This window comes from Polypterus senegalus, chromosome 9 (genome assembly GCF_016835505.1).
Source record: "Polypterus senegalus isolate Bchr_013 chromosome 9, ASM1683550v1, whole genome shotgun sequence".
Classification (NCBI taxonomy): domain Eukaryota; kingdom Metazoa; phylum Chordata; class Cladistia; order Polypteriformes; family Polypteridae; genus Polypterus; species Polypterus senegalus.
In genome coordinates, this window is record NC_053162.1 from 60,187,130 (window position 1) to 60,259,218 (window position 72,089).

The window sequence follows — 72,089 nt, forward strand, 5'->3', positions numbered from 1 at the left end:
ACATATTACATACTGTATATGTAAAGTATGTGTATTGCTAAGTGTTAAAATGTCTGTTATAGGTAGGCCTTATTTCAGTATTGTTTTCTTAGATCACTATACTATTTTTTATTTTTAAGGTACATATTTTTGGGCTATGTTATGCCTTTATTTTTGTATGGTAGGCCTGTTTATATTACATGAAGACTGCATTTATATATTGTATAATCTTTGCTGTTTGACTCCTATAAAATTATCAACAATTTAAATAGTTAAATTCTTGCCTTCATGAGTGGTGGGCAGTTAATAGACTGCCAAGAGCAATATATTATATAAGATAAAATAAATATTCATATAGTGGCTGAAATTTCTGTTGTCAAATGCTGTCCTGCAGTCCAAGGACTGAGTGTCAACCACTCACTGCACCCAATTTGGAGCCACCGGAAAACTGCCCAAAAGATGATCTGCAAAATCAAAGTGGACCACTAGCAGTGGTTGTGGGTGGAACACCGTTTTGCCCACTAGTGATATGGACTAAAAAAGTTTTTTTTTTTTATTTTAGGCCAGAAATTACTCAAATATATTTTTGAAATTTGGATTTCTGAAAAGAAATTTAAGGTATTACAGATTCTGGTACTACTTCTATAGAAAGCTTTAGTGGTATAATGCATATTTACAACAATATGATAGCAAAGATGTAATGTCAGAAAATGCATCTATGGCAATTTTTGCCATTATTTGGAAAATTGAGAAAGTGCAGGATTTTAGGTTAATCTTGTAGTTCACTTGCTCTCTTCAGAGTTCAGCTCTTGCTCAGCCAGTGCGTGCATAATTATGCAGTAAGTTCATTATGTTCACCGGACTAATTCTCCAGCGAGGACCTGAAGGGACGATGTTGAAGGCTGGAACTCATTACTGTATCCAAGTTGTCTTTCATATTTTCATTTTGTTTGACATAGAAAACTGACTTGTAAATAATGCTGCTAATGATGGCAGAAATGTTTTTTCCCCCATGCCCAAGCCATTACTTTCATGTGAATGTTGAAAAAACAGTTCATCTCAAAAATCCCTCCTGCTAAACAAATGACAAAAAGCAGAGACAGTTGCCCAATGTCAGTCCTATTACAAGATGAGTCAATGATGAGCTACATGACACCTAACTTCTTTAAATTGGAGAAACAAAAGTAGAGGCTGTCCTCCAACAAAGACTCTGCTCTTCTGACGGTACTTTTGTCCTATAATAGCACTTATCTCTATAGCTCCATGATTGTTTTGTTTTTTTTTTCATTGTGACTTAAATATCTTCCACCATATCTTTTGGGTACATTTTATTTACATTTAACTCGGCATCAGTGAAAAGAGTTTGTACAGAGATTGTACAGTTGCATTCTCTTTTGCAGATATACTTTAATAAATGATTTAATAAGGCCTTGTTCACACGGGCGTTGTTTTTGGATAAACGAACTTGCTCTGAACGTCCTAGACGTTTATGTTGCATTTTGTGGTGGCGATCGATTGACTTCTACACCGGCGTTCATTTGTCTTTGTCTAACGCCAGCCTGCAGCCCAAATTGTAGTTTGTGTGTTAACCTGTGGAGGCAGTGTCGGGAACTGGATATGAAAGCCCTTGTCGTTTTATTTGAGGTGCCTCCTTTCAATATGGACCATTTTGCTATGTTAGATATTAATCTTCTTGTTTTAAAAATACTCGTAATACGGCGACGTAGGGAGAGAAAAAATCGCCGCTGCTACTGGGTTCATCCTCTGACTGCACAACGTCGGGTTAAAGGAAGTTTTTTTGTGCTTTATGAAGAAATGCGAAAATTTCAGCACAAGTTTTTTAATTACTGTCGGATGTCGGTTTCCACTTTTGATTGTCTGCTGCAGCTGGTGCAATGCCACATTGCACGCCGATCAACCAATATGCGACTTGGTGTTAGCCCCGAAGAGAGACTACTTGTCACTTTGAGGTAAGGAAACAGTAGTCGAGTGTGCGCTTACACCGGTGTTATGCACTGAAATGACCCCCGCCATGGATTGCCCCCCCTACATAATCGTTATCAAATATTATATTAGAACATAAATTAATAGGTTCATGGTTTACAAATTACATGAGACAATAAAATAAAATAAGCAATATGAAAATATATATCCGGTCCTCCGAAGCGTAAAATAAACGCACAGAAAACGAACTAGAAGCGGTTTCCTTGCGTTCGTTGGGTTTTGAACGCCAAGAAAAAGCTGCATACAACGTTTTTTTGATGCCGTATAAACGCGCTGCTGAACAAACGCACGTCACCAAAGCCCGTGTGAACACTCTCATTGACTCCTACGTAGAAAACACTCGGCGCTTGATCCGCGCTCACTGGACGCTACGAACGCAAAAAAAACGCTCGATTTTAACGCCCGTGTGAACAAGGCTTTAATAATTATATGCCATAATCATATTTGTTGTGTTTTGTTTGTGACTGTCTGATTTGGCTCAAAGTACTGCTTTATATTTGTAGAGAACTACAGTCTGACAGCATACCAAACAAGTCAGCTTAACATTTGTATGGTCCAATAACATAAAACAAAATTCATCAGTCCAGTCAGAATTGCATTTTCTATTTCCATAATTTTAGCCAAACTTTAATGTGCTGCGTTTATTTTCAACAGTCCAGTTGCTACTTTGAAGTAATGGTAGGTCACCAATGCTGCTTTGGTTGAGTTTTGGTGGTTAACAGGCATACTGAAGGTAGTGTACATAATACTAGCGTAGGTCTATGTGCTACCCTGCCCTGATTCTGGGTTTAATGTGGCTGTCTGTTTGCAATCACATCATTTTGTGATTGAGTTATACAGCATGATTGCATCATGCAACAAATATAATGAATCATGACTACATCAACATGATTTACGCCTTAATTGGCTATGCCAACATATATATATACTTTTTTGCTGTATTTCCACACAAAGATTTACCTTGCATTTACACAGAAATATAAACATATTTTAACTTGAAATATGGCATACTATAAATGGTAACAGATAAGAAGTTTTGAAATGTAAATAACAAAATTATAGCTTCAGGCCGGCACGGTGGAGTTGCATCACTTATTGTGATTTCCCAGGTTATTTCCAAATGATATTTTTTATTTTAAATAATGATTATTTATTTGATTTTCTATTGATGCCATTTAGAATTCCTGCAAACGTCATTAGTTTGTGCTGTTTCGGCATTCTCAGTGTTGTTGATGTTTGCCGTACAAGTAGTTGAAGACATCACCTGTATTGTGTGACGTCTGAGGTTAAATTGCCACCAGTATTAAACACAGAGGCATTGTTCAGTCTTTGTCCAAGTTTTTGTGCATTAAAATGTAGCACAATAACTTGCACTTCTTTAGCTTTTTTCCTGTTTGTTTTTGTTTTTGCCACTATGGTTAGCATTGTTTGGCTTTGACGTCTGTTTTGATTTAGTCTTTGGTGTTTTTGTTCTTCTAGTAACAAACCCTTGCCAGTTTTTTTATTGTTAATCTTTTTCCCACAGGTCATTTTCTTGTCCTTTTCTAACTTTCCTTTTCAGGACAAGCCTGAAAAATGTTGAAAATGATATATGAGTAAATCATAAAGGGGTCAGCTATCAGCTACAATAAAAAAAGTCACCTAACCTATACCATCCGAAACTATCTAGTTCCTGCTACTGTACCTGTTGTATATTTAATGTTGCTATCTTACTGAAATCATCAAGCTTAAAGCCTTTCACCTTTTCTCAGAATTAAGCCACCTGGGCAGAGCTGAAGATCCAAGAAAACTCAACAAAAGACAAGAAACTTCTCTATTCCTGTTGTGACAGAGACTTTTGTTCTGACCATGAATATTTGTGAGAAAAAAAAAAGAGCAAACAGTGGAAGAAACTGGGAAATGGAAAGTCTTTCCAGGAAATAGACAAAGAATAACAGTTAAGATTCAAAAACCCAAGAAAGTAACCAAAACCATAAAATGTTACCCACAAATCTTAAGTGCAGAAATCAATCCAATATGTGATTACTTGAATTTGAGTGCTGCAATCTTTAAATAACATGACACACAAGCATAACTTTCCATAAGGAAGACTTATCATGAGGTTGCAATATCCGATAGCGATTATCAACAAAATGGCGATATCCATACAGTCACTGTGCCTGCAAAGAAAATGAACAAGAAGCTACCATGAGTCCATCACAGCAGTAAAATATCCATCCATTATCCAACCTGTTATATCCTAACTACAAGGTCACGGGGGTCTGCTGGAGCCAATCCCAGACAACACAGGGCGCAGGCAGGAAACAAACCCCGGGCAGGGTGCCAGCCCACCACAGGGCACGCACACACACCAAGCACACACTAGGGCCAATTTAGAATCGCCAGTGCACCTAACCTGCATGTCTTTGGACTGCGGGAGGAAACCAACGCAGACACAGGGAGAACATACAAACTCCACTCAGGGAGAACCCGGGAAGGGAACCCAGGTCTCCTAACTGCTAGGCAGCAATAAAATATTTAACATATATATTCAAAAGACAGACAAAATATACTAAAACTCATATCACAACACTGACGATGATGACAATGTGTTTCCTATCTCTAAAAATACTTGTGTACTGCAAGTTAATCCAGCACTAAAAGTTAAATGTTGTTTTCCTCAAATGTTCACGTTTTGTCCTTTTGTGCTTTGTTTGTCAGGTGATTATACGAGTTTACAGTCAAGAATTAGGTATGAACTAAACTATTATGCTGTATTTTTCAGTAAGAGTGTTCCTTTTCAGAATACAAAGAGTTTCTGTTAAGGAAAATAAATTGATGCACAAACAATGCATTGTAATAGATAACAAAGGTTTTATTGTTATTTCATTTGGCGTTAACTCAAAATAATACCATTAAAGCATTAGAAAACAATTATGATTCTAATACCTTCTGATAAATTTGTGAATATTTTTCTCCAAAGTGTTTTTAGTGTAGGACAACTCCAAAACATAACAAAACCAAGCAAAGTCAAAGCCCAATAACATCATTTGCATTTAGGATCTTGACCCTAATAGGTTTTAGAAGTATGCTACTTTTTTTACTACAGTTTTAAGTCGAATTCTGCCATGTTTCTGTAACACCCTATGAAGAATTAGTGAATTCCATTCCTACATGTAACTGAGAAATTGCTTTGTCATCTGATATCCTTCTAGTTTGCAGTTTATATAAGAAATGAAATGCCCCCCTAACTAGACGTTTGTGTTTTTCTGTTATGAATACTGCACATAACTTGGTGTTCAAGAGAATGGAAGGGAAAATGACTAGGAGTTTTGTAACTGCAGCTATTCATGACATATAAAATCAAAGTTATTATGCAATAAAAATCTCCAGCCATTATGAAGTTCTAAAAACTCATACTGAGAACTAATGCAAAAACTTTAATTATATTTTTTTTTACTTTCCAAATTCTATGCATATAAGCCAGAATTATTTTGGTTTCAGATGTTTTTCCCCACTGTCTTTCAGGGTCTGCCAATATTAGAGGGGCTCCATAGGTCTGAGCATTTAAATCAGATTAAAGACTCATTATTTTAGCCTGGCATACAGAACTGGTGCAGAGCATGCTTCATACAACTGCTGCTTTTATTAGAATTAATTGTAGTAATTGTTTTTCATTTATTATTCCTAAGTGTTTTTGATCTTCTTTCTTGGAGTCTGTAGTGGCACTTCAGCTGCCTTTGAGTGTCTGCTTTGTCACTTATGGTGGACCTACTTTCAGATGTCTTCTGTCTGAATGAAAGTGTAATAGTTTATTTATGGAATGCCCCTTTTAAGAATATGATGATTTGGAATTTGGAATAAAACCACCTTGTAAATATACAGTACTTATATTTATTACATGATTGTTTTTCTGTTTATCTTTTTTAACATTTTTACTTTCTAAGATGGCAAATTGTAATTACCACAAATGCACTTGGCTCTTGTTAACATTAAAAATATATATAAGGTTATACTTTTTAAAAACTGAGGTGGGCTAGTGCCCTGCCCGGGATTTGTTCCTGCCTTGCACCCTGTGTTGGCTGGGATTGGCTCCAGCAGACCCCCCATGACCCTACTTTAGGATATAGTGGGTTGGACAATGACTGACTGACTGACATTCTAAAAATTTAGATCGAATATGACAAACTTAGGTGCCTTAACAAATCACTTTTTACTGTTGACTTTTAGATCTTGAAAGTCTTACAGTGTATTTTTATTAAACAGATGAGATGACAAAAATAACTAAGACACCTTTTTTCCTTTAAGCATACAAGACATTTGAATTTTTTTTTTTTACAGGGAACAAATGAAATTCCCAAGGCACTAGACTAACTTATTGTTAAAAACAAAGCATATTTCATAATTATGAAAGGAAACACTAGATTTCATTTAAATAGTTAACCACATGTAAAACAAGAAATACAAAAAAATCAGACTGCCTCAGAAACGGAGCACCAATGTTCTTTAAGCACAGTGAAAACTTGAACTCAGCATGCACATACAGAGTTATTCGCAAGAAGCAGCAGGTGAACAGGAGGGACACAGAAGGAAGCTGACACTTGGAGGGAGGGCTGTCTGTGCAGATAACCATGACATAGCAGCTGCTGGTGGGCTGAGGGCCAGCAGACTGTACAGGGAAGATGAATTAAGATTAGAATGCACTGTACCTTGTTGTGTTTCCCATAAAATGGTAGCCACTAAGTTATTCAGCTGCCTTAACAGACCTGTAAAAATGACCTGAAACTGCACAAAGCAGTCCAAATATCCTAATGTTAAGAGTTAAATGTTAAATAACATATTAAGAGTTAAATAAACACCAGGACTGTTGAGAAGCAAAGAGAAACACTTTTAGTCAGTAAGATGATTCATAAGAATTCTATATAAATGTGTCAAGAACAACAGGGTTAAAAAGTGGAATTTAATGCATTACATGAGTTTCTTTATGTCAAAACAGTAAAAATCTCATTCCATCTGTCAAGATTTTGGTGTGTTTGTTCTCCTCAAGTGCAGCAGAATTGCAAAGATGTATGAAAATAGGAATCTTGTTTTGTATCAAAATTGTTTTAGAAGAGAGTCAGGCAACCTGTCCTTTAACTGAAGCCAAGTCAAGTCAACATGTCAATACACATAATTACAGAGTTTTCAAAAGATCATATTAAGATGAAAAAATACAAATATTCATAACATCTAAAAGGTATAAAAACCTATTCACTGAAGGATATATTGCTTAAATAATAAAATGTAACTGTGCCCTGTAAGATGGCTGCTCTGGATATATACTAAGTTTACCTTATATTTGTCTGCTGAAGGAAACAGCATATTTAGGTGTCCTGTTTTGAGGAGTCTGAAACTTTACATATTTTCCCTTGGAGCGTCTACTTCCTTAAATTGCTTAAAGACATGCTGTTAATTTGATTGGTGTATATAACTTGTTATTGCTTATTTTTATGCCCTGTGATGAGCTGGCATCCTGCCCAAGATTGGTTTCTGTCTGTTGCTTCTAGAACAGCCTTAATGCAGAACAAGAAAATGGGGGTTAAGAAAACATATGTGATACGCAGATAAAAGTATTTAAAAAGGATTATACAATCTGTGCTTACCTTTAAAGAAAAAAAAAATCCAATAAAAGTTATAGACAGATGTTAATCTTCATTTTATTGCCAGAACAGAGGAAATCTACAGCTCTACATGGCTACACACAGACTTCAATTCAGAGAACAAGCTTTGTAAATAAAGGCAACAATAAAAATATGTTATGAATGGGATCTTACAGATAGCTTGGGTGTGTTTGCTACAATAATCAAATATATCAGGAATGTATGCATTATTTTTTTAGGTACAAAGAGAAAATATGATGACATAACTGTCAGTTTATAAACAAGAGAAAGTCTAGCCCAAGAGAATAAAGATGCTATTCAATACCCACCTTTAACAACAGAAAAATAAAAATAAAATGACATATTCTATAAGAAACATTTTCATTTGAGTAATGCCTGCAACAATCAACTACGAAATGCACAAATTCAGAAACGTGATGTATGTAGACATTTAAGCTTTCTGTTACAGATTACTGTGCACCATTTCTTACTTTTTTAATAGCAGGTGCACTTTCAGAGTAGCACCGTTTAGACATTTCAGTTATTACTTCCTGTTTAGCTGTCGACCACCTCTGTTCTGTTATATGTTCTTCTATTTCACATCAATTAATTAAAACTTCAAAAACAGAATGGTCTGTAACTTGTGCCCTTTACTTTATCATGCAATCCATAATGCACCATGTTTCCCATCAGTTTCACACTTAATTTCAGAGGCACTCAATCTGGTGCACTCTCCTCTGTTTGTTTGTTTTTTTTTATTCAACCATGAAAGACGTTCTCAGTAATCGATTCTTGGGACCGCTTAAATATCATGAGTAAGTGTGTAAGAAATACTTTGTACTAGTGGATTAAATTGTGCTTTGATGGTAACACTAGGCTAATTTAAGTAAGATTTATTTAGTTAATTCTTGATTTCAAAAGTATGTTTCATGGAATGCTCCTCAAGGTCACCACCAAAATACCTTCTTTTATCATTTGTACTTTGTGGACTTGCAAGCTGTTAGTCATCATTTTTAGCCACTTCTTTAAGTACACCTTCACTAATGGAAGTGTCTAGGGCAATTGGCATCATTTTGACTTTATATTCCTACACAATTTATATTCACATTAGCCCTCTCTGTGTTACAATTTCCCAGAGTACTGTATACAAGTAAAGTTCAGACTGAGTTGACACAAGATAATTTTTTGTATGATGGAGATAAATATCATTACATTCTCATCTTACTTGTTAGATAAATATCTAAACGTTCTCTTCATTCTTTAATATTAAAAACTTTCCTATTGCATGAACATCTTAGTGTCCTTTCCAAGTTTGAAAAGTTTCTAAATTCTAATGCAGTCAATAGCATTCCTGTTGTGTGTCCATACTCATTATCTTATTCATTATCAGTGCATCAGCTCTCTTTACCCCTTAAGATTTCTAAATGGAATACATGTTTTCAGTGGCTCAAAGGGACAGAAAATAGCACCGATACATAATTGAATGAAATTAAAGCAGCGTGTGTTCAAACAGATTGTTATAATTGTTGGTTCCTGTCCTTTAGCAGTCAAGGTTGAATTTAGTGGTTTGCAGAGTGTTTTATGCTGATGGCTTTTAAAATAGATACTAGACGTGTCAGACTCATTCATTGTATCAAGTAATATTTGATGAAATCATTATTTTTTCCTGAAAATATTTTTTTAATATGATTACACAGTATTTGCAATATTGTATTATGTTAAAATGAAAAATGATCTGTAGTTCAACAATATTCTTTTCAGTAATGCAGATAAAGATATGTATGTTTTTCCCACTATGTATGATTTTCCCACTAATGTTAGATATTTATTAATGGACTTTTCCATATAGAGATAACAACCAAACTGCATACTCTTTCAGTGCCTTTAATAATCGTGATGGATGTTCAAATGGCCACAAGATGAATTAATGCTGATATTTTAATTTCCCAGCTTTAAAATGCTAATACCACACTAAAAGCCTAATAGTGTATTGAAAATCTGCATCATTTGAGTGGTAGACATTAAGTGATCAAGATGCTAGACAAAATAGTATTACCTAACACAAGAGTCAAAGAAAATGATTTAAAACCAGAATTCTCCATTGGGGAAAGCCAATAAATCTTTTCAACACAGTGTATGAATGTGATCCAAAGCCCTATATTTACTTTAACAAGACTTACCACACACTAAAAGACATACTTCTCCTTTCCAAGGTCAGCAAAGCTAATGTTCCTATTTATTTCATGTGGTACTTGCTGCACCTGAGCAAACCATGTGCTTTGGAAACTTGTGTTTAAAGAACTACACATGTCCAAATGTGCATCACTACGGAATCTTTGTACTTCACTCATTTGAGCCCCTAGGTGGTTTAACCTTTATTTTCTTGAAGTGAATATTTAATTTGATAAAAAAAATATATATATATATATGAACAGCATGACTTCATCTGCTGTTTTTCTCAAAACTCTGCGTTGTTTTATATATCTCCACCTGAAAATAAAATCTAATTTTTATCAGATTATGACCTGACAATATATTTTTTTGATCTGATTACGATCACATAATAATTATATATTCAAAATCTTCCAGGAGCATGACTACTGTTTGTTTCTATTTTTTTTTTCTTGTTAGAATCAGTGAGGTCACTTCAGAGTAGTGGGAAAGCACCAGGCCCTGACGTCCAACCTGTCGAATTTTATAAGAAATTCTCCACTCAGCTAACTCTCCTTTTATTAGCAACATTCACAGAAGCTAGAGACAATAAAATTCTACTTCAAACTTTTCATCAAGTATTATTCACCATCTTTCCTTAACAAAATAAGGACTTGTTACAATGTGCATCATACAGACCAATTTCACTGCTGAATAATGATGTTAAGATACTCTCAAAAATCATAGCTAGAATTATGGAGAAAGTGCTGCCTTCGGAAATATAACAAGATCAAACTGGATTTATTAAAGGCCGACACTTATCTTCTAATCTTCGACACCTGTTTAATGTAATATATTCACCAGCAAAGTCAAACACCCCAGAGATATTATTTTCATTGAATGCAGAAAAAGCATTTGACATGATTGAATGGCACTACATTAGAGAAATTTGGGTTTGGCCCGAACATTTGTGCATGGATCAAACTACTATATACCAATCCAGAAGCTTCTATTTGTATTAACATTTGTTCAGACTACTTTAAACTAGAATGTGGTACTAGACAAGGATGCCCCTTGTAACCACTACTGTTTGCAATCGCCATTGAACCACTTGCAGTTCACTGTCAAAATGCTTCTCAGATAAAGGAGATTATCAGAAAAGGTCTGGAACAGAAGATTTCCCTATATGCAGATGATATGGTTTTTTATACATCAGACCCAGAAAATACTGTGCCTGCAGTCTTAACACCACTTACAGAATTTCAAATGATCTCTGGTTTCAGAATTAGTTTGAATAAAAGTGTACTCTTCCCAGTGAATTCTCAAGCATATATTAGATTGGACACCCTACCTTTTTATCATTGCAGATCAGTTAAAATACCTAGGGGTAAATATCACAAGTAAACATAAAGCTCTTTATTTTGCCATCTGTATGGAAAAAATGAAGTAAGACTTGCATAGATGGTCAACCCTTCATCTCACTCTAGCTGGAAGAATTAACGTTGTTAAGATGAATATCCTTCCTAAGCTTCTTTTTTTATTTCAAAACATTCCAATATACATCAATAAATAATTTTTAAGCAATTATATTCAACTATAGCCTCATTTATTTGGAACTCAAAACATCCACATATCCAAAGAGAGACCCTACAAAGATCTAAGGTAGAAGGTGGCATGGCTCTACCTAACTTTCAGTTTTATTACTGGACAGCAAACATACAATCTATAAAAACTTGGACACAAATAGATGAACATACACAGGCTTGGTCCGCAATAGAAGTAAAATCCTGCTGTACTTCTTTATATTCTCTGCATTGTGCCCCAATAAATGCAAGTTATCGCCACTAATACTAATAACCCAATTGTGCTTCACTCACTCAGAACATGGAACCAATGTAGAAAGCATTTTAAGATGGAGAATCTTTTATTTGTGGCACCTCTGCAAGAGAACCACCTCTTTCAACCCTCACAAACATATGTAGTTTTTAATATCTGGAAAACATTTGGTATTAAATTGCTTAGAGATCTTTATATAGACAACATCTTTGCATCCTATGAACAATTACATTCTAAATTTAACTTTCCAGCTACACATTTCTTTTACTATCTTCAAATTAGGAACTTTGTTAAACAGAACCTGCCCAGTTTTCCTCATCTCACACCCTCCTCCAAGCTGGAAAAAATATTGCTCAATTTCAAGGACTTAGACACCATATCTGCAATATATAAAATTCTTTTACAGTCCCTCCCTTTCAAAGATCCAAGAGGACAATGGAAAAAAGATATCTTAATCAATATATCAGAAAAGGAGTGGAAGGTAGCAATGCAGAGAATTCACTCAAGCTCCATATGTGCAAAACATACAACTATTCAACTCAAAATAATATATCGAGCACATCTGTCTTGTTTCAAACTGTCCAAAATGTTTCCAGGGCAAGATCCAACCTGCAAATGCTGCAATCAAGTCCCAGCCTCACTGGGTCACATGTTTTGGGCCTGCACCAAATTAATTACCTTTCAGACAGCCTTGGTGTCACAATCCCTCCTAACCCATTAACAGCTGTGTTTGGTGTTCTTTCAGATGGGTTTAAAGTGGAGAAGGACAAACAAACTGTGATTGTATTCACTACACTTTTGGCATGCAGACTTATTTTGCTAAGTTTGAAGAATCCTAACTCTCCTCTTTTAAGTCAGTGGGAAACCGATGTTTTATACTATTTGAAATTGGAAAAAATCTAATTCTCAGTTAGAGGATCTGCACAGAAGTTTTTCAAAACCTAGCAGGTTCTAATTAATAATATTTTAGAATAATAACAAGTAATTCTGTCTGCATTTCTTTTTCTTCTCCATTCATCTCTATTAAACCCTATTAAACCCATCAATTTGGGTTTAAGTTTTATTCTGTTGGCCAGGCTATCTTTCTCAGGGGTGGAGGTCGATTTGTTTTCAATCCTATTTTTTGTCAAAATTGATCTACTTGTATGAAATGATTACAATAAATTAATAAAATTTTAAGAATCAGTAAGGTAATTACATCTGAGACTTGTTTTGTAGGAAGTCACCAAAAGAACTACAGATGAAGATGAATCTAGTGTTACATACATGCATGCAAATCTGTTTATTATCATTGACAATGGGAGGGTGCTGCAGATAGATAGACAGAATGCCCCTGCCCCCGTGACATGGCAGCAGCATTTCATGGTGTGAATTGACCCCGTAGTTGCTGTATGACATTGTTTTGAAAAACACATTCTTTTAAAGACTAGGACAAGAGTACCTGTCAATTCTCAGGGCTTTTTCCCTCGAGCTATTCTTATCTGTGTAACAGGCTGTACTCCCTTAGAAATACACACTCCCCACATTTCAACAACTACCACAAGAAATAATGATCACTTATTCAATTAACACAAGTAATCTATTAAACTAATTTTATAGTTGACCTCATACAAATGTCATAGCAGCACCGGTGACAGTGCTGTGACTGGCTGGACCATGATGTCCTTCCCAGACTACTAATTGAAAAATCTGTTTCTGTTAGTACTTGTTGGCAGTAAGGCACCATTGGCCCGACAGCATTCTACCATCTTGTGAAATATAATTTGTTGCATTTACATGCTTGTTTAATGTTTTAAGCAACCAAATTTGATGTTCCACCTGCCCAAAAAGAAATCTGTACACATAAATTTCTTGTCAACATTTTGAAAGGAAACATGGATCACTATTCACATACTTACTTTTCTGTAAAAATAAAGTGGAAAATGAGCAATCATTTTTCATTTTAAAGTTATTTGAAGCATTGAGCACAAGTTACAGTTTCAAAAATATTTGAGAAACAATCTATTTGGAGACTGTTTTTAATTTGAAACTTGGTATGACCCCCCCATGGTCACTGATGTCAGTTTAGACTTAATGCAAGTTCTCGCTTTGAATTACATGCATCTTGCTATTATATGAATATTGAAACCTACGGTATGACAGGTAGTAATTCCCATAGTGTGTAAGAACATGTGTGCATGATACAACTGGTAACTATGTTCAGGAAATGTCTTCAGGTTGTGGCCAAAGACAGGAAACAGACTTGAAAGGTATGCACGAATATCACAAGGCACAGCCTTACTGAGATAACTAATGCAATATGTGTGTATTTTAATCTAATATTACAGTTTTGTACTGTGCATATGATATTTTGAATGTTTTCTTTTTGTTTCAATCTATTTTAAAAAAGTTCATTTTTTAATTCCCATCTCATCTTTTGCTTATGCGACATGATTGGAGCCATCATATGACCGTAATCATCACAGGACATGACAATATTAAGTAAGGTGGTGGTTTTCAACATGTCTAATCATTTGGTTTGATAAAATTCAATACAAACAATTCACTCTATTAAAGTATCCTTTAAATTAACACCCTATATACTGTTTCTTTATTGACCACAATGTCCATACTGGAAATAACACATGTACATTTGCAAAATAATTATGAAATAACAAAATTAAAAATTGTACGAATAATCACAAATAATATAGAAGGAAAAGCCAACCACCTAAAAGAACAATGGTAAGATTCCTCACAGTAATCACAACTTTTTACAATTTGCTATCAGCTAGTTGTTTTTGAAAGCAGTTCACCATTTCATGTTTCACTTTGGAACTGCAAGGACCATGAATAGGAACACCTAAAAAATAAGAATGCAATGATGTTGAAGCAAGATATTGCAAGAAGCAAATTAACTGCTAGATGTTGGCATGACATTTCTGTAGCCTAAGTGAAGAATCTCTAAGAAAAGCCAAAAGTCAGCTATTTGAGAACATGACATACATTATTGAAACATGGCAGATCTGAATATAAGAGACATCAAGAAATGTACTGTATAACAGTTATATGATTAATATAATATAATATTTCTATTATTTTGACTTAGACTGAATTGTCCCCATAGGTGGTTGAGTATACCAGCCTCTCATCAAGCATTATCTGTGACTGCTGGCTCTGATACTATCTTACTGTACACATTTTGCTTCTCAAATTAATTTACTTTTTTCATTGTAGGAATGAGGTGAGCTTATACATACATCCACAAAACACCCTCAAGGTGCATATTGTGTACTAATAGAGATGACCTGTGTTTGAAAATTTGATTTAACAGTGAAATACAATTAAGTCTGATTAACTTACATTATGTGTGGATATAATGTGTGTAATATGTTCTTACCTTCATCAAAAAAAGAAAAGACAAAACAAAAACAGACATTGTAGTTATTTAAATGTGCTGAGGTTTAGAGACCATTTCGTATAGGGATAAGTAAAACTGCCTCTGTGCTAAACCAGCAAAGTGGCTGGATTGAAATCAGCAAATAGGTTGAGAATGAAAGCCAGCATTAATCACTGCACTGCTATGATCACTAATTAGCTTCTAAAATAAATAAATAAGATAATAATGTTTGAAAAACAGTGAAGAAATATGAAAGTCTAAATCCCAAGAAGGTGCTAATAAATGTTAAGCTTGTTAGCACAGTTATAAAGTAAAAAATCATATATACAGTATATATTTTGCTGTTGTTATACAACTGGTGCAGTTTTGACAATGGCAAGCCTTTCTAGAAAAGTGTGAAATAACAGCCAATTTGTAGCGTACACAGTAAATGTAAAGCAAATACAATGTCATTAGAAAAAAAGAACGGAAGAAAGAGAATGTTGTTGCCCCTGCATCACCACTCATTTTCATCAACCTAGGTCAATGTAATGAGAAAAGAATCATTACCCATGATGACAAAACAACTTCATTCTGTTGTGGATAACTCAGGGGATATTCTCTGGTGCAGCAGAGCAGAAAGCTTTTTGATTCTGATGAGAACAAGAAAGCTTAAAGACAGCAATGCTCAGGCCACAGCACATGGCCTGCTGATTAATGACCAAAGTTTGTGTAGTGAGATGAATCCCATTAAATACTGTCAAAGTATGCCAGCAACATGATATTTCAGCATCTAAGAAAATACCCTAAACAGCAAAAGGAGTTCAGGTCTTAGCTGTTTATTCCGAGTAGGCTTGTTCTTAATTATTACATATGCATTTGCATGTGTATCTTGATTCTGTTTATCATTTTAACTTTAAATGATTTAGCACTTTCTGTAGTAATTCTAAAGAAATGTGTCACATCCATTTTGTGTAATATTTTTCATTCTGGTACTATACCGCAGTTTACTATGTTAAGACATTAATTTGAAATGCTCTGAACATTAAAGCAATCTTGCAGTCTACATTTGAGAAAATCACTGAAATTCATGCTCAAATAAAAGTATTATTTCTTAATTGAACATTTTCTTTAAGTAAATTTGTATCCAAAACAAAATAATTTTGCAATCAATGGGCATGTGCAAAATTAGGATCTGAAGTTAGATTCTTTTTAGATACTTGTAACATGGCATATTCTAGGACACAATCCACCCAATATGTGGCAAATAAATTTCCTGGATTTTTAGGCACACAATTATTCTTGAAATGATGCAGAGGAGACTTATGAAAGCTGATAACTCTAAAATGGAGAATGGCTGAAGAGTGTTGTCAATAAACTTAATGGCAAACATATTTGCTGTAAATTATAAACATGCTGCTGTTGACAGCCAAAAGTCGATAACAAATGTTACATCTACAGTGATATGCAGTTATTGTATTTTTAAACTTTGGACAGATCTATACTCTCATTTTAAATATGCTTCATTTCTTAGTATTGCATTCGTTAAGTTCACTGAGGAAATGCATTACATTTTTCAAGTATGGACAATATAGGACAATTATGCATGGTACAGTAAGCTAATGTATACTTCTGTTTCAAGTAAAATTGACAACTCCTATACTTAATTCAAAACTCTGTACTTCCAATTTTCATTTCATAAGCCTGCACTTTATCGTAACCATGGCTAAGTGACATAAGAACATGTGAGTACTTCGTTCTATGCATTGGCTTCCAGTAAATTATGGGGACAATTTTCAAAAACCTTTGTCTAATGAACAAATCTGTATGCAGCTTTAGCACCCTTTATTTAACATACTTTGCACATGTATTTCATGTGTACTTTTCCTATATAGGTTTTTTCCGGTCTTTCACATAGATGTATAGGCTATATATTCACAGCAACGTGAACTAAAATAATTAGGACTGAAAAATGTCTCAGTTTCAAGGTGTATGTAATGCAAAAACCACCTACTGTGATTGCCACGTCTGTCTTCTTGCCTGTCTTTCTGGCTCCCAGTAGTTCAATTTTGTGGAAATTTGGCACATTTATTCTTCAAGGAAATTTGTTGGGAAAGATCCATTTTTGTTGAAATATAAAGTACAACTAGAGCACTGTACAATATTTTATTTTTCATAATCTTAAATTACAGATCAGTTTGCGATTTTAAATTTACTTTGGGAGACATCACTCCAGCTTGTATACTTTGCATATTTCATCCTTTCATGTCCTCTAATAACTGCTCCCTACACCAAAACAGATCCTCAATACAAGTTATTGAAACATAATAAAAACAACCTCTCTTCTGCATTATCTGCTAATGATTCAGTATTTCTCTGACACTACAACTGATCCAGAAAGCTGAGATTCCATGTTTTTTAGTTCTTTACTGTCTTCTAGAAAGTTGTACTGGTGTCACATACACTATGAGTGAAAAGTTAGAAATTAAGAGCTTTGTCAACATGGTAACATATACTTAACAATAGAATTTCCATGGGCAACGCCACAATAGAATTTCCATGGGCAACGCCAATTTTCTTTGTGTTATTATATCTTTAATTATGTCCTCAGTGTGTATCACAGTCCTTTCCCAATTTGCTGCCATACAAATGCTCATGCTGTAACTCTGAAATTGTTCAGAAAAAGTGAATGATGTTTCTCTGTTTTTTTACACAAGAATGACACCCAGTTACTGCCACAATCGATGCCATTAATTGTTGATATCCAGGTGTGAATCACTGTTTCTTTCTGGCTTACACTTCACAGCAATTCTATATTCTTTCCACTTAGAAAAAATCCAGTCTAGCTGCCATTATCGAAGTTACTGTATGTTATTTCCAAAATGTGAATTGATGCTGGGAGTATATTTCAGCAATCAAAAGAATCATGGACTGAGTGAGCTGCGAGTGAAGCAGCTTGCTTTCAGAGCATTCATAGACACAGCTGTCCTGATAAAAAATGAAAAAATGAACACTGGGCTTTCTTCATGAAGACAGTAGGACGGATGCATTATGTTACTTGGTGACCACGAATGAGATGCCTTTTAGAAAGAAAATATGACAGTAATGACTAGAACAACTCTATCTATACTGAAAACTTAAATTGCATGGGTCTTACTTACACTTTTTTGATAATATAAAAATTGAAAAAACAGATTAAAATGCTCACTTGAGGGCATATAGCTTTTCAAGTAATATCACTGGAGTACACCTTACACAATGCAACAATTTACCACACAAAGTTTAAACAGATTTCACTGATTAACTGTTTTATGCATTCATTCTTTTAGTGATATTCTTCTAAGCCATCGCCCTTTCCTTAGATGCTGCATTGCTTCTTTTTTGTTTTACAAGCCACTAATCTTCACGCACTGCCACCAGCACCTCTTGCTCTGCTGGCATGAAGGTTATTCCCTCTGTTTCTCAGACTTGTAGCCCATAGTTGATTTAGCTGTTTGACTCACAGACTTGTAGCCCATAGTTGATTTAGCTGCTTGACTCATAAAGGCTTGTAAATTTTGCCATGAATGTGCGTTAATTCGGATCAACCTATCCTGGATTGTATGAGTCAATTGAACAGGCTAATCCACTGTTCTGGAACAAGCTAATCCACTGGTGTAAAATCGCATTTAAGCAAGACTGACTTCATTCTGAGGATTCCAAGATAATCTAATCACACTTTCTGGAACAGATCTCAGGGCTTCATGGACTGTTTTGTTTTTGTTTCTGCTAAGGAACAACTACTGAGTTTCTCTGGCACTGCACATTTTACAAACTGTGGCATTCCAGGTGTTATTGTATGTCGTCCAGACAGGTTTTTGGTGTCTCTTTTTCATTTGTTCAGTCACTCTGAAGCAAGGCAAAAATGCTCCTGTGTTTAATTTTTTTATCTGTTATATCTGTCTGATGGACTTTGCAAAACACTCTATCAACAACAATCGTCTAAGTTACTGCAGATTGGCAATTGCGTCATTATGTACATCAAGCCAACTGTCCTTGTAATTGTCTGATCCTGTTTTCAGTTTCTTGCCTTCTACTGCTAGTCTATGACAAATTGGCTGGATTGTCTAATCCCCTTTAAGTCTACTTTCCATCTGCCTCCTTGTTCTTTTGGTGACAGCCAAGAGGTTTAAACAGTCTGAAGATTGAGCACCTGTCTTGTTCTGGTACAGGCTTTTCCGGGTTATGACACTGACAAGTCTCTTAATCATAGCACTGGTTTAGTATTTGATGAGATGCTTTGCTTTCTTGGGTATAATCCTCATTTTGGCTCATACATGATGTTGATACTGAAATCAGGTTGCTCCCCAGATTCACATTTACTGTTTCAAAAGGAATTCCTGGTTACAAGCCATGCTTTGTTTCTGACAATTATGTGTGGTAATGAAAAGGTGCTTGAAGAGACTTAGGTATGACATCAATGATCTACTAGGCTTAAAAGGAAAAAAAATGTGTTTTTTGTTTCTTATTTATCTACTCAGTTTTATTGTTATGATACTCAGGTGTAAAATATAAAGTATGTTGACTTCTTGCCCCTGTGCAGATGTTGACTTTATTACAGTGCTGTCAACACTACAATACCAAGCTACATTTTTTATTTTACTTCCAGACATGATGGCACTTCCTCCATCCTTTTCTAGCCTTATTAATCCATGGGTCGCATGTGGCTGGAGCCTATTCCAACATCATATGGCTAATAAACTACTGAATAGTTTTATACTCTTTATTGAGCCTGGACATGATGTAATTTCATGGATTTAAATAATATTTTAATCTCTGATAATTGAGGTTTCTGTTAGAGCAATAAACTTGGTCTACCTGCTTTGCCATGTGCTGATATAAACATAACACTTTAATTCAAGATACTCTGCAGTTATTTTCAGTAATACTCTTGACACATCATTACCGCACTGCTAAATTCCATTGATGTTCAGAAAAGATATTTGGTTGATTGAGTGCTCTATGATCACAAAGCTTGTAATTTACATGCAAATTAGACTGTTCAAATGTCTATTACATTTAGAGGACATTTATAGGAAGTGCAAGTAATTACTGTACTTAAAAAAAGTTCTATCTCTCTATATATATATATATTGTGTATCATTAAATGATATTTTTCCTCTTAAAAATGTAGATTTTTGAATAAAAAGCAATTTATATAGTTTAATTTATTTATTTTACTTATTTCTGTACATTTACTATAGGAATGATAGAATTTATGCAAAATATATCATGCTTGCCTTTTCATTATAATGGTAATATGCTGTATGTTTTGTTTTATGTTTATGCATTTTGCAGTACTGAATAGAGCTGCTAAAGCCATCTTAAAACTCACACACTCATAGTGCACATCATGATTGTATGATTTATATGTATTCATCTATATATAAATATATATATATATATATATATATATATAACAGTTCCATGACTGACTGACAGACAACGCACAGACCAAACCGCTGGACCGAAAGGGCTGACATTTTGACAGTGCAATCCTATAATGAGATGGATAACTGCTAAGAAAGATTTTTTTGAAATTCCATCCCTAAGGGGGTGAATTGGGAGGCGTCAACTATATCCGTTCTCTTGCCACTGAGAAGGGGGCGAACGACACGGCACACATGCGTGGAATGAGGAAGGGGATGTTTCTGTTTCTGCCTGACGGTAAAGTGAGCGACAGCCGTGCATCATTTGTGCAAGCGACCTGATGCTATGCACTGCGGTCTATAAATGATAACTGATAGATCACATTTATGCAGTGTGGTACCCGGCCGGGGCTGGAGCCCGGCCAAGACACCCAGGAGGAACGGAGGAGGGCTGGTGCCTCCTCCAGACCGCGAGGGGGCGTCTGCCCTGGTTGTGTTGGGGGCCTCGGGTAAAGGGCTTGGAAGCCCAGCCCTGTAGGAACCCGTGGCCACCGCCAGGTGGCGCCCTGGTGCCTGTAGAAGTCTGGAGCCCAGCACTTCCGCCACACCAGGAAGTGCTGGGGGGAAGAAGACAGGGGACACCCGGAGGGCTTCCGGGTGCGCAGCCGGCATTTCCGCCACACTGGGGCGTGTCTTCAGAGGAATGCCGGGAAGCAGCTGGAGCCCATCCGGGTTCCTATTTAAGGGGCCGCCTCCCTCCAGTCATCGGTGGATGTCGGGTGGAAGCGGACAGAGCTGGAGAAAGGACTGGAGGAGGCCAGGAGAGAGGCATTGAGACTGTGAGGCCTGGACTTTGGGGAACGGTGCAAGAGGCACTGGGGAGTGCATGTGACCAGCTTGTAAATAGTTATTGTAAATAAACAGTGTGTTGGGTGAAACAACGATGTCCGTCTGTGTGTGTGTCCGGGCCAGCGTCCACAGCAGGCATTGCTCAAATACAGAATAAGCCTATAGAATGGTTTTGTGAACGGGCCATTTTGACTCAAAAAAACAATCAAGCTGCGTTCATTAATGACATGTTGCTGAAGTCCTTTGACGGAGAAGAAATGATCTACAAGTCGATAGACACTGTCTGTAATGCAGATGAAGCCGTTGACTATCCGGTAGAGTTTTTAAATTCCCTTAAACCACCGGGTCTTCCATACCATAGGCTTACTCTGCGGAAGGGCACACCCGTAATGCTCCTTTGGAATTTAAAACCACCGAAACTGTGTAATGGAACTAGACTGCAAGTCAAAGCCTGCATAAAAATTTAATCGAAGCCATTATTTTCACTGTGTGTGGTCAAGGAGAAAAAGTGTTTGTGCCGCGCATTCCTCTAATATCCAGTGACCTCCAATTTGACTTTAAGAGACTGCAATTTCCCCTCAAAGTATGCTTCGTCATGATGATAAGTAAGTCTCAGGGCCAAACTTTGAAATGTGCTGGTGTAGATTTAAGGGAAGATTGTTTCTCCCACGGTCAGTTTTACATTGCTCATGCGTAAGTTCGCCCACGAGCCTGGTAATATTAGTGCCTCCCAATACAGAAACAAAAAATGTTGTTTATAAGGAAATCCTCTAAAAAGCAATTAAATATTTACACTCCCACAGCGTCAGAAGTTCCACGCGAAGAAAGTCACGGGCAATAACTATAACTTCATATATATATTTCTGAAAAAAAAGTATATTAAAACAGAGTCCCACGCGGACGAAGTCGCGGGTAAAAGCTACTTTTAAATATAGTAAAACATCAGCTTACTTGATAGATACATTCCCAGGCACCCGGCACATAGGCAAAATTTGTGTATGTTGAAATGTCCTTAGATAACCCATCACATTGCTCCTAAAGTATGGCAAACCAGTTTTGCTTACCCATTAGTATGTACAGTATTTAAATTCATCAATAGCTTTAGTACCAAGGAACATCAATAGGTTTACATACAAGTATCTGCGGTACAATAATGTTGTTGCACAAGGCTACAGCAGAAGCAGACATCGCTATTGTAAGTCCAGTACGGCCAGATTTAGAAAAAAAATGGTGTTTCACAAATATTACAACTAGCCAAAAAAGACCTGCCACTGAGAAGCTACTGTATATGCATTATATGATACTGTGTATATGTATACTGTATATGAAATAAGATTGCATGAAAGTATCTGAGGCACGTGTATGCCATGGTGTACAAGGCACAGTAAGAGTACTAGTGTCTCACTGTTTCTCATGATTCCTTGCCCAGCCATAAGTAAAAGAAACTAAGAATATAGGAGGAACATGTCTCCCTCTTTCTCATGCCAGTGCATGCCAAGATGAGTGACACATAGCAAGAATATAAGAATCTATATGAGGGAAAAAAGCTTTGCACTACATCCATCTTGATTTTTAGGTTCCTTTAATGTTACACTTCTAGTTTTGTAAAACTAATTTAGGGTACAATGAGATTCTACTGCAGTAAAATGATGCTATCTATTATCTTGCAGGTTAAAACACCGTGCTGTGAATTATAACTGTTTTTAAAGCAGCCTCATTGACAGTAGCCTGAACTTTCACTAACATATCTCAGCAGTTGTCAAATTGTTTTACTGTATGTAATATATTTAATATATCCACCTTTATCCTTTCAGCCATTGTTTAATTATGTATCGTCTGCAACACTCTCCTTAATGGTGTCTCTTCAAAAAAATAAATAAGTACAATAATAGGATGCTACTAAAATAAAATACAAGGCTTTGAATCCAAGTGACTTGAGTATTACCAAAATCTATAATAATTTACAGATTATGCATTTTATATAGTGTCTTTCATAAAAAGTACCATAAACAAATAACATTTTTCACACTCAATTGGAAGCACAACATGGTTAACAGTGATACAGTAAAGTGGGCACAAAAAAAAAATTTTACACAGTATTAACTCAACAGTCCCTTCATCCATGTCCTCTAGATTTTGAAAGGTAAATTGATTTTCCGGTTTGAGAGTGAAAGTAGAAAGAGCTGCTCTTAATCAAGGATTGATTCAAACTTGTCTTGTTATCTTGTATTGCCGCTTTACTTTTGTTGTCTTTGTAAAGTACCTAGTCCTTTCCATGTTAGACATCACATAAAATAAAAATAATGTAGCTTAATCTAATGAAACAAAGGTCAGCTATCTATGCATAAGAATTCCATAATCAGCATACTAGGCCAAATTCAATTTTGTCGATATATGTAACTATTATAGAATTATTTTTTCAAATGTATACAAAAACATCATTTGTTTTTTATTTATGTAGGAATGTGCTTTTTATGTTGCAGACTGGATCAAAGAACATTTCTAGTTGTGAACAATAAAGGTAAACAAAACTAAACAAAGAGAGTGTTGACTTTCAGTATTAAGTTAATTTGTTTTCCAATATGACCTAAGTCAATGTCAACTTTTTCATTTGTAAAAGTACTGCATTTAAAGCAGTGTAGTTCATAACATCTGGGTTAAACTTTTAATTTTAACAAAATGAGAAGAAAGGAAATACAGGTTCCTTATTTAATGTGAATGAAATATGAAGGCGGCATGGTGGTGCAGTGGGTATTCGCTGCTGCCTCGCAGTAAGGAGATCTGGGTTCGCTTCCCGGGTCCTCCCTGTTTGCATGTTCTTACTGTGCCTGCGTAGGTTTCCTCCGGGTGCTCCAGTTTCCTCCCACAGGTTAGGTTCATTGGCGATCCTAAATTGTGCTTGGTGTATTGGTGTGTGTGTGTGTGTGCCCTGCAGAGGGCTGGCGCCCTACCCGGGGTTTGTTTCCTGCCTTGCGCCCTGCTTTGGCTGGGATTGGCTCCAGCAGACCCCTGTGACCCTGTAGCTAGGATATAGCAGGCTGGATAATGGATGGATGGATGAAATATGAAAGTGAACAAGACTACAACTAAATCAATCTCCAGGCAGTCATATGCCAAACAATCAAGATACATTTCTTTGTTGCATAAATTGAGAAATACATTTCTTCTAGAAATATAATAATTTAACCAGTGAAATTTTATGTAAAGGAGGTCATCGAGTTACAATGTCTCGACATACAACGTTTCGAGTTTACAACGCTCACTCCCAATTAAAAAACTGAGACGTGTTTCGGCTTACGCCATTAGCTTCATACTTACAGACTACGTGGGCGAATAAGTTTGGTTTCATGCAGCGGAAGAATACACAGTAACGTGGCGTATGAGTGAGGGAGTTGGCAAACTAGTTTGGTTTGCGCACGGAGGAAGCTTTCCATTTGTGTTGCTTTGTTTGGCAAATTTTTTGGCCGTTATCATCGCTTCCAAATGATAGTCAGAGTAATCAGATGGCAATGCTTCGAAGAAAAGGAAAGCCGTCACGATGGAAGTGAAATTAGACATTGCAAAGAGATCAGAAGGAAGAAAAGTAATTATTTTACACTCATTTTTGTCATTTTTTCTGTTACTACAGTATAGTGTACAATACAGTATATTTAAGTCCTTACCCTTTTTCTGTGGCTAAGTTGTGTTTTAATGTTCTAGATTATGATTTTGCAAAAGTGTTAGGATAGGTAAGTGATTTAGGCTAGGGTGTGTTTCGACTTACACCAAAATTCGGGTTACATTACTGTTGTAGGAACGGAACTATGTCGTAAGCTGAGGACCCCCTGCATTCTAAAAACAAGCAGCAAAGTAAAAAAAAAAAGATTTTTCTGAATTGTCTTATTCAGTGCAATGTAAAGAATTTCCTCTCTGCTGGTTTATTTAAGAGCAGCAGACTGCAAAGAAGCTATATAAAGTATGGACATTGGACAATGTGCCTATCAATAAATTATCCGACAGGCACAACAGTGGTACTGACAAAATCATAAGAGTTAAACCTAAGCCTCTTAGCTTACTCATAGAACTGAACTTTGACTTTTTGAAAGCATGTGTGATGCTATGGCAGTTACCAAAACATTAAAAACAGCTACAAAAGTATAATGCAACCTGTTTAAATGGCAAACAGCCTAACAGTTACTGCTCATGGGGAAACTGGCATCCGGACACAGCTAAAAAAATACAGAGAAAAGAAATCAAAGGGGGTGCCTTTGGCTCCTGTGGATAAACAGCTCCCTAGACCCATAAAAGTAAAAACAAAAGGTTTTGCTTGTGTCCCAGCTTTTATAGGACGAAGTTTGTAATATCACACTGAAGTGTGTGTGATTACATATATAGCAACAAAGCAACATGAGCTGGTTATTGACCGAATACTGCAAATGCTAAAACACAACCAGGATAGAAGAAAGAAACAAAGCAAAAGCCTCAAGCTAAGAAGAAAAAAAAGTGAAGAAACACTACAAACTGTTGAAGCTGCACAAAATAATTACCAGCAACCTCAAATTCCTTCCAGTCTACAGCTTTTCTGCTTACAATTAACATAAATGTGTGTTGTATAAATACTGAGGGAATGCTCTGTAACATGTAGGAAAGCCATTGTAAACACAATCTGTTAGTATCCTAATGATTATTATTGATTGTTAGAATATGTATTTCATATTTTAGAATAACAGCTGAAACAACTCAAATTAATCTTTAGGCAGGAGATGTTTTTATTTTGTGATAACACTTTTCCCTTACTCTGAAAATTCAGCAGATCAAAGAAAAAACTCCAACAGTATCAGATTTTAGCAAGCATAAAAGCCTTTAAAATAGCAACAAGTAATCAGCAATGCTCTTACCTGGGCATCTTAACAGACTGAAAAGAGAATGCTACATTTTTATGAAAAAACATATCTAGACATAAAAGCATGGCATAGTCATGTATTTTGGCTATTTCCTCTAAAGTAAATGTCTCAGGCTGTAATCGAAGTATAATTTATGGTTTATATTTTGTAGCTATTCTTAAAGAATAAAAACTAAAATGTAATCTCAGCCATCCGAGTATGTAAATATAATTAAATATCTAAAATAATTCCAGCATTTAAGGAGATATACAAATGACCATGGTATACTGCAGTATGTGAAAACAAACTATTTGAAATATACAGTACAGGTAACGGCACGCTGCACAATAACGTGCAGTGAATACACTTGACTCGCGCATTCATAGTTTTCATATTCTTTCTCTCTACATTTAGCATTCGTTTGCTCAGAGGTTGATGTGCTTGCTGCTTCTTGAGCAGCTGTTCTTTTCTCCACCCTAGCTGCCCGCTTCTTCTCTTCTTTCATTGGCATCTTTTCACATTAAAACTGATTAAGTCAGTGTTTGTGTTGCAATCACTTAGTACGTTTTCCTTCATTTTTCACTTAAACTGGCACTTAAGCCTTCAATCTGCCTCAAGAATGATTTAAGATATGAAGAGGTAGGGGAAGTGATGGTGAAGGTGGTAGGGATGAGAACAGCACCCGTACGTGTGCGCTGCACAGCTGCCTTGCCGGACACTGCTGAGAGGTGATTCTACAATAAAATAAAAATAAGAAGAGGAATAACCTTGGCGGCCAACCTTCACCTCAAAAGCGGATAGTAAACGTCACATAGTGTATGTGTACCAAATTTCAGGTCAATAGTTCAAATGGTTTGCAAGCTACAGGTGATTCAAAATCCTGGACAGACATATATAAGAAGATGAGTATTGGTGTTTCGCTGAGTGCTGCTTCTGGCATTGTGTCCAGTGCTACCAGGACAGGCATGGAATTGTAAGACACTGAACCAGAGATTAAAAACAGAAAACAGTATTTAAAACAATGGGTGGATGTATGTTTTCATGTTGAGAATATATGTGTTTTCTATTATAGGGTGTTGGGGAGCAAGACCCCTTTGTACAAGTATAGAGTTTAAAATCAAATCTATCCCAGGATTAGATGGTCATTTGCCTTTAGGTACTGTAAATCTAATTATTATGCTTTGACTGATAAATTGTTCTTCTCCTAGGACTTCAACCTTGGAATGGTGTGTTGGCTTGTGGACAATAATGATATTTAGACCTGTGTAGTTTTGCGATATGAGCTCATATCAGGCATACCTTTGGAAAACTGGAGAGGGTCAAAACAAACAGTAATTCATAAATGACCCTTATGACAGTTCCAATTAGATCAAAGAGAAACACGCGCAGAAAACATTAATATTAGGTTTCACTACTGAAGCCAAGTCTAGAATGGTGATTGCTGTTGAGTTCTTGGTGGCTAGGTCTCCCCCTATCTGTTTCATACTCAACAAAAAAAGCCATGTAGAGTTACCATGTTGGTTCACCACCCTACAAGATGAAGGATAATTGCAGCATCATTTTGGTGACAGGCAAAAGAAGCATGAATCGAAGAAATAGGTACTGCCTCTTGGTTGCCGGTGGCAGAGAAGTAGCTAGAATTTGTGTAGGAATTTGAAAAACACCAGCTAAATATTCACTTCTGATTTCAGCTATTGCTCTGGAACAGAACGTTGTGATAAAAAGTGGTCTTTTGTCATCTCCGTATTTTTCCAACTGGAGAGGACCACAAGATTCTCACAAGCCCCTTGCTGAGGGTCTTACAATAATATACCATTGAACAATAGGGTTACCTCAATGCAACTCTGTGTGGTTATGTGTGCTGTTATTTTTGTTGTTTTTTAATCATTATTTTTAATATTTTACATATTTTCTGTGATGTTTGCAATTATGTACCCATTCATTTAAATGTCCTGATATTTCTTGTGCTTTAGGGGTGATCCCCCAGGAGATAAGGCCACTCTGACATCACCACTCCTGAGCCCTTCCTCTGCCCATTTAACCAGAGCAGGAAAGACTCAGGGGTAGTGGAACATTGTTTGTGAAGGAGTTTGTTAGTAGTGCTATTTTACTTCTGTCTGTGTTTTTTTTTTTCTTTTGGATTATGGATTTGGAGGTGTTTGCTCTTTTGGACTTTTTCATGCTTTTTTTTTTGTCAGTAACTTATATTTTGTTTGCCCTTTCATACACAAGCTAAGGATTTATGGTTACCCCTTCCTCTTTTATAGCTTGTGTTATATTTTTGCAACATTTCTAATTAGTTTGCCAGTCCACATTGTTGGGGCCTCCTAAGCCAAAAGTCAGCAGTTAGTAGATCTGAGGCAAGCTGGATTCCGAGATAGTCTCCTAAGGTAGGCTGGTTTGGTAATGGCCCTGACTTTATGGTCCTTATAGGAAGCTTTGCACCTACAGTATTTTGCTATGTTTGGAACTTAAAATCATAAGAGAAATTAGTCAAAATACAAGCCAAGGTCATAACCAAATTCTGTCATCAAAATAAATGTGTGAGACGACAACCTAAAGTCTTTGACAGACATAGTCATAAAACCAAAAAGGATCATGCGCTTTCACTTTTGATTTTTATCCCAATTGTGGATAATTTGGACATGCATGTGCAGACCATAAATCTTTGAAAAACACTTCCAAAAAGGTACAAATAATTTATAAAATATGTGTGACTCTGTGGCAAAGGACCTGTGTGTGACGATGCGGGTTCTGCTTCACTCTCCCACTTCACTTTTGGGAGCTTTTGAACCCGACACCGCTAGTAATGTAACTGGATGAGCTGAACAGTGAGGACACAACCCAGCAATTAGGGTGCTCACACTGGGGCTTCCACCTCCTGAGCCTCTGACTCCCGCTGCCCTTCCGCGGTAAGCCAACCACCTTCCGGTCACTCCTGCATCCTTCAACATCTGCAGTAAGATGCTGCAGATGTTCTACCAGACGGTTGTGGCGAGTGCCCTCTTCTACGCGGTGGTGTGCTGGAGTGGCAGCATAAAGATGAAAGACGCCTCACGCCTGGACAAACTTGTTAAGAAGGCAGGCTCTATTGTAGGAGTAAAGTTGGACAGTTTAACATCTGTGGCAGAGCGACGGGCACTAAGCAAACTCCTATCAATCATGAATAATCCACTGCATCCACTTAACAGTGTCATTTCCAGGCAGAGGAGTAGCTTCAGTGACAGACTTTTGTCACTGTCCTGCTCCACTGACAGACTGAGGAGATCGTTCCTCCCCCACACTATGCGACACTTCAATTCCACCCGGGGGAGTAAATGCTAACATTAATTTTATTTTAACTTTTTTCATTTTTATTACTATTTAATTTAATATTGTTTCTTTGTATCAGTATACTGCTGCTGGATTATGTGAATTTCCCCTTGGGATTAATAAAGTATCTATCTATCTATCTATCTATCTATCTATCTATCTATCTATCTATCTATCTATCTATCTATCTATCTACAAGCACTCAGCAGGAACGACCACTACTTGCTGCCTCCGAGTGTCAGCCTAACACTCCTGAGGGGCTCTTCCATGCAGCTGCCTGCTCTTACCAGTGAGCCTTCCCTTGCTCTCTCGCTCACTCACTCACTCATTATCTCTCTCTTGTCCAGCTTTCAGCTTCCAGCTTTCTCTTCTTCCACTAACCTCCATTCACTTTCTCAATCTTATTTTCTTCCTTCCCCTCCGCCCTCACGCTCCTAGTATATATAATGGAGACATGGCACAGGTGTGGCGATTAGCAGTTCCCTGCACCAATTACAGATGTGGACGATTCGTCACCTGTGCACACAAGAAAGGAAACATGAAGAACTGCTCCGGACAAACTGCCACACCCCATCTTTAAGCCGCGAGTGTGACAATTATTTAGTTGCAGACCTGCTATATCACACTGAGCTGGTATCTGGAAGGCTGCCAGTTCAAATCCCATTACTGCCAGAAGGGATCTTACTCTGCTGGGCCCTTGAGCTAGGCATTTAACCTGGAAATTGCTCCAGAGGCGGTGAACAATGGCTGACCCTACACTCTGGCCCCCAGTAGTCATGCGAAAAGACAATTTCCCCTTGGGAATTAATGAAGTATATTAAATATATAAATAAAATACCGAAACCTTAAATTGAAAAAAACAGACAAGATAACTGGGGAAAATTGCAAAAAACAATGACACAGTTAGTACAATAGGAACACAAAGGGATGCAGTGCCTGCTAAATAACAAGTTCTTCCTACAGTAGTGTTTCTGTAGAAAACATTAGGTTAACTTTTATTCCAAATGAGATTGCGTGGTTTAGAAATGTGGGACACCATGATAGGTGTGACAGGCAAGTAGATGAGCAAATAACTTAGCTAAAGGAGATTCAAGACCCATTTAACATTAGATTAACAACAAACTTCATTGTGTAATTGGGCAGGCAAAGCAAGCAAACATTTGAAGGGGAAAGAGTTAAACACTTGGCTTTTTCTGGTTCAGGCAACACAACTAAGGAGTTGCTGTTTATTAGGCTATAACAGTCAGTTATTTAAGATTCATCCAGAAAACCTACTTTATGAGTAACAATGCGCAATAAAGATACACAAGGAGAGTGAAATTTAATTATAAATAAAAAAAAGAAAATTGCATTTTTATTACCTATAACAGTGGCCATATAATAAAATAACAGGGCATGGGCAAGTATATAATTGCTGTCTGTTTTTCTCAATTGTAATCCATTTATGTAGTCAAAATATGACTTTGAAAGAAATTTTTAAAAATTAATGAAATAGGTAATATCTAGAATGCATATGGTGATAAATTAGATCATACTGTTCTTTAGGTGCAACAATCATCAGAAAGTAAATCTTTTCAATTGATCTGTTCATCATTTTTTAAGCAATTAATCAATTTCACATGCATGGCTCAATAGAGGTTTATGTGATTAGTACTCCTGTCATTCTGTGATCTTTCTGCTATTTGTCATGAACTGATTAGATGACATGTTGAACAGTCCACTTGCTCATAAAACCACAATTATTATCATTTGCCTCTTATTCAATATGTCTGTCTGTTTCAACCATATAAAATTGAAAGCTGTCATATGCTGGGTCAATAAACTGCAATATATTTAAAATTGTAATAAATTTATATTTTATAGTCTCTCTCTCTTAAATGGCTGACTTTTCTGGGAAAGCATTGCTGTCATGTGCTTTCTGTTCTTGCTACTTTTACTTGAATGTAATAAAGATTTTGAAAAAAGTCTCAAAATTTAAGTTTAAAAAACAAATTGTGAATGGTCTCCCCTAGACTTTCACGTATACTCAGATATGGGGATGGATATTTGAGTAAACCGCAAGACCATTATTGTTATGTATTGTATTAAACTACATGTTTTGCAATGCCGATAGTAACCAGTAGGTGGCACCAAGCAAGATATAGTATAGGTGGTGCACCCAGGAGTTGTTGTTGGGGAATGCAATAAAGAAATGAGTGTTTGGATACTCCGCACCATTACAGAAAAAGTTTGTGTGTATTTATGAAATGAAGTATCATGCAACATAACAATTATATTTTTGTATTATTTACCGTATATACTTGAGTATAAGCCGAACTGAATATAAGTTGAGGTATCTAATTTTACTTACAAAAACTGGAAAACTTATTGACTCGAGTATAAGCCTAAGGTAGGAAATGTAGCAGCTACTAGTAAGTTTCAATAATCAAAATAAATACCAATAAAATTACCGTACATTAATTGAGGCATCAGCTCACTAATTGAGCACACAGCCCGGAATGAGTCTCACAAAGGCTGCACAGCACCACACAGATCCTGCTGCAGTTCTTCTACCGCCCGCAGACCAAACCAGGTACAGTGGAACCTCAGGTCATAACTGTAATTTGTTCCAGAACTCTGGTCGGAACCCGATTTGGTCATGACCCGAAGTAATTTCCCCCACAGGAAAGTATGTAAATACAATTAATCCATTCCAGACCGTACAAACTGTATGTAGATATATTTTTTTAAAGATTTTTAAGCACAAATATAGTTAATAAAACTATAGAATGCACAGTGTAATAGTAAACTAAATGTAAAAACATTGAATAACCCTGAGAAAACCTTGAACAACAGAGAAAACTAACACTGCAAGAGTCTGCACTATAGCGCTACGAACTGCTCACTAAAAACACTTTTTTTAATGAGTTTTAAGCACAAGGAAAAAAATTAACATTTGAAAAATCTGTAATTTAATAAACCACCAAGAAAAGTAACATTACAACAATGCATGCTACGAACCGATCGCTGTAAACAGAAGAGAAGTGAAGGTTAAAATCCAATAGAAAAAAGTCTTCATTAAATACAAGGTTAAAACAATGCTTGAATCTGTCTCTTTAAAAACAAGCCCGGTGCATTCTTTAACTGCCTTCTCGGCCTTATGCGGCCAGCCCTCTCTCTCTCTCTCGCGTGCGTGTGGCTCTGTGTCTCTCTCTCGCATGTGTCTGTGTGTGTCTCTTGCTCACTGCACAGAGAATGTACGGGTGGCAGCGGGACCTGACTCGAATATAAGCCAAGGTTGACGTTTTTCAGCACATTTTGGGTGCTAAAAAACTTGGCTTATATTTGAGTATATACGGTACATTAAAAAACAATAAACAACAAATCAAATCAAATTAATAATTTATTGAACAATTAATATAAAAGTAAAGTTGAATAAATCAGACTCTGTAGCTGCATGAATAAAAGGAGAACTACCACTTCCAGTTAATGGAAATAGCGCAAAAGTTGATAGAAATGTATGTTTTGTACCTAATAATACCTAAGTGCAGGCCTATAAATACCTGGGAGTGCAGCTGGATGATAAATTGGACTGGACTGCCAATACTGATGAACTGTGCAAGAGAGGACAGAGCCGACTATAGTTCCTTAGAAAGCTGGCGTCCTTCAACATCTGCAATAAGATGCTGCAGATGTTCTATCACAGTTGTGGCGAGCACCCTCTTCTATGCAGTGGTGTGCTGGGGAGGCAGCATAAAGAAGAGGGATGCCTCACGCCTGGACAAACTGGTGAGGAAGACAGGCTCTATTGTAGGCACGGAGCTGGACAGTTTGACATCTGTGGCGGAGCGACAGGCACTGAGCAGACTCCTGTCAATCATGGAGAATGCACTGCATCCACTGAACAGTATTATCTTGAGACAGAGGAGCAGCTTCAGCAATAGACTGCTGTCACTGTCCTGCTCCACTGAGACACTGAGGAGATCGTTCCTCCCCCACACTATGTGACTCTTCAATTTCACCCGGGGGGTAAATGTTAACATTATACAAAGTTATTGACTGTTATACCTGCCTCATACTCTTCACCTTGCATTTTTTAACTTGCACTGCATTTTTATCTAATTAATATTGTTTTTATCAGTATGCTGCTGCTGGAGTATGTGAATTTCCCCTTGGGGATTAATAAAGTATCTCTATGTATCTATCTAATACTTGTATGCAAAATTTGCTTGACCTAAGTGAAAGTTATTGTGTTTACATATATGTGCAATGCCAAGCATCGACTGGAGGGGTGTAAAGCACACCACCATTGGATTCTATAGCAGTGGAAGATCTGCGAGTCTGATGGATGAGTCTGGGTTTGGCTTGAGAATGCCATCTTCTGAACTGCATAGTGCCAACTGTAATAGGCATAATTGTCAAAGGTTTTTTCAGAGTTTGGGCAAGGCTCCTTAGTTCAAGTGAAGGGTCCTGTTAATCATATAGCATACAATGACATTTTAGACCATTTTAGTCTACTTTCTGCCCACAATTTGGGGAAGGCCCTTTTTTGTTCCAGCAGGACTGTGCCCTTGTGCACAAAGACAGATCCATAAAGACATGCCTTGTAGAGTTTGGTGTGGATGAACTCACGTGTCCTGCACTAAGCTCTAACCTCAACCCTTTTGAACACCTTAAGGACAAACTGGAATGCCAATTGCAAGACAGGTCTTCCCATTCAACATTGGTATCTAACCTCTCCAATGCTCTTTTGGGCACAAATTCCCACAGACACATTCTAAAATTTTATGGAAAGCCAGATTCCAAGAACAGCTAAAGCTATTATAGCTGCAAGTGGTGCAGCTCCATATTAATAACCATGCTTTTGAAATGGGATGTCTAACAAATTTATTACATATAGGTGTGATGGTCAGCTATCCACATACATTTGACCATATAGTGTATGTAGCCATGTTTAAATATCAAGCACACATCAGGTATATAATTACCCATTAAATTAACTTTGAAAAAATTACAAATACGTGATATCAATAAATACTAATAAGTTTTTAACGATATCAGCTAAGCAGAAAAGCAGAAGAAAGATTGCTGATCATAATCAGATTTTTTTGGAAAGGTAAATAACATCCACAATAAAAGAGTATATCTGGAGACAAAACAAACATATTTGTGCTACCACAAAAGTATAAGAAAAGTATATTCAAACCTAGCTATGACTAGACAGTTTAAATAAACTTCAGCAAAGCAATGCTTCAGTGGTTTCTAATGGCCTAATGATCCACAGTGAACTTATTACATGCATGAATTAAATTGTAATAATCAGGATTTTCATCTACCAGTGTTTAAAGCATGCATGTTTACTACAGTTTGTTTTTATGAAATTGAATTCTGGAATAATAATTTTCTTATTTTTCCTATTTCTATTTTAGTGTACTGTAATGATGCAGAATTTTTTTAATGTTCTAGGTTCCTTCTACTGTCTAAATAAATGCTGTGTGTCACAATGCATAGTAATCTCATACAGTGTGAAGATGTTTGAAATAATGAAAGGTTGGGAAAATTGATGAAGGCAGTCTTTTTTACTGCATTATTCCCAATCCATGTTATTTTGTTCATATAATTGAAAATGAAAATGAAATCATGTTTGCAAATAACAAGGAAAATAGAACGTTTGAAAGTAAATTAAATTCAGTATAGAACATGTCTAGGTACTTTAATACTCTTTTCTTTTTTAAAGAACCATGAACTTCATTTAGCTGTTAAAAGCAATGGAGGGATAGAAGTTTGGCTTGAGAGCCATGGCAGAATATTGGTGTAGCAGCCTTGTAAGTCCAACTGTGTCACAGCTCCAGAGACCAGGCTTTGAATTTCCAGCCTTTTCAAAGCTGATGTGACAGGCTTTTAATTCCTGTGATGAAGTTGTGGGTTGCAGAAATGGATGCACATGTGGATGCTGAACTTGACATGAAATTTTCTTTTTTTTATTGCACAAGGTACATATTATTTATTTATTTGTCCATTATTTCTATCACTTGTTCTTAAAGAAACACTTCAAAAGAAGTATGCAAAGATACCGTGTCTTATAAAAGTATTCACTGAATTGGTAGTTTTCATATTTTATTGTTATACATCATTGAATCACGGCAGACTTAATTTGGCTTTTTTTACACTGACCAACATAAAAAGACTCCTTATTGTCACAGCAAATGCAGCTCACGTAAAATGATCAGAGTAATTTACAATATTAACACATATAATCAATCAAGCTATAAGTATTCACCCTCTTAAATATGACACACCTAAATCATCACTGGTACAGCCAATTAGTTTAAGAAGCCATGGAATTATTTAAATGGACATCACCAGTCTATTGTTAAGGGGTCTTGGGTGATTGTATTATAAATGTACCTTATCTGAAATGTCCAACTTGTGGTCAGTCAGTATTATAGCCTAACCTACACAAAAAAGGGAAAAGGACAAGCCAAGCAACTCCGTTAAGAGGTGGATGAAAATCACAATTCAGAGGATGGAGGCAAGAACATGTCAAAGTCACTGAATATCAATGCAGAATAACAATATACATTGTCAGGGATGCCAGGGGCCATGACCCGGCCGGGACGATATGAAGGACCGGATGTGGGTCTGCACCCACCCTGGATCACGTGGGGGTTGCCTTCCGGGTTGCTTTGGGGGCCACGGGTACACGGCATGGAAGCCCTACCCTGTAGGGGCCCGTGGTCACTGCCAGGAGGCGGCCCAATGCCTTGGGGACCTGTTACCCCAGCACTTCCGCCACACCAGGAAGTGCTGGGGGGAAGATTTATGACGGCGCCCAGAGAGCAGCCGGGAGGACAGCCGGCACACTGGGGCATGGCCAGAGGAGGAATGCCGGGAACACCTGGTGCTCATCCGGGAACTGTATAAAAGGGGCCGTCTCCATTCATTCGGGGCTAGAGTCGGGTGGAAGAAGGACGAGGCAGAAGAGAGTGGAGGCGGCCCAAAGAAAGGCATTTGTGGCCAGGACTGTGACTGTTTGGGGTTTGTTTTGTGCACGTGACTAAGGTCTGTGTGACCATTGGACTAGGTCTTTGTGACCAGTATTGTAAATACTTGTGTGAATAAACGTGTGGTGGTTTTAAACAAGATGTCCGCCTGTCTGTGTCAGGGCCGGGTTCACAACATGTAAAATGCGAAAATTTCCAAGGGAGTGAATACTTTTTAGCAGCCATAAAAGCATTAAAGAAAATGGAAATAAATACATCAGTGACATAGATATGCAACCTTGTTATATTCTTTATTTAATTTAAGTATGAAAAAACAGAGATGGAAATGGAAGCAACATGAAATTGGTTAGGAAACAGAAATATAGGAAGATCAAAACATATGTTTTTGCAATTATTTCTTCAATTCACTTCAGTTTATTTCCTCATATCTTGATTAGGGTCACAGTGACAACACATAAACTGAACAGCACAGGCCACCCTATCCTCCACAACGTTTTCAAAACCTCTCAAGGCATCCCTAGTCGCTTCCAGGCTCTCTGCTCTCAGGTTTTCTTCTAATGTTCCTTGGCTTCTACAACTACAATGAGGCACCAAGGGAGCTTCCTAGCTGAACACTTTCTCCAACAACTTTGCTCCGTCTTCACTAGCATGGGCCCAATCAACACTTGCAAAACCGCAGCTACTGCGCTGACTCATTTGTCAGTCTTACAATTCCTTGTACACATACAACTAAAGAGACCCTAAGGCACTTGAATTTACTCCATGATGGACAGCTGTTCTCCCTTGCCTGAAAAAGACAAGCCATTGTCCAGGAGGAGAAGACCATAACCTTAGATTTGGAGGAGCTCATTGTTTATTCAAGCATTGTCACACTGTTCCACTGCATAAAGCCACTTAATTATTCTCTCCTGTTTCAACAAAATTTTCAAACCTGATATCACCTGCTCACATACATTTTCAACAAACAATCACAAACATTTATTACTCTGGTTTATAATATTATTGAGTACTGCATTTGAAAACTCAATTACCAAAAAAAAAATTCAGGAAATACTCCAAGGTCCAGAGCATCTCACTCCTGCACTGTACGTTGTGCTACACTGCCTCATATTGCACACAAACTAGAATTCTTAGAAAGGCCCCACTCAGAGTTTAGGGCTCATTGCCATAACCATTTTATGGCCAACCTTGCTCTTGTTCACATTTTCTCCCAAACTATTATAATCTATATTAGAATTAAAGAATATTTTTTGTCTGTTTTCTGGATGGTCTTTTGTACATTTAAAAGATAAACTGAGCACTTTATATCGAAGTTCATTCTCCAGTGTTTCATGAAATGTGTGTTATATTTTTATGGCATCTATTGATATCTGTGATAATTGTACAATATATTTTGTGCCATCACATATGTATTGCTAATGTCTACTGTTTCAATTGCTTAGTCTTGTAATCCCATACTGTGAATATATTGATTTTTGAATCTATTCTTGAAACTGATGCTTGAAAACATTGTAAACACCAAACAACATTTCCCATTAATACACACTGTACTAACAGCAATGACTGCAGTTTCAAATAAAATGGAAAACAATCTTTTGTTCGATTCATTTGGTATCTCATAAGTAATGCCCATGTTATAGCTAAAAATATCTGCTAAAGACAATAAGACCTGGAATTACTCATATTGATATATTTAAAAGTTTAAAGGCATCTGATACATTTCATTTAAATTATCGTTGCCATGTCAAATAATTTTCATTTTCAATATCCAAAACTGAAACACAAAAGAGCAACTGGAACACCTAACTGAGAATTAAGTGACAAGTAACTATCCTTAAAATCTTAATTGTAGCCAGTCTCTACAAAATTGATTTCCCAGTGTCATATTATTTTCTCTCATTTGAGTGTCTATATGCTTTTCGTAGTAGTCCCCATGGTAATTACATGATGTAATGCTAACATTAAGAGGTAGGCTAATTTTACATATAAATTGTATGTTTTGTTGTAATCACAAAATAAACAAAACAATTTTATTGAAAACCAATGAGTTCATTTGAGGAAAGAGAGAAAGAAGGAGTGTTTTCCTATCATTGGATTAAAGAAGAAACACTATATAGCTACTTTGGAAAACAGCTGCTTTATTTTACTATATATATTTTATTATTTCAATGTCAAACCAAGATTTATATTAAATATTAAATATAGTTCCTCTGATTATTAAGTTAGAGATGTTAACATTTATGCAACTGAGATTTTTTTCTTTAAATGTTGATCATACTGTTTAAAAGGATCTATCACAATCCAGTTAATTAAAAAAGCAGACAATTCATAAATACTTGAATGGCAGAAATATGTAAAATTTGAAACTCTGCAAAAATGTTGGCAAGATTTTATTTTTTTCCAGTCAATGAAAGCAGGCAGAGCTAAGATCTCTTGTGACAAAATTGTAGTTGAGGCCTCCAAAATAGCGATAAAGCAGAACAGGATTTTCACTGGCCAAACCAGATGAGGCTCACCCAGTTCAACTATCTTATTACTAATGACAGTGTGCTTTAGCCCAGCAGGCCCATAACATGGGGAGCTGGCAAAATAATAAGAAATGTCTCAAAACATATCAAAAAGCCCCACAAGAGAGAGGTTAACCATAAACCTCTTGCTTGTAAAAAGTAGGGCAAACAAAGGACATTTTAAAAAGGGATTTATTAACACAAAAGTAGAAATATGTGACAGAACACTCAAAAGGGCAAGAAGGAAATGCCAAAACACAATCCAGAAATCTGAATCCACAGAAGAGAAGCAAGAAAATACAACAACACCATGATCTACCTGAGATTCAATTTTTCTGACCTTAAATAGCCAACACAAGGGCTAAGTAGTGGTAATGTCAAGGTGGTCCTGCATCCTGGTGCTCCAACTTCAAAGTAAATGGGATGGAGGTACACTTAAAGCTACAGGAAAAATTACAAACATAAGAGAAATAAAGATATGAAAAATAATAATTCAAAAACATCAATAAGACATAAATTCAGGTCATTACATAACAGGATGGATCAAGGTTAGGAACATAAAGGTCAAAAACCACATGCAGAAATCTTTACACAAAAAGTTTTTGTAAAGATCAATTTAGACTTTCCTATGTATAGTCTCACAGAGTCTTTTGCCTAAAGAAAATGTACAGAAGAACCTCGGTTCACGACCATAATTCGTTCCAAAACTCTGGTCGTAAACCGATTTGGTCGTGAACAGAAGCAATTTCCCCCATAGGATTGTATGTAAATACAATTAATCCGTTCCAGACCATACGAACTGTATGTAAATATATATTTTTTTAAGTTTTTAAGCACAAATATACTTAATTAAACCATAGAATGCACAGTGTAATAGTAAACTAATGTAAAAACATTGAATAACACTGAGAAAACCTTGAACAACAGAGAAAACTAACACTGCACTAGTTCGTGCTATAGCGCTACCAACCACTGGCTAAAAGCACTTTTTTTAATGAGTTTTAAGCACTGGGAAAAAAAATGAACATTTGAAAAAACCCATACTGTAATTTAATAAACCACCAAGAAAAATAACATTGCAACAATGCACGCTACGAACCGATCACTGGAAACAGAAGTGAAAACAAAATCAAGCCCAGTGCATTCTTTAACTGCCTTCCTACCTCAATGCGTCCAGCTCTCTCTCGCTTTGCCTGCGTGTCTGCGTCTCTCTCTCGCGCTGCCTCTGTGTGTGTGTGTGTGTCGCGCTCTCTCTTGCGCTGCATGTGTGTGTGTGTGTGAGTCTCTCTCGCGCTGCCTGTGTGTGCGCGTCTCTCTTGCGCTGCCTGTGTATGTGCACGCGCTGTCTGTGTGTGTGTGTCTGTCTCTCTCGCGCTGCCTGTGTGTGTGTGTGTGTGTGTGTCACGCTCTCTCGCTCTCTCTCTTGCTCGCTGCACAGGGAGAGTATGAACATGTACAAACCGAAAGGGAAACTGGCTTGTTCGTATACCGAGTGTGTGGTCGTGAACCGAGGCAAAAGTTTGGCGAACTTTTTGGTCGTAAACTGAGTTGTACATGTACCGAGATGTTCGTGAACCGAGGTTCCACTGTACTGAACATTCTCAAACATCAACTGTAATTTAAGGCCTTTCCCAATAACAACACTGAACAAGTTGCAAGGAACCCCTTGCACATGTACTCAGAGTAAATTTAAAACTGTCCATTAACATTATAATAAATACATCTTTGAGCTCAGTGAAGAAAACTGGAGTACTTGGTTTATATCCCATGTAGCCATTCACAGAATATGCAAACTCCACTCAGACAGTCCAGACCCAGCATTCCAACACATAAAGCTATGACATATAATTTGCTGAAAACAGCATACTGTAGTGAGTCATGTTCAGTGAACAAACACTATGTGCCAGCTGGGATACTATTCAGTTGAATTAACCTAGTAGCCAAAATGAATATCTTCATCAGTAGTTGGAAGCTTAAAATGCTTTGGCTGTGCATACGCCTACAGTTGAAAATATGCTATAAACTTTGAACCAACAAGACCTTTAGCTGTCCTATAATCAGTTAAAGCCTCCACACTCACATATACTACTTTAGTGTATATTATAGTTACAATAATTATAATAATGCTGAACTAATCTTAATCTGTACTGTTGCACTTCTCAGTTGCTTACCATCCTCTATTTTCTTTCTCTCCCTCAGATGGCCCAGCACAGTAGAATGCCTAGATGGGAGTGTGTGGACATATGTCCTAGGTCGGTAGGACTGAGATTGTGTCGGACTGTGTCTGATGTTGTCTGTTATAATTAACGTTGGAACCCCCAGAGGTTTATTTTCTCTTCAGGTGCTGTTGACTGGAGTTTTAGTTTTCTTCTCCTCCATTTGTCAACAAGCTATGGATCAACAATTAATTAATGGATGGATATTGCTGCACTCTGTGTATGCTAATTATTTTCAGGCTACTTTGTTTTCCTGTCTGATTAAACAAATCTGTGTCTTTATGTGTGTTCATTATATAATGAGTCATTTGTAAAGTTTGCATTTGCATTTTACCTGAGAACGTGTCACAGCACTCTGTGCTTGCATTTAGTGAAGAGCACTATACAAAAATAAACTGAATTGAATTGAACATGCAAATTCCAAATGTTTTTTTGTGTCAGGTAAGGCGAGGTATTTACAGTAAATAAGTAGCTCACCATCTGGGTCATAGAGGCTATATATATTTCCCTGACGATTTTGTGTTTTTGCCATAGTTTTCGATGTTTCCCGCTCTACCATAATATACTTAGATGCTCTTCATCATCAAATGACAACAAATTCTAATTCAGATACTTTCCTGCAACTCACAACTTGCTATATTATTAATTTCTGCAAGTGTTTTTCACTCCATTTTCAGGAGATGAACAAAGCAACAAGTTTCTATTAAATTAATCTCCCTCTTCATCTCTGTTATGCCTGACTCTAATTTCAGTGACAGCTATGATACAGTAACTAGTCATTTTATCCTTGTCTTTTGACAGGGTCTCTTTAAAAAGTCAGTCAAAGAAGTCTCACCCACAGCCTTGAAGGTCTTAAATGTAAATCAACTATGAAGTTCCAAATCAAGCAGCTACACTGCTTACATTTCAGCATTTGTGTCCAGTGACTGCCTTTCCAAACTTCAAAAACAGATCTGAAGTCCAGAAAGCTATGTGGTCCTTTTCATACAAAGCAGTAGTGTACAAGACATATTTCTGGTATCGAGTGCAGTCAATTAAAAAAAAAAAACTATGTGGCTTATTAAAATATGCAAGCTTTTGGGCGCAGGCACTACAAATAACCCACCACAATGTCACATTTAAAGGTGGAGAAAAGCAGATTGGGTTGCTATAGCAACCAGCTGTTCATTTTTGCACTAGAACAGTGTGTAATGTGCATTTGCTTTTGCTCTTCACTTTTAAGAAATTAGTATGCTGAGATTTTTGGATATTTTGTTGTATAAAGAAATGATAAAACTCTCTTCATGAAAGTGAAATTTTACCAGATGTCCGCTAGACAGAATATTTCTGTGATTTTTAAACAATGTTAAGATGGCATTATTGTAGACAAATAAATATTAATCAGAGTTCATATAATAGTTAGAATAAAACAACATGTAATTTTCTATTGACAAAAAGCTCTCAATGTTTTAAAAGAAAATGTGGCTAATTGTCAGAAGATTGGAAATGCTATGGGGATTTTTGCAAGCAGAATATAGGAATTTAATGTAAAGTCTCTTTTATTTTGAAAACTGCATTTAAATACACCTTAAGTGGGTATTACCAGTGTTTTATCAGATATGCAGGTATATGGACACCAATATGAATGATTTTCCAACTGACAAAGATATAATGCACTGTAATTGCATTGTAATTAGAAAATTAATTCAGTAATTTCTAAAGAGGGTCATATACTACTTTAGGTGAACATTTACTTGGCGATACCTGCCTGTCTGAGACTTTACAATGTAGAAGTTGTGTCTTGTTAGGAGAATTAAAATGAAAGTAATAGCTGCTTTGCACCACTGGCTATTTAAGGTACAGTATATTATACCAGTAACGGTGCATTTGACTTGACCATTCATAGTTTTCATCCTCTTTCTCTGTACGTTTAGCATTTGTTTGCTCAGAGGTTGATGCGCTTGCTGCTTGCTGAGCAGCTCTTCTTTTCTCCACCCTAGTGTCCCGGTTCTTCTCTTTTTTTGATGGTAGATTTTCGCATTAACAGTGAAGGTGGTAGGGAATGAGAACGGTGCCCGTATGCATTTCTCCGTATGGGCGCTCTGCTGGTCACTGCTGAGAGTTGATTCTACAATAAAATAAAATTAAAATAAAAAGAGGAATAACCTTGGAGGTCAATCTTCACTCCGAAAGCAGACAGTAGACATCATCTAGTATATGTGTACCAAATTTCAGGTCAATAGCGAGCTACAGGTGATTTAAAATCCTGGACAGACAAACGAACAGCCACAGTAGCGTATTATATAAGAAGATGTATTCCATTTGTGGAAAAATCAAACAGACTTGTCTTCAATGAAGAGAAATTATTTTTAAACACACTATAAACAAGCATATGCTTGAAATATTCTTCTTCTTGACATGAAGTTATTAACACTGAAGTCTAATTTTCCCACTGGCAGTGCAAAGAATGATTTTTATATTTTATTGTTGAATTCCATACAGTTTCGATATAGAACTATAAATTATTTAACATTTGGTAAATGGATACATAAAATGAAGATTGAAAGAAACACAAGAATGCATGAGTGGCACAGTCTTACTTTGGAATTACTGTTTCAGAATCCTGAGTTTGAATCCTGTCTGGTTAGTTTTACATTCACTTAATGTCTCTATGGGGGTTTCTTTATTATTCTGAAATGTTGTTTTTTAATATTTATTAGTATAATATAGTTAGGTAATGCCCAGGGCTGCCAAAATAAGTTGCAGCCCCCTGCAACTCTGTATTAGTCTAAACTGATGAATGAAATGATAGAATCATTTGTGGCAGATCTCTCATAAAATCTCTCTCTCTGAGATTAATATATTGTCCATGCTGTTTCTGCAACAGCCATGTCAGACATTTTCTTTCTTTTTAATTTTGTTGCTTTTTAGTTATTCTGGTGTGTGTTGAGTGTGGCTGTATATATATTTATCTCTTTATGTAATTATTTAAAGAGCTTATATAAAAAGGCAAATTTCCCCTTTTGCCATGGGCTTCAAAATTTCCTGCTCTACCATAATTTGCTCAAAAGCTCTGGATAGACATTATAATAATTCCAACTTAGTTTACTACACCTCATGTCTTTCCCTAAGAGTATTATTCATTTACATGGGTGTTTCTCACTTCCCTTTCTGTTGATGAATAAGGCAACAAGTTTCTATTAAGTTCATTGATCTCTTCCTATTTAATATGCACAACTCCAATTTTAGTGGCAGCTAAGATACAGTAACTAATTATTTTATCCTTGTGTTCTGACAGGGTCTCATCCACTGGTCAGAGGGTCTGAAACGTAAATCGACTATGAAGTCCCAAATCAAGTAGTTATATACTGCTTACATTTTAGCATTTGTGTCCATTGATACATTGCTGGTTAAGTTCTATCCATCTATCTTTCAGTGCCTAGTTTAAAATATTTTAATTCTTATTACTCTTGTATTGACCAACCAAACTACAAAATTCCACTGAAGTAGTGCTTTGTATTAATATTAAGTTTCTTCATACTAATCCTACTGTTCGTTCATTCAGAATGTTGGCTTCAGCCTTTTCAGGCAATGTCTTGTTGAAATCCAGGATGAAGACCCCTTTTTGTCTTACATATACTCACCCAGGATATGTCAGGTAAAGCTTGCCTGCTACCTGCTACTTGTAACATATGACCCAGTACAATGTGTCGCATGGTCAGGTAGTCGGTAATTTAATCTGGCCACCCTACTAGACTTTAACGTGAGGAGGGCAGGAAAATCCCCTACTGTATTAAACACAAGAGCTGTCAAAGGGAAGTGTTTATGTGGAGTGGCATTGACCGTTTAGCTATAGTTGGTGTCTCATTAAAAACACTATGAGGAAGGCAACAGGAAACTAGCTTGATATTCTCCCTATTCAAGTCATGGAAATAGTTACTTTAATGTCCAGGAGTAACATAAACAGGACCAATATATTGTATAGTGTTGTGGTGTCCATCAAGGGTTGTAACAGGGCCTCCCAGTTCATTAACAAGCAAAACCTCTGTAATGGAACACTTAGAATTTGTTTGTAGAATATTAGAGGCTTGTTAAAGCCTAAAATGCTGGGAAAACTGCTCCACAGTCTGAATACTTATATAAGACAATTTAGCTTGTAATTTTTAATAAACCTGCAAAAATTGTACATTTATCTATTAAAGGTTAAATCTACAACACAATAAAGTATGCAGAGACTGAATGGACCTGAATACTTTCTCAATCCACTGTTTACTGTGTACAGTATATTTCTCTACTGGCACTGCTATAACAACTTCTGTCTTAAATAAAGAACGACAGTTTGGACCCCTGTGTTGATGAGTATTACAGACCTGAATCAAAATTGCCATTTAATTTTAAAATATTGAAACATGTGGTGCTTAGCAAAAGTTCAGATTTCCTTTAATGACCTTTTTGACTTATTTCAATTATGTTTTTGAGCCCAACACAGTATGAGTCTAGTAGGAGTGAAAAACAATCAATTGATGGTAGCCAAAGCTAGTTTCATAAGTGTTTTACTGTTACTAGATACAAGTGCAACATTTGACCCTATAAACAGTGACATTCTGTTTAGTGGAACAGAGAATATTCCTCTGCTTTCAGGCAGTCGTTTAAATGCTATGTGCGTGAGAGGCAAGAATATGCAACCCTTGAAAATCTAAATCAAAGTGTGCTGCCGTAACTCAAGATGTTCACCAGGGTTTCATTATTTGATCTTTGGCTTTTACAAACAACCCCCTTGAATTGCGGCTTTCAGCTGAAAAATCATTTTTATGTTGATGATATACTGATATGTGTGAAAAAAGGCAATGCACACACTGCCTCTTTACAAATAACACATTGTAAAATGTCATATTTTCCTGGAAGCTACAGAGATATCATAGAGATAAACAGATTACCTTCTGATTGTTCCTAATAGGTTGTTAAGCATATTTTTTATAGCATACATCATTTAAGGCAGAGATCTAGCACAATATAATAGAAAGAAAAGTAGCCTGCAGTGGGGCTACCTTCTCTAAACAAGAAGTCTTACTGCTCCTGCTGCTACCAAATAGTCAAGGCATCTGACTACGTCTTTGCCGTAAACTATTTTCCACTTAAATGCACATGAATTAAATAACTTCTGAGGCAGTAGTTAATCAAGCTAGGTGTATCCCCTTGTGACTCCTGTTAACCCACAAACGCATCCACACAGCCATCTTAATGGGTGCTCTTCTACAGTGCCAGGACCCTTTCCTGTTTTAAGCCTGTCATATTGACTTATTTACTTTAAGCAACATGATTAGCCAGTCACATTTCTTATATATATATATACAAAGTATGTATGTATTGTGTATTTACATAAATATATATGTAAATGTATATACTGTATACTGTATATTTAGAGTGTAATATTTCAGCCACAACAAAGTCAATCTTCTTCATCTGTTCACCACAAATATCAGTCAGAGGGTAAGAAAAGGTGCATGTCTTTCTCTAAATTTGGATGACTTATAGGAGTTTGTGACTTACACAGGATTAGATGTTACTGAAATTGTGTTGAAGAAGAATAGAAAATGAACAGTAGCAAGAGAGAGGAAGAAGAAGTCATAGAGAGTCAAAACAGTGAAAGGAGAAGCTGTGAACATGTTGTTGAGATCCATACACCTTCCAAACCCATTTTATCAAGTATATCACGCTGGTGTAGCGAGATTCACCTGGCACTGTGTGAAGTCAATATGTCTAAAACCTGTTGCTCCTGCTTTTTCCGCCACACCTCCAATCTGTTCATGGCTCTGGGTGAGTATATACTGGGATCAGGGCGGAAGGAACACCACCATGCTACAAGATGTTTACTAAGCTTCAGCAGCGAATGACACCAGTGACACTGTCCTCGGTCAGGATGGCTCTGCTCAATGTGCGGCCTATCTCTAAAAAGGCTTTTATCCTCAACAATCTGTTCTGCAGTGAATCGTTGGATGTTGTGTTTATGACTGAGACTTGGCAGCAGGACATGGACTTTAACTATCATAATGAACTCTGTCCACCAGACTGCTCGTATGTCAGCATGCCACTATGGTGGCCTCGCGGTGGTCTACAGGACTATGTTCACCTTTCAGCTGATCAGAATCATTACGTACAAGTCCTTTGGAGTACAAGTGATGAAAGCTGGTTGGCAGAAGGCCTCATACTATGCTCTAATCTACTATTCTCCTGGCCCGATCAGTTTTTTTATCTTAATGTTTGATTTCTTAACCTCCAATTATCCAGGTGGATAATGTGATGCTGCTTTGGGATTTTAATCTCCATGTTGATGACTCCTTTGTGAAGTGCAGCCTGATTTTATCAGTGTTACTGAGGCTTCTAATTTCATACAGCATGTTTTAAGTCCCACTCACATAGGATGGCACATGTTAGACCTCATTTTTTCTATTTATCTTTGCTTCCTTTTTGGTTCTTTTTATTAGAGGCTAAGGGATTTCTTTGAACTTTTTGCTTTAGTTATTGGTATGTTTATTTATCATTCTTGTATTCTGTCTTTTTGCTGCGACTTGTCATTTTTTTTGTTAGCTAAGAAAATTATTTAACTTAAACCCAGTTAGTTTACTGCTGTCAATTAAGGACCCTGTAATCAGCTAATTAGTACAGCATCTTCTGGGTTGTGCTCGAGTCTCAGATTGTTATAGTAGGTGGCCTATGCTTTCACTTACTGTAGGTGGCATCTGCTTTGTCCCTCCTTTGACTCTGCTGTTTAGCAGCCCTTAGCAACACAGCCGCTGCCTTAACCCTGTCTCATCCCTGCAACCAGCCAGTCAGTACTACTTGTTGATCATATCTACTTTGTTTCCTGTTTTTCTCCCTGGCAACCCTGGAGACCAAAAGGAGCACATCACAAGGGTAAAAAAGCAAAACATACAAGCCCTGATGTTCTGGTTCAGGAAGGGTTATTATCATGGTTTAAGTTTATTTTTGGTGTAATTATTATTTTTTATTATTTATTTAGTTTCCTGTTTCATTATTGTTTTCTTTTGTGTAAAAATATATGTAAATGTTTTCCTTTGATTATATTTTGTTTAATTATGTAATTTGTACATATTATGTTATGTGATGCTCCCTCATGTTGCTTTTGCTTTGTGGAGACGTCAGGCCTCCCTGACATCACCACTTCTAAGATTCCCCTCTAACTATTTATACCAGAGAAAGGAAGAGCTCAGGAGTAGTGGATTCATTGAGAGTGTTTTAAGGTGTACATCTAACACAAAAGGTACCAATATAAACTCTTAAGTTTTTTTCTTAATGGTGGATAGAATGAAATTTTAAAACCATCTTTGTAATTCTTATCTTTAACCTCTTACCTGTCTCTCTGTCCTTATTATGCCCCACATAGTCAACCCTAGGGGCCTCTAATGGCAGGATACTTGCTGGGACTGTATTTCATTTTAATTCCTTTATTTCAACCCAGTTTTTACACAAAGCATCCTTTGTTACATTAAGGGACCACAGCTAGGCAAGTAATAACTAAACAGTTGGTTATGCTAGTAATGAGTAATCGGACAGAAACATTAAGTTTAAGCTTTTATTTAAAACTAGCTGAAATTCCCAGCATTGCTGGGGAGGAAAATAAAGTGTTTTTTTATTGTTTGAGGAAAATATAATTAAAAGAAAACACAACTTTAAAAATAAATTAACAAACAATGAAGATTCACTACTGTGCTTGTCTTGCGGTCTTGTATGTATGTTATCATCCAGCTGATGCTCGGAATCGTCCAACTCTATTTAATTTCAAAAGCAACAGGGGCACGGTGGTGCTCAAACAAAGAATGCTGGCAGTCAGTTCCAGTTCACCCTCTGGTGGTTGTTCCAAGTGTCATATATATGGATTTATATTTATTTCCATAATAACCAATACCAGCAAATATAAGCAATACAAAGAATTATACAACTGGGTTGGGTTCATACAGTCTCCCTTCAATTCCAGATGACAGTTTGCAGATTTCTCATTCCCTTAGTTTATTGATTATATATCTTGAATCAAAACTGGAAAAGAAATATTTTTTCACAACAGAGCTCCTTGGAATGTCATCAGCAACTAGGCAGATAGTAAGATCCATTTAAATGTCTGTGGCTCCTCTCAAAGTGTCAGAAAGGCAGAAACCAAATACTCCATTTTGCAACAAAACTCCAAATGAACTACACTGAAAACTGAAGTGAAAACTAAACTTAAACAATGAACTCTGTTTGGCTAAAATTCTAATAAAAAGTCAACCACGCTCTAACAGCACCCTTCTCACCCAAATTCAGCTCACTGTCCTCTAGAAAAGCAGTTAACACTTTTACAGTTTCTCAAACCATAGGAAAGTTCCCATGGGAAAAAGGCTGCATTAGGCTGCAAACAGACTGGCTATACATAAAATTCTAATCACTTGCCTAGCCCTTCAGCTTTCCCAGAATGCACATCACTGCTGTTCAGTTTGACAATTTATTCAGGCCTTGGTCTTTTACTTGAAATCGGTCATTTGAAAAGGTTAAAGCAGCCGCTTTAAAGAGAATATAATTTTCCATTTTGGATGAACTGGTTTTGATCTTCCTTTTGCTGTCTTCGTATTCTGATGTGGATTATGTTTTAAGACTTCTTCACCTAGGACTGCCTTTTAGACAACTCCTTTTTGCTCCTTTTGAAACTTTTATTATATTGTTCTTTGTTAATAAATATTTTAGCTTATAAAAATTATTTCACAAGCCAAAGGTTGTCTACGTTTTTTCTATTCATTTGAGAATCACTTTCAGATTTTAGGACTTTATAAGCAATTTTTTTTTTTATTACTTAAGATCAGTATTTACAAAAAAAACATTTTGGAATTGTTGAAAGAGGAACTAATTATCAACAACAACCCCCCTACAGTGCCCTCCAATATTGCCTTGTAGAAAGGGTTCCATATTAAATTAAAAATGATTGATGCCTGTGCAGACTGATGACAGAGGCTAGACAGGCACAGTGAACACCATCAGAAAAAAGGTATAAGAAAACATGAAATTAGGGATTAAGATTATTGGCATGACATGGATCCCTCACCAGCCAGCTCCAAACCAAGTGCACAGCTGTATGCCACTTTTCTATACTGGAGTAAGATGATCCATTGATCCATTCCACTGAAAGATAAAATAGAGTTAAACTAAAGAAATAGGATTTCCAGAAGTTTATAGAGAGTAAATCAGGAGATTTCCAGAGAGAGGATAAAATGAGCTTAGCAGAGCTGGTTCCCAGACAGAGTAACTTTCTCTGGATAGAAGTCAAGGTAAGAGAAGAGAGGTCCAAGGCAAGAAATATATGAGACAAAAGGGGAATATTAAAAGAAAAAAATCTTAGATAAACAATTGAAAACAATCATCCAAAAACCAAAACATACGGAAAAAGTACAAGGGGCCCTTAAAAGACACAGGTGGTAGAGGGGAAAGATAGCCAAATGCATAACATAACGTTTCCAAGGGGTGAGGTACAGGTGATGAACAAATTTAAATTTCTTATAATAATAGTTGTGGTTTTTGGATGATGTTGAAATATTGTCAAGGATATTGTTCCATGAGAGGACAGCAGAGAAATGTCAGTGACATTGCAAAACTGATAGTAGAGGTCTGGTAGATGCCTTACACAAACTTGCATATGATTTTGGAACATTTAATGTGTTTGAAATTAAAATTCCCTTAGAGCTGTGTAGGAAGCAGGGCAATAGAGTTGGGTTTAAACTATTTGGGGTGAGGTCTAAAAGATGTCTCATACCATCTTTCCCTATAGTTCTATCTCTGACAGAAGCCTGGAAAAATTAGCTTTAATAATGCAACTGTGGTCTTTGCTTAGCCAACATTTCCAACACTGCTTGATTAGAATGCATGCCTCCCTAAAATGACCAGCTACCAATGTGTTCCAAAACATCACAGTGCTAAAACAACTACAAAAACACTGGCGTAAAATTAACAGTTTTAAAGTATGTCAAAGCCTAAACAGGGAATGACGTAACTATGAAAAACAGTAACAAGCAATTTCTAAATGACAAAATCTAAAAGTCTTCATAATGATCAAAAGAGCTGACAGTGTCACTTGGCCTCAGCCATTAGGAAAATGCTTGTCATAACATCACATATTTGTTGTTCATCAGCATGTATTATATGAAGTTGCAATAATAATACTATAGGTTTTTGGAATCACAGGAGACAAAGATAGTTCATCAAAAACCAAAAGGATAGTTAAAAAAATGTATAAACCTGCACAAAACAGGCACATATTGAACATACTATCCCTAAAATGATCCTCATGACCCTGATGTCAGAAGGACAGCTTCTGTGACTAAGATAAGTTGTAAAAACTGCTGGGACCAAGTGTTTAGTATTCTTTCTTCACACCTCCAGAAACCAGGGATGCCATTAGAATAATTACTTTTCTCTTGAAAGGAATAACTTACATTTGCCAACATCAACAGGAGGGCAATTAGCTTTCAACCTTTATTTTATAAAACAAAATTACTAGCATTCACAGCTCCTGGGGTTTACAAGTGTTGCCATTAATATCTCTCTTAACAGTTTACTGTATTTTCTCAAGTAGCTTAACTTCATCCTGTTAGTTGGATAATATGAGTGCGGCAGTAGCTTCTAGTAGAAAAAGTTCACATATGAGTAGTAGAGTACCTAACATTATGCCTTTGGAGGAACAAAAGTTCTCTATTATTAATTAACCAGCCACAAAATATGAAGCTGATGATTAGCAAAATAGAACATTTGCTATTCAAATAGTAAAGAGAAATTACAATGATGTTTACCACTTTCACAGAGAGAACATTAAAGGAACATGGCACCCAAAAGTCATGTTTTTTCATGTTACTTATCTCATGTAGTTTGTATCAATGGCTGAGAAAGAAATTAATCTTTTCATGCAGAACTTAGGTAAAAAGTTTTCTGATAGAAGTCTATGATGATAATACCAAAACATCCCTGAAAAAAATCTCCTGATACTTTTTTGGCATAATGTACATGCGAAGCCATACAGTCATACGATCACATATTGCCAAACACGTGCATTTTTGCTAGAATATTGTTAAACAAATCACTTCTAGAGAAAGCTCTTGTTAACTAAAACAGAACACACTCAGATGTGAATGAGCTCTCAGAAATTCTCTCAAAGAGTGTATCGCTAATGATGGCCACCATCTTGAAGACCTACTTTTTACAACACAGTAAAAAAATCTATTTTGCATAACCTTTCTTGTGTTGTAATGAAATGTATTTATCTTGTTGCCTTTTTTAAGAATAAACATTTGAAATGTGGTACTTCTTTTTGGCTCACCCTGTAGTAAACTAAAAATGTGAAATGTGTGGGTTATTAAAGGCTTGTCTGGAAACATTTAGCCAGAAGCCTGAAGAATGCCTCCTGTATTCTGTTGAAATTGAACCACAATTATCAGCATCCTCCACTAATTTTTAGAAGGCTTTTGATAAAGTACTACAAGAGGGATTAGTGATCAAACTAAATCAAGCTGGAATTCAACATGCAATGTGTAAATGGGTACAAAACTGGCTCATACATGAAGCAAAGGTTTATGCTGAGTTGAACCTTTTCAGAATTGTTTGATGTCAAACATTCTGTTCCTCAGGGATCACTGCTGGGCCTGCTGCTCTTTTTAATATTTATGAATGATCAAGACAAGAATATAAACAACACGTTGGTTAAGTTTGTAGATTATGCCAAACTAGGTGGAAGGGCAGCTAATGTAGAATCAGTTACACTGTGACAGTAGGACTTGGATAGCATACAGGTTTGGACAGATTTTTGGCAGATAAAATTTAATGTAAGTAAATATGAGTATTATATACAGGAAGTAGAAATGTTAGATATAATTATGCAAATGAGAGCTTTAAACTTTAAATTACACCTTATGAGAAAGATCTACAAGATATAGTGTACTTGTCATTATCTACAATCCAGACATATCCAGACAGTGTACAGAAGAATCTTAGAGGGCTTACATATCATTATGTACAGAATACAAGTCAGAGGAGGTTATGCTTATATATAACACAGTAGTAATGGCTCACCTGGGGTACTTTTTGGTCTCCATTTTACAAAAAAAGTCTTAGCAGCACTAGTGAAAGTCCACATAATGGAGACTAGGTAGATTACGTGACTAAGAGGTATGAGATATGAGGAGATTGAAGGTGTAAACAAACACAGATTAAGCGGTAACAAATGGGAATTACAATTGAGGACCTCAAATATTACAGTAAAATAAATTCTTCAATGACAGCACAGGAACACAGTTTTAAACTGAATAAGGGCAGAATTCACACAAACATTTGTCCTCACGTAAAGAATCACAGACACATGGAATAAATGACGAAGTAGTGTGGTGGAGCTTAGGACTTTGGGGACCTTTATATTATGATATGATTTTATTTAAAAATATTTAGGTGAATTGGATGGACGCACATGTTAGGTTGAATAGTCTGTTCTCTTCACAACTATTCTAATGTTCTAGTTCTTCTGTGTTACTAGACTAGTCCAGCTTGTCATTAATGTGAACCCCCAAGAACGTGTTTCAATGATCCACCTCCACATCCACTCACTAAATACTGGCTATGCCCCAAAGCTATTTAGTGTGGTGAAGTCTATAACCAGTTCCTTAGTTCTGCTGATGATGATTTGCAGAAAATTCTGTTTTACATCAAAAAGCAAACTTTTCCAACTTGACTCTTTTCTGTATTGAATGCTGTGATTTTCCCTGTTTTTATTGGATTTCTCATGGTGCTTCTATTTCATTGCACATCTCAAAGATGTCCTCATTAGGTTATTCGGTAAATTTAAATTGACCCAGTGTGAATTACTGTATGTTCATGAGTATATCCTGCAAAGGAATGACATACAGTCTCATACTGGTTGTTGAACTGTGGCCAGTGCTGCTGGAATAAACAGAGCCCTTGAAACTCTAAGGCTCATTTTATAATGGTATTTTATAAAGGCTCTGTGAAATCAGTGGCTGTGATACATATTTTTCTCATATCGTGTGCCATTCTACTAATATTCCATTCTCTTGCTTTGTGCCTCACCCTTATCAGACCAATAAAATATTATAGTGTTCTGTGCAGCTGTTTCAAGATCAATGTATCATTCAAACATTTACTTGCTTGCTTTCAGCATTAAGGATACATTTATGCTGATACATCAGTGAAACGTTTTTGTAGGCCTCAGAAATCAAAAAGAACATGCCAAGGTTACCATGATGTATTTTCCTTATTCAGCTATAATGAAAAGAACAGCTAGTTTAGTAAATGCAAAATACTGTATGACAAGCAAAACGTTCTTGCAATTATTCATCTTAAGTCAACCAATATTTTCCAGGTGAAATGATTGAAACAGAAGTCATAAACCCATTTTCTCAGATAACATTGTTTTGTTAACCTTACATGAACTCACTTTTCATTCCAATTAGATACTTGACATTTGTTGTTATGGTTTATTGTTCCTTCTGTATATCCCCCCTGTACTGTTGTGTCCTTCCGGTTTTACTAATAAACAGAACTATAGTATATTGTAATGAATATCAATCTTAAAGCATTTAACATTTGTAAAGTATATGGTGCTACACAGTTTGTGTACTGTATACTTCATTAAACTGGACATTCATGCAAAATGAACTATTTATGCATTACGCATATGTATTTTTCTTCAAATATATGGTAAATCATAGTATTTCTCAAAAACAGAAATGAAACATAATTTAAGAATCCTTTTACTGTAGCACTTCAAAATTGTGTGTTTAATATGGCAGAAGAAGGGAGTGCAAATTCATGACCCTAAGAACATCTCACATGACTCTGAGAAACATAACTTACAGAAGCAGGGGTACATCAGTTGTATCTTTGATGTCCAAGTCCTTTACATATATTACTCTCAGAACCTTTATTGCCTGATTGCCAGGTTTACTGTTAAGATGTAAAATGATTTTCTGGGTACTCGATTGCACAATCTAGAATGCTTTTACGAGATAAATAAAATTATACAAAGAAAACCGATCTGCTTAAATGTTTGACATCTAATTAGCCATTGGTTCTCTTTGTTATGTGCTTGTCACATGTATGGTTTATGTATATACCATGAACTTTATCAACTTTTATTCAAATCAGCATTTTGATTTCAAGTCTATTACAGTTAAAAGTATATATGGGAAAGAATGCTAACAATGGAATATGAGTGGGTCACTGAATGGGAAGCAGAGTTTCGAAACAGCTTAGACATATTTTAAATTCTTTGGTGCATATAAAATGCAACTCTTAAAACTCCACAGAATGACATGCAAAAATGTAAGTAAACAAATATATTAATGTTTGGAACCATTTGCCCTTTATTATGCAATAAGTCAATTTAATCAAAAAATAATATATTCATTTTTTTCAGAATATGTAAAAGTCAGATAGCAATCTATGAGAATTTACCAATCGCACAAAGAAGAGATAAAACATTATTTATGTAGAAAATATTGACCCTCTGAACATTTCATTTTTAATAGGCTTTGTGCTTTATGCAATTAAATTATTTATTATCACAACACCTAGTTGTATATTTATTACTTTGTTTTATAAAAGTATTTTTTCAAATACAGTGGCCATAAAGATTATTGGGATAGAGGGATAGACCTTTCTTGGGAAATAAGCGCAACACCTTTCCTGAGGTCAACATTTTTCAAATAAATATATATTTAAAAAATATGCAATGCAGAGACAAATACAGTACAAATATGGCTTTGTAACTAAAATATCATTTTCAGCAAACCTTATTTGACATTGAGTGCAGTCAACTATATAAGGGTGGATTAACCACTTATCCAAGTAATAATAGACACATATAATAAAAAAGGCATGTTTCTTAATAACTTACAAATTTTTTTGTTTTAAAATGAGGCATGGCACCTTCATGCAATTTTATTTTAATCTGCAGACTTCTTCTGAAGTATACTGCACTTTATGGAATGTTCAGTTTTTCCAAACTATGGTATTTACTTTGTGATGTGTGAGTCCCCGTCCTGCACCCCAAAACATGAGGCTGAGTCTCAGTACTTTAGCAAAACCAGCTTTATTCAGCTTGAACAGCATGGTTATTTATTGTAGCAGGATCTACCACCGCAATCGGGCAGGGTCGTGGCCAAGTTATACTGTTCCCTGCATTTATAATGTTCCTTGCATCACCCATCAACAAAGGTGCATATATCACAACTGTGGTCGGATCAGATTTGCTTTTGTGCCGAGCTGCTGCAGCATTGGGAGCCTGTGGTTGCCCTGGCAATAGATAAACTGTCTTTCAAAGACGTGGCAATCATGCTTTGGGACGCTTTTCTGTGTGTCATCCCGTTTTTTTTGGAGTCCCAAAAGAGTTAGAACCCTTACAACTTTAACTCTTCAGAATGCCATCAGTATAACTGTAAATTTATATCTAGATACTGCACATAGTCAAACTTGCTTTGACTATTTGTTTGACTATTCTGGCTACACAATTAAACAAATTTGTTCAATACCTAATCCTGTGTTTGAAAAAGTAATTGCCTCCTTGGGCATGATAATTGGTTATTTCATGTTCATCTGTAGTAACTGCAAAATCACTTGTCACACACATGCACATGGGAGGCAGCTAAAGGGTCTAAATGAGAGTAATTCCATGCTAGACCAGGGGGTGGCAGAGTGCACTGACCAATTCCACCTGGCCCTAGTGATGTCACTTCCAGTGAAGAACCCATGACCAAAGTGACTTCCTGTTCCAGCCCTTTTGATGATGTCATGTCCTGGTCTGAACCTATGGAATAGGACCCTTCCGCTTCTGCCCTTAATGACTTCACTTCCTTTTCTGGCCTTTAAAGCCACCATATTTGACTAACCTAGTCAGTTCTGTTTTGAACTCTGTTCTGAGCACAGAGGGAAATATTATATGGGTGGCTGCCCCAAACCTTTTTTATGACTCTTGTGTATGCAAGACTTAAAAAGAGCTATTTTGTAGTTATTGATTAATGTTACAAACAAATTAGATGGGTAAGTGATTTTTTTTTTATACTGTATTATTTGTTTTACCCAGGCACCAGACAAATTCATCGTCAAAAGCAAAAGCAAAAGCACCAAATTCTGCAATTCTGCAAAAAGAATTATAAACAGAATTCAAATAATTCAAATCAGAAGTCAGAAATAATCATTTCCATCTCTAAAAAGAAGATACCTTCTGGGGAAAGCTGACTGCACATAAACAAGACATCTACTGCTGTTTTTCAAGTAAGCCCACTTGACACACTAAAAGCAAATATCCCATTGTAGTTCTTGTCACTCCCTACGAATCCAAGAAAACCTCAAATATTCTTGGACTTTACCAAGCAAAACAGAAGATCAAAAGTTCTGATTTTCTTCTTTCAATTGACAACTCTCAATCCTGATTTTGCAAAATAAAACAAACATTAAAATGAAAGTTTAACTTCTTTTTTTGCCTTTACTTTCTAAATGTACCTTCTAAGAAACATGATTTTCTTTAACGCTCCTGATATCAACATATAATAAAAAGAGTGGTAAAACACAAGCAAATTTTTACAGTAAAATGCAATAATATATTAATAAAAATATGGTGAACTGTCATTATCTATGGTGGTCAACAAAACAACAACAACAAAAAAAAACTATTGCATTATCTGCTGACCTCTTACATAATTTTTTTTAACTTGCACTGAAGTAAAAAGTAAAAAGCAAACAGTAGTAAAGAAATATATCTTCCCAAAAAGAAACATTATTATAGGGGAAGTAACCAGAATTCAATGTCAGGGGCAAGTAGGTATGAAAACTAACAATGCTTATAGATGTCAGTGTCTTCAATTGGGGTAAATCTTGAGTCTTGATTGAGTGCAGCTACCATTAAATAATTTGGTGGGCTGTGCAGTTTTCTCCTGCTAGGTTCAGCAGGAAAATGGAACAGACAACACAAGGTTGACACTTAACTGGTGATCTGATGAAAAAGAAATTAGCTGCCACTAAGGTGAAGATAGTATAGAAGAACAGACAAAGAGAGGAAAGCAACTGTCCACTGATTAAGATCAGGCAGCTACAGAGACAAAATAGAAATGTGGTAGCATCTGTCAACTGATGAAATGATTGATGACCAATTGGCAGCCCCAGAGAGACTGACTGAATACATGCTGATCAGTGGCATGCATACTGATTCCAGAAAGAAAATGGCCACAACAGTTGCTTCTTTAGCACAGGTTATGTACATGTGTGTTTTGTACTTTTTATTAAATATTTGAACAAAATTTTGTTGTTTGCAAATTGTCTTTTTCCAACACTGTAATGTTTGATTATGCTCAGCTGGAGCTAAATATTGCAGGCACATACCTGTCCACAAAGGACAACAAAATTAAGCAAGTTCTTACACCTTTGACCATAAAATTTTAATATTTAGCACCTTCGTAGTATGATAATAGAGTCTATTACAGTTTTTTTAATTCTAACTTCATGCTATTTTGTCTCTGTCTAGGTGACTCAATGGTGCTTGTTGAAAAAAAATGTCTTTTTACTTTGTGTTACCTGGGTCATGACTGTTAAAGTATTCAAACAAATGACCTCAAGTCAGCCAGGTCACTAAAAAGCAATAATTGTTCCACACATAAAAACTGCATATTTCTTATATTTAGCATGGAACATAATCAAAAACTACCAAACTTTGGTGTATTTGTTTTCTCAGTTAAAATACTACTGCTACAAATGACAGTGTATGACTACATTCTCTTTGGAAAATATGTATTATAAATTTTGATTACTTTGTTATTCTTTTATCTTTGTTAATATATTTTTTTAAGAACTCTATATTTTCTGTGAGATTCTGATACCTGTTATTAGTTTTACTTTCATTTTGTAATTTAATTTTATTTCTGTATTTATTATTTTACTATAATGTTACATTTCTGTGTTAACATCTAGATTTTCATGGGTGCAACCTTTGTGTTAGTTACTATTACATGTTCATCTATGGTGAAGGAATTGCCACCCTGAAGTTGTGTCACTTGACATCATTGGTGCAACTGCCAGAATCCCAGCTCAGATTTCCTGAAAAGTTGCAAGTAATAAAGAAAAAATATATTGTGTGTGTTGTGTCAAAAGATTCTTAGGTTTTGTTACACCATTAGTAACCATCTTGCTGTTCTAATCAGATTTGTCTGTATGAAGAATTCAGAATCTGTTAGATTTACAGATGTATAACAATAAAAAGTTTATTAATCATGCACGAAAAACTGGTTAGAAGTTGCCGATTAAGACTGTTCAGAACATGAAATCAGTTATTAAATAATTTTAAAGAAAAAGTAGTTTACATAAAGTGCAAAAAATAAAAACACCAATGTAATGTATTTGCCAATCTCTGTGTTATAGTCAGATCTAGCCAAACAAAAACAAGTTAGACAATGTGAGCATGGTGTAACATTATGATGCTTTTGGTAACTAACTTAACTGATGATTTTTTATTTACTTCATTCGAGAGTTGATTATTACATTTTTGTTTATTGTATAGTTTTGTAACAATGAGTCATACTCAAAAGTATGAGCAATAATAGAATGCAATTACATTAGTAAACTACATTAAATACATGCATTTAACAACATTACATTACAACAATTCACTGGAGTAAAAAATGGAGCACAAACAGGCGTGTGGTGGCTCAGTAGCTTTCATACACAGCAGATTCCAATTCTGTTGTGTTGTCAAAATGGCACTGACTTATGTGTGTTAGTGGTGGAGGGACTGTGACTAATCATTGTTCATATAATAAGTATTACAGGATACTACTAATAATTACAATAACTAATTACACAAGATTTACATGTTCCACCAACCACCCTCAAAGCAAAATTGAAACAGAAAAATAACTACTAGTTGAAGTCACACAGAATGTTTCCCTGTTTTTAAGATGTATGAGTCTGCAAATTTGCCAAAGCTTTTCAATAGGAAATCTTTAAATTTCAATACTCTGAACAGCATAAACTGTTCAAGATAACTGAATAAAAATGTAACTGTCTGCCATATTTCTTTGAACAATAAGTGCGCCATATCTCAACAAAAGTTGCCCATGGAAGGGTCAGGGGAGTTGTTTCTTGCAGACAGACAGACATGGGCTTTCACAATAGGTGCTTTGCCCATTATACTGTATGTGAATGCACCTAAAAAGGAAGAATGTAAAAATACTTTTTGGTCATTAAAATGTCAAATTTAATTATTGATGGTTGATTGGTATAATTTAAGATTTTTGTGCACTAAGATCAACATTTTTTACTAGGGCAAAATCTTAAAACTTTGAAGGATCTAAACCAAGAGGAGTAACATGTAAAACATGTAACATAAAGGTCAAATTCAAATTATTAGTACTTCTCTCTTTTCTGGTTTTCTTCTTTAAATCCTGAACTTAAAGGAATACTCCACCCAAAAATTATATTTTTTTATATGTTACCTACCCCGTGTGTTTTCTAGTAATGGCCAGGAGAAAATGTTACTCTCATGTTCTAATTGAGAAAAAAGTTAATGGCATAATACAAGCCAATGGATGACCAGCGCCGTACAATGGCAAATTATAAGAAAAAGGCCCATGAGGGAAAGAAATAGCAAAAGTCTCATGTGAGTCATGCAACATAATGCACATGACAGTCTTCTAGTTATTTGCTCACAACATGCAAAATATATTAACTATTTTGCTAAAATATTGTTAACGAAATGTTTCCAGAAAAATCACCACATAATACAAACAGAAAACATAAGTCAAATTGGACAGAGATTTCCCATTGAAGATCTGCCTCATTCCATCATTCATTGATTGAGTCCTCATTTTAAATAGTCAGTCTGACATGAATCGAGTGGATGGTTTGTACCCAGTTCAGCTGGAATTTCATACTAATTTGCAGAGTTATTTTGGCATAGTTTGGTGTAGATCTGCAGATGATAAATAACAACCTGTTTTTAGGATCTTAGCGGTTTTAGACCAGTTCTTAAATCCTTTTCTACCACATATGTAACTATGTAACTTTTTATTTAGGTTTTTTTTTTATGTATTTGACTTTATATAATAACCAGTGATGGCATACTGCATGAATAGACTTGACTTGAGCATTCATAGTTTTCATACTCTTTCTTTCTCTGTATGTTTAGCATTCGTTTGCATTCAGAGGTTGATGCCCTTGCTACTTCCTGAGCAGCTCTTCTTTTCTCTACCCTAGCGGCCCGCTTCTTCTCTTCTTTCGTCAGCATCTCTTTACGTTGAAACTGATTAAGGCAGTGTTTGTGTTGCAATTAGTACGGTTTTGCTGCAATCAGTAAGTTTTCTTTAATTTTTCACTTAAGCAGGCACTTAAGTCTTCAACCTGCCTCAAGAATGATTTAAGATAAGAAGAGGTAGGGGAAGTGACAGTGAAGGGATGACAACGGCACCCGTACGCATGTGCCACACAGTTGCCCTGCTGGCTGCTGCCGAAAGCTGATTCTACAATAAAATAAAAAGCGGAATAACCTTGGAGGTCAATCATCACCCCAAAAGCGGCTAGTATACATCACGTAGTATATGTGTTCCAAACATCAGGTCAATAGTTCAAACGGTTTGTGAGCAACAGGTGATTAAAAATCCTCGACAGACAAACAGACAGCCATGTTAGCGTATTATATATAAAGATCAAGCACTGAGTAATTGCCACCATGCCCATAACTACTGTACATACTGCATGTGGTGAGCATCCCTCATTTGTTTTAACAGAAAATATATTTTTGTTTTGATTTGTTTGTTAGTGTGTGTCCCAGGTTAGGACTTTTCTTTTTTTGTTCTTGTGAGCTGTCAGCGTCTTTCTTGCAGATAGTGCCTTTATAACTAATTTTGGTACACTGTATAACTGCCATCTAGTCCTGTTAACTTGGCTAAGTTTTACAGAGTGGTGGCAGCTTTCTTCTTCTCTTTTTGAGTAACCATCCAAGTATGTGAATTATGGCTGTATTCAATTTTTTTTTATTTTTGGTTGAAAAGTAAAACCAGGTGGCAGTTTTTTGGTTTTTCATTTTCTCTCAATAAGACGGTGACAGTTTCTGTTTAATTAGACAGCATTTACAGCAACTGCATTCATTCATTCTCATTCTCTCTCTCTCTCTGTTGGTGCTTCCTAAACTGTGACTGCAGGTTCAGTGACAAAACCTGATAGCACTGATCTCATTTAATTAGCTGGTATTTTTTTTCTCTTATTCAACATTCAGAAAAACACAGAAGCATGATTTTACATTTATAAGACATTTAGAAATATTTCTGCTTTTGCTATAGATTTAAATGCTTAACTCTCTTTTGTTGATTTCATAAAAGTTATGAAAAAATTGCCAAAAACAAACAATCAGACAGCTCTTCTCATAGATGAGAAAAATCAAGACGACAGAAACAACAAAACTGAAGTAAGCAACAAGCACAAAAATGCAGGAAAATCAATGAAAAATACATACTGTATCTCTATATACAAGAATGCTCTGTAAAGATTGCTCTCTAATTTTCTCAGCAAATTTTCCCTCTATAATGTTACAAAGTCAAAAGACAACCCCTGCTCTGTGTCTCTCAGTTTTATATGCCAGGCTGACGTATCTGGCCAATCATTAATACCAGCCTGGCATAATCCAGTCAGCTATGACACTTGTGACCTTCCACCCCTGCAGCCTTCGATCTAGGTGGAAGCATTTTTATTTCTTGGGTATGTTCTTCACACACAGATGCGTGGCTGCCAGCATGAACACAGACATATATGTGCACATGCCCCCAACTTCAGGCAGCTTCCTCAAGTTGCTTTCATTTTTACTCTGGGATTTCCAAAACTCATGGCCCCTCTGCATGGCTGGCTAATGTGCCTCTGTAATCAGCCGGTTACTTTGCCACAATTCACTTAGACAAACGGACATCCATCACTGGGATGGCATGAAATAATGGCAGAATGTTGGTGCGCAGACATTCAAGAGTTAAAGTGAGTCACACGCCTTCGTCAAACTGCCTGCTATGTTTTCCACCTGTGCCCGTACCCCCATACCACCTCCACAGCCATTTGCGTCCTATCACGCGTCTATGTAAGCAGCAGCTTTTTTTTTCCTATCTTGTCTGTATACAGTAGTTGATTTATTCCCTATTTAATCTGAACCTGCTTTGCTTTTGCTTGCCTGCACAGCTGATCTAATTATATTTAGGTGGGTACTGCCTACAATCTCTTGATATGTAATGCCCATTAAACTTAATAAGCTGCTGTTTATTTTGATATTTTACTTCTGAACTTGGTATGCACTATGAACTATGTTTAGATATGCTGCCCTTTTGTACACTTATGGTTCTGACCTGGTTTTTTTTTACCATAAAATTGATTGCATGGGTATATAAATAACATTCATGTTGGCAGTGTTCTTAACTTTGCTTCTAATCATATTCTTTTTCAAACAAGGGGGGGTTGCCATTTAACGTCCCGGGGAGGTAACATACTAGCCACACTTGCTCCCCTGGTCCTCTCAGCGTGGAGGCGTCTGAACTGTTTCTTTTCATTTTAATGTCTTTTGTTATACAAATTGGCTGCAACATTCTGGTTAGATATCTTGATCAGTATGGCATATTGTGGTGTCAACTTTCAAAACCAAAAAATGTAGGACTTGAAATTGCTGCAATTTTCAGGTCTCACAAAACTCAAACAGATGCATCAAACTCAGAAACAGGCAGGCCTGAATACATCATTAGACCTCACCAGCTCAAGGCACCCTTTCCAAAACTCAAGAAGAAGGAGACAAAAGGGGTCAAGTGTATTTTTCTTAGAATAGAAAGCAGGAAACTGTATAAACACCTTGCCAAATTAACAACAAAAATAAAACTTTTAATAATGATAAGAATAAAATGTATTAAAGTATTTCAAAAATATAAAGCAGATATGAATTAAAATAAATGAAAAAGAAAAGGAATATAAAATGTTGCTACAAAGTGGTAAGGAAAAATGAAATTCAGAAACAAGAATAAGAATCGATAAACTTAAAAAGAGAGAGAGAACATTTACATAACAATAAAATAACTAAAATCAGAAATCCAAGAATGAGAGCTGGAGAGGTAATCTAATGCGTTAGCAGAGCTGAGCCCACTCAGACCTTTAAAAAGGCCATGTGCGGCCCCTATGACTGCAGTGTTACAGGGCTGCCTTTAGCTCAATATACTGACCATAAGTGAAATGAGACATCAAAGAACAAACTAGACTGGCATTTTGCAAATCTGCGCTAGACATAAAAAACCATAAAGTACATAAAAAAAACATTATTAAAGAAACTAATGCCAGGGACATAGCCATGGTCAGAACATTATGAAAATATTGTATTATTATGAGCTCTTCTAGTTTGTTGAGGAAAGCAAGACTTTACTTTTAGTAGTTTTGAATATTCAATTTCTAGTTTCTGGAAGATTATTTGGTTCTTTTTTGCACTTGTTTTTACACTTCATTTATTCATTTTTCTACTGCATTGCTGCATTTGGTTTCAGATTACTTACTTTAAGTATACAGGCACTTACCTGATTTCCTTTTTGTTGTTTTATTTGGTTGCTGACCTTCTGTTATTTTATCGGGCTGCTGAATATTATTTAGAATTCACTGTTGCTTCAATTATAGCTACACAAGATAGTGGGTGTTGTTTAAGTGTTGTTATACTTCTTTGACTCATCAGCAGCTTTAAAATTCACAAACATTCCAAGCAATCAGTCCATTTATAGTGACAACTATAATAGCGAGGATAATGTAAATAATAAGGTGGAAAGATTTTATACTAAAGTGAGAGCTGCTGTTGACATAGTTGCACCTGAAAAGATAGTTAAACAATTTTCTAACATTGTTATACTATGGAAGGCCCAAAGAGTGTCTGATTTAAAGAGAACATGCCGTAGAGCTGAGCGTAAATGGAGGAAGACTAAACTAACTATCCATGAAATGAATAGTGAAATATTAAAAGTTAAAATAACAGAATACAATAACACACTCTGTCTTGAGAGGCGCTGCTATTTCTCTAAGATTATAAATAACAATGCTAGTAATCCCAGAGTCTTATTCTCGGCGATTGATCGTCTGCTAAACTCAGGTAACTCAAAGGAATGCCTCCTAAGTACTTCCAGTAAAATCTGTGAGGCTATTGCTGTATTTTTCAATCAAAAAATTAATGATATTAGAAATAACATAGTATATCTCCCCAACACTAAGGATCCTCCTAAACCCCAGTACTCCACCATTATAAACAAATTAAACTCTTTCACCAGGATAGATTTACCTGATTTACATAAAATAATTTCTCAACTGAAACCCTCCAATACCAACAAATTTTTTCAAAATAGTATCGGGCGTGCTAATTGATAATGTTCTGGACATAGTAAATTCTTCACTAGATACTGGGGTCTTCCCAGACTGTCTTAAAACTGCTGTAGTTAAACCCCTACTTAAGAAACATAATCTTGACCCCTCTGCTTTTGAAAATTTTAGACCCATCTCTAACCTGTATTTCTTAAGTAAAGTTCTAGAGAAGGCAGTCATTATGCAGTAAAATGACCTCCTCAATAAACATGCTATTCTTGATAAATTTCAATCAGGTTTCAGAACAAATCACAGCACAGAAACTGTACTTGTTAAAGTATTAAATGACTTGCGGGTAAATGCAGACAGAGGCCATTTATCTGTTCTCATCCTCTTAGATCTGAGTGCTGCATTTGACACCATTGATGATAATATTCTTAGAAATCGCCTTAGTCAATGGGTGGGACTCTCTGGCAGTGCCTTAAATTGGTTTGAATCCTACCTGGCAGGGAGAAAATTTTTTGTTAGTTGTCGGAATTACAACTCAAAGACACATGATATCCGATATGGTGTTCCACAAGGCTATATCCTGGGTCCGCTGCTATTCTCAATCTACATGCTTCCGTTAGGTCAGATTATCTCAGGGCACAACGTGAGCTACCACAGCTATGCTGATGACACACAGCTGTACTTATCAATAGCACCTGATGACTCCGACTCTCTCGATTCACTAACACAATGTCTTACTGGTATTTCTGAATGGATGAATAGTAATTTGCTCAAGCTAAATAAAGAGAAAACTGAAATCTTAGTGATTGGCAATAACGGATACAATGAGGCGATTAGAAATAAACTGGATACATTAGGATTAAAAGTCAAGACAGAGGTAAAAAGCTTAAGGGTAATTGTTGACTGTAATCTGAATTTTAAATCGCATATCAATCAGATCACTAGGACAGCATTTTTTCACTTAAGAAACATAGCAAAAGTTAGACCTCTGATATCACTGAAAGATGCTGAGAAATTAGTTCATGCTTTTGTTTTCAGTCGACTAGATTACTGTAACGCAATCCTCTCAGGACTACCCAAAAAAGATATAAATCGTTTGCAACTAGTGCAGAATGCAGCTGCTAGAATCCTAACTAGGAAAAGAAAATCCAAACACATTTCTCCAGTTTTAATGTCACTACACTGGTTACCTGTGTCATTCAGGATTTACTTTAAAATTCTGCTTATGGTTTATAAAGCCTTAAATAATTTCGCCCCATCTTATATATCGGAATGTCTGACACCTTATATTCCAAATCGTAACCTCAGATCCTCAAATGAGTGTCTCCTTAGAATTCCAAGAACTAAACTTAAAAGAAGTGGTGAGGCGGCCTTCTGCTGTTATGCACCTAAAATCTGGAATAGCCTGCCAATAGGAATTCACCAGTCTAATACATTGGAGCACTTTAAAACACTGCTGAAAACACATTACTTTAACATGGCCTTGTCATAACCTCACTGTAATTTAATCATGATACTCTGTATTTCCAGTTCATTATAATAACTATTCACGGTGGCTCTAAAATCTGTACTAACCCCTACTCTCTCTTCTGTTTCTTTTTCCGGTGTCTTTTTGGTGGTGGCAAGCCACCACTATATACTCAAAGCACCGCGATGTTCCAACAGCGATGGATTAAAGTCTGCATGACCATCATCATCAAGAGCATCTGTGAGAACCCTAAATACAAAGAGGACTGTTTCATTTATGTTAGGTAGAATGCCCAGAGGGGACTGGGTGGTCTCGTGGCCTGGAACCCCTGCAGATTTTATTTTTTTCTCCAGCCGTCTGGAGTTTTTTTTTGTTTTTTGTTTTTTCTGTCCTTCCTGGCCATCGAACCTTACTCTTTTTCTATGTTAACTAATGTTGTCTTATTTTAATTTATTATTTTGTCTTTTTCTTTTTCTTCATTATGTAAAGCACTTTGAGCTACTTTTTTGTATGAAAATGTGCTATATAAATAAATGTTGTTGTTGTTGTTGTCATATTTTTCCATTAGAGTGGTTTTGTAAGAGTTTTGCAACTGGAAGTTATTTTGTATTTATTTGTAAGGTGCTTTTTCTTGCAGTTACTTTTCCTCCATTTATAGTTTCTACATTAACTCATCAAAAAAAAAAAAAGGTTATGTTATATTTCTGTTTATGTTAGCCTTGGTTTTAGTTAATGTAATCAAATCTTTAATTATTTATGCTGGTGGGATGAGGCCCTCAATTTAGCTACAAGCATCACCTGCTGTACTTAGGCCTCTGCAAGCACCTTGAGAGTATTCTGTATATACGTTAGGCCTTAGATGAGGTACAACAGAGACAAAGACTGTTGTAAAAAAATTGAAGTTACAGTAGTTGATCTGAAAAGGTTTGATAATGCATTATCCTTTGGGGCTTATTAATTTTTCTACACTGTGTTCAGATCATGTTCACTGAATTGTAGAATATCACTCCCTGGATGAAGGTCTTTGTGCTTTGAGGTTAAGAACAAGTGCAAAATATATTTAGATCATGTGGAAGTGAGGTATTAGTGTAGGTGAGTTCCCTTAATAGTTGGTCAGAGCCTACAGGGTCTGCCATATGCATAGTGATTTGGTGCCCTCGAGCTGTCTTTCCATTTTGTCCTTGTGTTAGCTTTTTGGCTGTCTGTTACCATTGACAAGGTCATACCTGAACACTGTGTTCAATAAATCATACCCCGATTAAAAAACATTAGTCTAGTTTTTAAATTTAATACAATTATCTCTATTAATCCAGTTTTCCATTTATATTTAACTTCATATTCCAGATAGCGCCACATTTATTCTCAAAATGTTTGATAAATGACATGATTGTCTAAAATATATTTTTACTCATTTCAAAACTGGTTGTAGATTATCTGTATCTGGCTGGTATGGTTCAGTAATAATGCAATAAGTTTGTTCCTTTGCTTTTGACTTAAACTGCAAGCAGAAGAAAAGAGATGTTGTTCAGTCATTCAGTCAGTCATTATCCAAACACAGGGTCACAGGGGTCTGCTGGAAGCAATCCCAGCCAACACAGAACACAATCTCAGCCAACACAGAACACAAATCCCGGGCAGGGCGCCAGCCCACCACAGGGCACACACACACACATACCTAGCACACACTAGGGACAATTTAGAATCGCCAATGCACCTAACCTGCATGTCTTTGGACTGTGGGAGGAAACCCAAGCAGACACGGGGAGAACATGCAAACTCCATGCAGGGAGGACCCCGGAAGCGAACTCAGGTCTCCTTACTGCGAGGCAGCAGCGCTAGAGATGTTTGTCCTAAAAAGTCAATCAATACAGACATCTGTCTAATTATGGTACTTTACAGGTTACTTGCACATTATTTGCACATGATTAGGATGTCAGTGTACAAGAAGATATTTATGCTCCTTAATTTTTTAGGCACCTTCTTATTCCAGTCCAAGCTATGAAGTGTGAACCCAGTTGACTAAATGAGTTTTTTAGGAATGCTGGTTTCAGCTACTAGTCTACAAAGCCCACAACAGCCTCACATTCCAAAATGAACTGACTTACTATTTGAATTAATCACATCATTCATGTTCAGCAGCAGGACAGTAAATAATAATGGTCAGATTTTGCATTTTGCATTGGAGCCTGCATCTCCTTTATCTTTAAATCTGCTGTAAATGAAATTGAACATTTGTAAACTTGTGAAACATTTTGAAAAATTTGTTTTTATGTTGAAACTCTTTCTGATGATTTAAATGCTCAAAAAAGATAAAATTTAGCTGTTTGTCATTTCCTGCATTAATGCCTTTAAAAAGAAAGAGGAATGGGGCCCAGTTTTATATTGGCTTGGATCAGAAGTTTGAGGATTTGTAAGAGGCCTGGGAGAGTTACATGTAGTAAAATAATGTACCAAATTTGGAACTTAAAGTGTTTCATCAAGACTAAAACACAAATCAAAATTCAAACTTGTTAATCAAAAGAAGGCAGATACACCAGCAATGATACACTCTGTGTACAAGTAGAGGTGTTGATCTTTATACAGATTTAACAACTGCTGTACACCTCAGCATCTCTATGTAAGATCTCCAAGCAAACATACTGTACTAACGCAAATGGCGGAGCCCATAATAGAACAAAAATTATGTTGTACCATTCCAGAGGACACATTTAAGAGGAAAAACAATTGTCATATTTGTATTTCTTGATTTCAAAACCCTAACTAGACACCTACTTCAACATAAAAGAGTAAGATACAAATGACTTCCTATTAACAGAAATGACATCATGCAAGGAGGACGATAAGGCACTGTCACTACAATAAAAGTATTGCTGTCTCACTGGCTCAATACTGGGTTTAAAGTCTAAGGTTGGTAACTCTTAAGGTTAGTAAATTATGATACACCCAATTCTGAGGGCAGTATCAACAATGTGTATTACCTAAACCATATAGCAATCATACAAAAAGCCTTGGCAAGGCTATAAGTCTAAAAAAGAATAAGGCACTTGTAGTGTACCTGCTATGCATACTGGGGTACACCAGTACACCTTTCTCAGGAGTAAGCTCTAAATACCTCCACAATGCATGACATACGTATGTATACAGTTTTACTGGCTATATAAATATATAACATGTTAACCTGTTATTATACAGAGCTATTATGAATTTTACATCCTGCCTCACACTGGTTCTACTCCATCTGAACTAGTGTGGTGCTGAGGTATCACCCGTTGCATGGCAGCACTTGAGTCCTAATCTGGATCCTGAGTTGGTTTTTCATGTGGTGGGTGCAGCAATGCGCTGTATCAGTGTGTGTTCCTATCTCACCTCATCCGCCAAAGCACAATCAAACATCTCAATTAATTTTCTAGGGTTGCCCTAAGCCTCTTTTTATACTGCATGCAGTCCTTCTTTTAAAAACAAGTTATTGCATCTGTCAATTCTCGACTCAGCTTTTCAGGGTTATTTAATGTGTAGGAGGAGCATGATGTTCATCTCTGATTTATGTTCATTCAAGCTGAAGAGCCAAAAGTAGTGTAAAGCAGACAGCTTGAGTCAGCCCGATGCTAAATTCAATGCTTAAGTGCTTCACAATGAAAAATGGACCCTTGTTCTTTAGATAGAGCGGCTGGTACAATTACAGTTTTAATCATTTCTGCACAAGATCTATCAACCCCTGCTGCGCAAGCCATAAAGTCCCACAGCGATGAATGTGTTTGAGCAGAATGGGTCCAGATCATACAGAACATGAGCCCCCTCAGAGATCAGACGCTGTCATCAGTGCTAGTAAGCTTTGTGTATGGATTTGCGTACTGCCTGTTATGTGGGAGACATGCTGGCAGACCATAATTCAGTATGAAGGAAGATTGTTTCTGTTTGGACTGCTAATGCTGGATCAATGGTATGGATTTGAATTAAATTATCCAGTACTTGAGCTGTGTGGAAAATTTGGTAATAAGCAAGTGCATTCACATTAATTCAAGTAAATTACACTTCTGCTAGTCTCTCCCTAGTGGTTCAGGCAGCAAAAGTGGCATGCACATGAAACCACTTGTTACATTGTCATTTGCACCTGTCTGTTGCTAAAAGCAGAGGAGCTCTCTCAAGCATTGACATGTTTCTGGACACCGTCTGCAGAAGGTGACAACAAAAGGAATGAGACTGGAAGAAAAATAACTGGAGATAGTTCATGAACTGGCAGGAGTAAGCACATGGAAACTGGAAATAATTAAAGGCATTTTCCATGTTTATATACTTTCCCTTTAAAAAAAGGTTCATGTAGGCAGTTAAAAAAATCGGGCCTGCAAAATTAAAAATAAAACATTTTTTGAAGAAAATGCACTAAAATTACATTGACTGTGACACTTTAAACCACCATAAAAGCATTACTTCTTATTTTATTTACTTATCTTAATGGTAGGGCGGCACGGTGGCGCAGTGGGTAGCGTTGCTGCCTTGCAGTAAGGACACCTGGGTTCGCTTCCTGGGTCCTCCCTGCATGGAGTTTGAATGTTCTCCCCGAGTCTGCGTCGGTTTCCTCCGGGTACTCCGGTTTCCTCCCACAGTCCTAAGACATGCAGGTTGGGTGGATTGGCAATTTTTAATTGTCCCTAGTGTGTGCTTGGTGTGTGGGTGTGTGTGTGCGCCCTGCGGTGGGTTGGCGCCCTGCCCAGGGTTTGTTTCCTGCCTTGCGCCCAGTGTTGGCTGGGATTGGCTCCAGCAGACCCCCGTGACCCTGTAGTTAGGATATAGCGGGTTGGATAATGGATGGATGGATCTTAGTGGTAATTGCTATCAAAGCAATGGGCTTTACAGTGAATTAAGATCAGTCAGGTCAAGTTGGGGAGCATGCACTGGTACGGCGTGTCGATGCACCCACCACACGATGAAACAGCTCAGGATCCTGGTTGGCAATGGCAGACACGTGGTCCAGTCCCACCCACCGGAAATTACCTTCTATCTGCTGCAGCCATGTGTTACGTGGGCGTCCCGTCCCCCCTCCCCTTAACAATGAGGATCCTGTGAGCCAGATCAGTGGTACATGGAAAATAATAAAAAAAAAACAAGTACACTTAAAAATTACATTAAATGTGTGTTGAAAAAAGAAGGGAAGGAGTTTGGTTGAAAGAAACA